The 72,089-nt window shown below is 40.3% G+C and overlaps 2 protein-coding genes and 1 pseudogene across 3 annotated transcripts; 2 read left to right on the top strand and 1 right to left on the bottom strand.

The window, feature by feature from the left end:
* The first annotated feature begins 27,401 nt into the window (after positions 1-27,401).
* LOC143657555 (uncharacterized) lies at positions 27,402-28,797 on the top strand (annotated as a pseudogene).
* Positions 28,798-35,760: 6,963 nt separating this feature from the next.
* METTL6 (methyltransferase 6, tRNA N3-cytidine) lies at positions 35,761-51,960 on the bottom strand. Of its 2 annotated transcripts, XM_077130085.1 has the most exons (6): positions 51,789-51,960; positions 50,636-51,011; positions 49,766-49,900; positions 46,094-46,264; positions 37,292-37,433; positions 35,761-36,062 (listed from the first exon to the last, which is right to left on the bottom strand). In XM_077130085.1, exons 2-6 carry the CDS (start codon positions 50,858-50,860, stop codon positions 35,881-35,883), a joined length of 855 nt encoding a protein of 284 aa, XP_076986200.1. In that variant the 5' UTR covers positions 50,861-51,011; positions 51,789-51,960; the 3' UTR covers positions 35,761-35,880. The 2 variants fall into 2 exon arrangements, with proteins under 2 accessions (XP_076986200.1, XP_076986201.1); XM_077130086.1 differs by lacking the exon at positions 49,766-49,900.
* Positions 51,961-52,032: 72 nt separating this feature from the next.
* On the top strand, positions 52,033-67,159 carry EAF1 (ELL associated factor 1). Its single transcript, XM_077130084.1, has 6 exons — positions 52,033-52,287; positions 54,167-54,261; positions 56,081-56,217; positions 58,932-59,122; positions 60,817-61,050; positions 63,875-67,159. Exons 1-6 carry the CDS (start codon positions 52,185-52,187, stop codon positions 63,919-63,921), a joined length of 807 nt encoding a protein of 268 aa, XP_076986199.1. The 5' UTR covers positions 52,033-52,184; the 3' UTR covers positions 63,922-67,159.
* The last annotated feature ends 4,930 nt before the right edge of the window (positions 67,160-72,089 follow it).

The following is a 72,089-nucleotide window of genomic DNA, read 5'->3' as shown; positions in this document are numbered from 1 at the left end:
ATACATTAATCTGACCCATCATGTAGATTCAAAATATGATATTCTGTATTTCTTTTACTTTACCATCAAGTGCTTTTTAAAATAATGATAAATTTGCACTCCAGTTTCTACACTCTAACACTTGGGAACTGAGAAGATGTAACTGGGTTTTTTTTCTGGAATTTAACACCATGGCAGTCACTCATTTATTCAATGGAGTGCAAGTTCTTGTAGCTCTACTTTATATGGAACTCTAGATGAATTCAACATCTCACAGTCCAAAGATTTTTGCATTGCTGGTGAAGTTGTTTGTTTAAGAGACAATAACAAAAGAGAAAAGCTTCAGTACTTATTTTTCTTGCTAATAAGCAGGTACCAAAATAGTATCTTCTGACTATCCCCTCAAATTACTCAAAACTTTAACCACAATAATACATGGACTTTGAAGAGTGGGTGGTTGGAATTTCTGATAAACCCACCCTTAAAAGACTAAAACACACAAAAGTTACTAAAAGAACTAAAAAGAGAATCACAGACTATGACAAGTTGGGGTGGGGAGAAGGAGTTGAAGGATCCAGGCTGATATCAAACCCCTTTTGGTCACATTTTTAATCAAATAAAGTAAGAAAGTCTGTGCCATATCTCTTTTGCTAGTTCCTGGCAGCTGTGTGTAACTCTGTCCAGCCCCACTGAATCGAACTCTGTCAGTGGTGCAGCCCCACTGGTCCCCTGTGGCTTCAGAGGACAAGTCATGTGCACACTGGCTTTCTCCCTTAGCACCTGTGTCCAGAAACCAGGGCCCTCCCTGCCACTGGGGCATGCTCAGCCCAGTGATAGGACTAACCAGAAGGACTTGGAGGTGACACTCTGTGGAGCGGTCCCCGGGGAGGGTGAGAGGAATGAGAGTGTGGGTGAATAAACCCATGAGCCTCCTCACCCCTTGGTGGGACAGTCTGGATGGGTGCTCTGCACAGACTCTCAGAGGGTCTCAGCAGGATTGAGCCTCACTTGCCCTCAGACGGAACCTGCTTATTGACTTCTCCTTTTTGGCTTTTCTCCCTCCCCCTCCCCCTTCTCCACTTCCTCACTCTGCTTCCTGGGGCTCACTTTCCAAGTATAATACTCCAAATCCTTTACCTGAAGGTCCGCATTTGGGGGAATCCAACAAAGACACTTACCACAATTTTAGATGAGTATAGACTCTAAGGGGATTCTATTACCTTCTTTCCTTAGACATTTCTGAGTCATCATCCCGAGGAAGGCCTGAAGGAAAGAAACCAAAATGAGCAGAGGTGTACAAAATAGTGGCTCTATTCTCAAGTAGTGACACTACCGAGGTTACCATGCCTCTTTAATGATGTTGTAAACATTGTGGTCTGACCCACAGGGGCGGGAGATGGGGACTGCTCTGAACATTTTACACCCAGGAACTGATTTAATTCTCACCACAACCTCATAGAGTGAATGCTAGTTTGCCCTCAATTTACAAGGAGGAAACTGGGAGGTTAAAGTACCGTGCCTGAGGTCCCAGGCTGAAAGGGCCAAGCCAGGACTGAAACCCAGACAGCCGGCTTCCCAACTCCGCTTCCAGCACAATCCTGGGCACATAAGAGGTGTTTGATAATTGTGTGCTTGATTTGAGAGTTACTACATAGAAGGAGAGGAAAGAAGGCGGTTCATCTAATATCTTCAAATGTTTAAAGGAGTTCTGTAAAATAAAAGGGATTTTTACTCTTGTTGAGCCACAAACACTTCCTGCAGTCTGGTAAAGCTCAAAACATCCAATGCAGAATAATATTTCTAAGTGCATAAAGGAAAATACATAGTTTCACAAAGGAAACCGGTGACCTTGAAATGCATTTATCAAAATGGTACCAAAAACTGTGATATGGTAATAAATCCAGCCTTTGGGGGTCATTACACATCAGAATGGGCTCCAGAAAAGTGTTGAGCCTGGTGTGAGACTGGCGAGAATGGGCTGAGCTGTCCAGATGGCTGGGTGCTTTCACGATAGACATGCCTGGTTAACTCTAGAAACCTGAACTTCAAGACCTCTTCCCTCCAGTCCACTTTTCACCTTCATTCACTTTCTAAAAATGCAGATGTGATTGAGTTTCTCACTCCCATTCTCCAGAGAATAAAGTTAAGGGTGCTAGATGACATTCAAGGACACCAACCAGATCTGACCTTATTATTATCTTACTGATCCCAGTCCCACTTGCCGGCTCAGGCACGGACTTCAGTGGCACCCCCCTGCTCGCCCGGAATGAGCATCTCTGTGACCGAATCCTCCTCTCCCAATTGAAACTTCCCAAAGCCTTACCTGAGATCCCTTCTCCCAGACAGAATTAATCATCCCTCCTCTGAGCTCCCATCACTCCTTCCACATACCACTACTGTGGTGTAATTAATACATTTTATTATTGTTATCATGAACATAGATTAGCCTCCACTCCACAAACAATATTTTATTAATCTCAAACAGAGTCCAAGCAGAGTATCCAGTCCAGCATGAGAGTTGAGCAAATGTTGCTTAAATTTGATTCAGGGGGTGGGGGTTGCCTCTTAACATGGATCCTGGATCTTCGGGAGGCTGGGAACGAAGTTTGAAGTAGCCCACCACAATTGCGAAACTTCCTTTTTATATGAATGTTTACCTTAAACATTCATGTAAAACAGATTGCCTCTTCCATAATAAATTAATGCTTGTTACCAAAATAATGTTATTTATTATTCTTGCCCCAATTTTTACATAAATGGACATTTTCCTCAAAAAAAAAATCTGTTCTTTTTCTCCTGTGATTGTTTAATGCGTGTCTTGACAATAATCCTGTGGCACATGCAGGGACTAGAAGGTTCCTCTTCCTGACCTCTGAGGTGAGGACACCGTTTGTTGACTTTAACTTGCAGAAGCCCCGGGACAGCCCTTGTCCCTCCTCCCTCCTCCCTCCTCTCTCTTCCCTCCTCCCACCACCCAGGCAGCTGGATGCTAAATACAGGGCATCTGGCAGGACACTGCCACCCAGTAAACAGTTCAGAGGAGTAATTATTCCAAAGCCTATCTATTTTCTACTCTTTCTCCAAAGTCTTTTGGGGATGACTCATTCTTTGAAGTGAAACAGCTTGCTGGGTTTTTCCATCGGCCCTTTGTGTTTGTTATTACTGTTTTTCGTTATTCTTTTGTTGTTACGGTTGCGATTTTCTCATCCCTGATTTACTTTTCTCTTCCTTGACAAAGGAGGCTGGAGTATGACCCTAACTCTTCCCTTCTATTTGAGTTTGATCTACCTCTCTAAATTTTAACTGTGGGGGAGTAGAAAGACCATGGATTTTTGAGTCAATTAAAGCTAGTTTCAGTCCTAACTCTGCTACCAACTGGCTATATATAATAGTGTGCAAACAGCACAACCTCTCCCAGCCTCAATATACTTTTGGCAAAAATGGGAACAGTCATCCATTTTGTAGGACGTTATGGGGACTAAGTGAGGTTGAGTATGTAGACACAGTGTTTGGCACAGGGTAGATATTCTGTGAATTTTCATTCCCTTCCTTCTCCTAGACAGAGAGTACATGGTTCTGGGGTCTGCACACCCAGCCAGATGTTAATGGCTAATAAAGAGCCCGTCACAGTGAAATCTGCAAATGACCACCCTGCATTGGAAGGTAAGATCTGTGCCTTTTACCCCAGTATCTCCAGCTCCTACCCAGTATGGGACATAGCATATAGCAGGCATTCAATAAAAGTCTGCTGAATGGTGAGTGGAAAAGTATTTGCAAAGCCCCTTCGGGGAATGGTGAGAACAGGGAGAAATTCAACTTCCCCAAGTTGAATTCTTGATATTCTCACAAACAGTGTGGACAACCAAAGCTATAGGCTGAGCCCCCAGTCTTGGGGTTTGTTCATATGAAACTTAAACCCACAAAGGATAGGTCAAGTATACTTAAAATTTAGGCCTAAGAGTCACCCCCAAGAGAGCCTCTTTTGTTGCTCAGATGTGGCCTCTCTCTCCAGCCAACAAGATGAGCAGTCTCACCACCCTCCCCCTCTCTGTGTGGGACATGACTCCCAGGGGTGTGGGCCTTCCTGGCAACGTGGGACAGAGATCCTGGAATGAGCTGAGACTCAGCATCAAGGTATTGATAAAAACCCTAGAATGAGCTGAGAGTTAACATCAAGGGATTGAGAGAAACCTCTCGACCAAAAGGGGGAAGAGTGAAATGAGACTAAGTGTCAATGGCTGAGAGATCCCAAACAGAATCGAGAGGTTATCCTGGAGGTTATTCTTACGCATTAAGTAGATATCACCTTGTTATCCAAGATGTAATGGAGAGGCTGGAGGGAACTGCCTGAAAATGTGGAGCTGTGTTCCAGTAGCCATGTTTCTTGATGATGATTGAACAATGATATAGCTTTCACAATATGACTCTGTGATTATGAAAACCTTGTGTCTGATGCTCCTTTTATCTACCATATCAACAGATGAGTAGAACATATGGAATAAAAATAAATAATAGGGGGAACAAATGTTAAAATAAATATAGTTTGAAATGCTAGTGATAAATGCAAGTGAGGGGTAAGGGGTATGGTATGTATAATCTTTTTTTTTCTGTTATCGTTTTATTTCTTTTTCTGTTGTCTTTTTATTTCTTTTCCTAAATTGATGCAAATGTTCTGAGAAATGATGAATATGCAACTATGTGATGATATTAAGAATTACTGATTATATATATAGAATGGAATATGTTAATGCTTTTGTTTGCTGTTAATTTTTTTTAATTAATAAATAAGTAAAAATTTAAATAAAAAAGTCTGCTGAATGAATGAGAGTGGACAAATGAGTGAGTGAAGACATTTCTCCAGAATGGTAAAGGATTAGAGGTGAATAACTAAGTGATGGCCAAGTAACCAAATACTTTGTAATATGTGAAACTTATCTCCAAAAATTTATCAGAGCCCTTCAAACTCTGACGCTGTGTAATAAGCTGGGAATGAAAGTTTCTAACACTGGAGGAGGTGGGCATGGAGCAGGGAAGGCAGAGGCCTTGAGGGATTCAAGCATCCCATAATGCCCTGTGCAGATCGTTCCCTTGTGGGAATTAATTGTTAGGGCAATCAGGAGTTAGCAGGGAAGAAGTGGAAAGGAGTTTCCCCATAATTACCATTGTTGTAGCATACATATGTTTTGTTTTGTTTTGTTTTTCTTCTGGCAAGTAACTGCTGTGTTTCTGGGTTGCAGAGGCAGATTCTAACTGTGGAGATGTCTTTGAGGAATGACTTCAGATGACTAAGCACAACATTGCATCACTCATTGTTTGCTGCGGTCCATTGGGTTTGGCCTTGGCAAGTACAGCCCAGCCGGGCTTCCTGCTTTCAGGGTGGCCCCATCATAGTCCATTCTCCACACCACAGCCAGCATGATCTTTCCACACCATGAATCAGAGCTTATGAACCTTCCCTGCTTAAAACTTCCAATATATTTCCATTAGAATAAAAACCCAAACTCCTTAGTGTTGACCAAGCCCCGGCATGCTCTTGCCCTTACCCACCCTCCAACACCTCTGCTTGCAGTGCTGCAGCCACACTGGGCATCACTTGGTTCCTCAAACTCCCCACACCCAGTCCCACCTCACGGGCCCCGCCCTGGCCCTTCTCTCTGTCCACCGTGCTCGCCCGCCCTTCTCAACAAGGCTGGCGCTTCCTCTTCTCACATCATTACATTTCCTCAGAATGTCCTTCCCTGACTAAAGTAACTCATTCCCCTCCTCTCTTTACCCCCACACTCTTATTTCCTCCATGTCACAACTATCTAAAATTGCCTTACTCATTTAGCTGTTTAGAGGCAGGTTCATGCTACTGTTCATGCTACTAGAAAGTGCCACAGAGCTGCTCGAGCACTTAAGTCAACCACAGCGCCCACTGCTGTCCCTGCCCCAGCACCCCTGCAGAGCCCAAAACTGCTGGCCACAACTGCTGCTAATGTCAAAAACAAAAACAAAAACAAAACTGCCTCCTCCCTTCCTCCTGCCTTCCAACCAACCTCACACAACTACCTTCCACCAGCAGAACTTAACTGGCAAGAAACCCAGCAGGCTAGAAAGTTTGGGAAATGCAGTTTCCAGGCTTCCAGCCCCCTATGACTGTTTAGGGCCAATTTTGTTTGGTTTCCCTTTACCCAGTGAAATATGCAGCTTAGGGGATCTCCAGTTGTCTGGCTCACTGCTCTATCCCCAGCACAAAATGGCCCGTAAGAGATGCTCAATAATTATTTGCTGGGTGAATACATAAGATCCGAGCCACTGAGCATAAACAAACTCAAGCGGAGTTCCTGCCAACTTCTTACCATTCCCTGCTAGGAGATGAGGGTGGCATTTTTCCTGCAAAGTGGGGAGCATGGGGTAGGAGGAGGGTGCACACAGCCCACCCCTTTGTTCTCCCAGGAGCATGACCTCTGAGGACTCTGCACAGCACCGTTTTTTTTTTTTTCCAGGAGCTCTTTGGAGATCCCTGGAACCTTCTGGCAACCCTGAAGAGCTGGCCAGAGGGCTTAACCTGCCTTCTTGGTTAAGAGTAACGGTTGTTCAGGAATGGATCAGTAGTAGCAATGGCAATAGCTACCCAAGATGGGAATTTGCCGGAAAGATATCAGAGGCTCATAGTTCCAGAAGGGGGGACTGGCATGATTAAGCCAAGGAAGTAAGAGTGGGTGAGCCATGGGGGACACGAGGACAAGTCAAGAATGTCACAGGGGCAGGAAGCCCATCCCATTTCCCAGGCACAGTAGGTGGGTCCCCTGCCTTCTCTCTTCCGGTACTTTCAGGGTTGAGAAAGGGCAAACTTGTCTGAAGCAGGATATCCAGTGATTAAGGAAGCAGTGCAGTTTCCCCTGCCAGGTCTGCCTGGTGAAAAATGAAGAGGTGACGATAACTACTCCGTCATCCACCTCCAAAGGACTCGGTCAGGTCAAGACCCTGTCAGTACCAACAGAGGCAAAGTGGTCCCGGAGATTAATGAGGTACAAGGCACACTGTTTAGCTGGCACTCAAGGCCTTCAGACCAGCTTTTCTCCATGACCCCAGAAGGAAAAATGATGTTATCAAGAAACCAGAGATCTAGGAAGCCATTAACGCCCCACTGGGTTGGAAGAGCAAAAAGGGTAGCATGCACTCCCTGCCTATGGATGCATCTAGAATGTTGCTGCTGCTACTGAAAATCACCTCCTCTTCCATGGAGCAGAGAGCCAGGTTCATGCTACTGTTCATGCTACTAGAAAATGTCACAGAGCTGCTCGAGCACTTAAGTCAACCACAGCCCCCACTGCTGCCCCTGCCCCAGCACCCCTGCAGAGCCCAAAACTGCTGGCCACAACTGCTACTAATGTCAGAAACAAAAACAAAAACAAAACTGCCTCCTCCCTTCCTCCTGCCTTCCAACCAACCTCACACAACTACCTTCCACCAGCAGAACTTAACTGGCAAGAAACCCAGCTGGCGAGAAAGTTTGGGAAATGCAGTTTCCAGGCTTCCAGCCCCCTACGATACAGAGGAGAATGGGAAAAGGCAGGAATGGGGTGGAGTAGTCACAATACCTGAATATCATTACTAAGAGGAGGCTGTTAAGGCAAGAATCTAGCACCCAAAAGTTAAACCTTGGAAGAAGTTCCTACCTATTAAGAGTCTGTAGCCCTGAGATACCACAAATCCTATCTATCACAGCCCATTTTCTCTGCTCCCCACACCTCCAAAAAAGTTAAAAAATAAATAAACTCTACCTAGCCCAGAAGAGTTTCTCATCTACTGGCTTTAGGGGAACAGCTGAAGGGAGCTGAGCACCTTCTGCAGACGAACTCCACATGTTAAAAACAGAAAGAATCAGTCTAGAAGCCAGAGGTCCCCATACCGTGCTCAGGTCAGGAGTCAAGTGGTTATCTGTAATTCTGAGAATAAACAGAGCCCTGGCTTTTTTTTTTTTAAATACAGTTTTATTGACATATACTCACACACCATACAAACCATCTAAAATACACAATCACTGGTTCACAGTATCATCACATTAGTTGTGCATGCATCCCCATGATCAATTTTGGAAACTTTTCATTCCTTCAGAAAGGAAATAAAAATAAAAAATAAAACCCAAATCCTCCCATGCTCCTTATCCCTTCCCACCCCCCAACCCACTGACCGATAGTATTGGTGTGGTACATTTGTTAACTGTTAATGAAAGGATATTAAAATATTACTGTTAACCATAGTCCACAGTTTGCAATAGTTACATTTTTCCCCAGGTATCCAACTATTATTTTTCTAACATTTGTTCCCCCATCATTTATTTTAATCCATAAGTTTTATTCATCTGTCCATACCATAGATAAAAGTAGCATCAGACACAAGATTTTCACAATCACACAGTTCAGAGCCCTGGCTTTTAAGCCCTGGTCAGGAATATACCAAGTCATACTCCCAGCCCTAGTTAAAACTTCTGTTAGTTTGTCCTTCCATTCGTTTATACCACAAATGTTTATTGAGTACTATGTGCCAGGCGCCATGCTGGCAGTGGGGACATGGATGCCGACATCAGGCAAACAACTACAGCACAGTATGACAAAGGAATGCTCACAGCATTTAGGGCGTGGGTGCCCCAAGAGGAGCTCCCAGACCACACTGCTGGTAGGAGGCACTGGTATGCACAGATGCCAGGAGAGGTTTCCTAGATGAAGTGACCTTGAAATGCACGCCTGAATGAGATGGAATTAGCTAGTTGAAGAGGGGATTTGTTTAGACAGCATGCCCTCAAAGGGCCCCTATTTGCCAAGGCTTGTAAGAGGAAAATTTAGAGTTTGCATAAAGCCTGACTATACTCCAAGTATAGACCACCGATCAGAAGAACTGGCAACACCTGGGAGCTTCTTAGTTCGACCTGCAGAATCTCAGCACCCATCCCAGACTTACTGAATCGGAATCCATAGTTTAAGATCTCTAGATGATGTGTATGAGTATCAAAATTTTGGAAATACTGATCTTGTGCAACCAGGTGGTTTTACAGCTGGGGAAACCAAGATCCAGGAAGAATTGATCCTTCCAAGATGACAGCATTTAGAGAAAAAACATCTCAAATCTAAGTGTCCCCACTCACAAATAGCCCTTCTTCCATGGTTGATACATCTGCCAGTTATTCTACGTTATATTATGATGCTGATCTTTCTACCCAACACACCATTCAGCCAAGCCTAAAGGACACAACGGTAAGTCTAACTCATCATGTGAGAACATGAGAGCCCCTGCAATTAATCTCTTGACACTTCTGCCTTCTGCACTGAATATTTTGACTGACTCTGTGACAGGCTCCTAACCACTTCTATATTTAAAGGAGGCTCACGATTTTTCCTGCCCTCGTTAACTCAGGTGCTGCTGCCTAGAAAACGGTAAGTCCATTCTCAAACCTGGAACACCTGTAGCAATCTCAAGCCGCACCCAGGCTCCCATTTTCTGTATCAAATGTGCATGTGTATCTGTGCCTATATATATTTATTTTATTTTACCTCATAATCTTTATTATTTAATTTTATTTGTATTTCTTTATGAGGCAGTCATGGCCAAATGACTGGGTCAGGGAGTATCAAACTTTGATCTTGGTTTAGGTGCTTTAAGAGTCTTAGTGCCCCCAGACACTTCACCAAAGCAAATGCAAATACTTCCTGAAGGACAGTACTTTCACCATAGGCTCAAATCATCCCACCACATCACTTTTCAAAACAATGTCCAGCACATAGTCAGAGATAACATGTAGAGCCCAGGAGTGGCAACTAGTATAAAAAAGTGAACAAATGGTAGAAAAAGTGTTCAGATAATGTGATGATATTAAGGATTACTGATTATATATGTAGAATGGAATGATTTCTAAATATTTTTTGTTAATTTTTTTTAATTAATAAAAAAAGTGTTCAGATAGTGGAATTATCAGGTGCAGACTCTTAAAACAAATGTGCTGATTTTTTTGTAGCAGGAAATGTGTTGATATCTTCAGGGAATAGGAAACTATAACACATGATGTAGTCTGTCTGGAAAAGAACTAAATAGAACATCGAGGAGAAGTGCTATAACCAAAACAAATAAATACATACATATGTAACAATTCCAATGGACTGGTTTAATGGCAGATGAAATACAGCTGAAGAGGGAATTGGGGGATTGAAATACAGGTCTGAAGAAATTAACCAGACTGTCATTTGAAGAGACAGACAGAAAACACAGGAAAAGAGACAGAAAATATTTGGGTATATTTTATCAAAGTCCCTGAAGGAGGACTGAGAGAGAATGGGGGAGAATGGGGAAGATGTTATGGCTGAAACAGTGACCTTTGCAGCACTGACCGTGATGGAAAAGCCTGCTGTGGAGAAGCAGGAGTGGTTTCCAGGCTTGTGCCTGCGACTGGAAGTTACAGAATCAGAATCAAAGGGCTGAGTTCCACCCTCAGTCTCATCCTCCAGTTTGCAATATTTCCCTTCCAGATGTCTTTTTCTTTCTTTTTCATCTATTTCCAGTAGGTCCTTAGTCTATGTGTGAAAATAAAAATTCCGGTGTTTATTTTGGATTTCATACACATGACAGGCCCCGTTTCTAGGCATAAATATAAAATTCAGTGAAAAAGAAAGCATTTTTCTTGTTTCTGGCACTGCTGATTTCAGGGACAACTGGGACAGGAAACAAATTCCTCTGGAGTCTAAGCACCAGACCTGCTGTCTACAGTTCTATGGTTTGTGCACCAAGGCATCTGCTTGGACGACAGGGGCTCTGAAACCTGCCATGGCTCTGCTTGCCAGGCTGTGCATTCTGGCTAGGGGTGGTGTCTCCAGACGGGTGCCTTTCACACACAGGTGGTACTCAGGCTAGCCACTCAGGCTGCATTTGCCTGGAGCAGGACCTTTTTCCATTTTGCATGAATGTACTCTATTGGCTTGAGTCCCGCCCCCCCCCCCCCCAAACTGCCCACTGAAGGAGCATCCAACCACAGAGGAATCCATTCTCAGGTACATCAAGTCCAGCCAAGGCTGGGCTGTGTCTGTGTGCACAGGGTCACCAACTGACCGGGTTTGCCTGGGACCACGGGTTTTCTAGGATGTAGGAATTTCAATGTTGAAACTGGGATACTCCCAATTGAGCAGTGTGGAAAGTCCCTCGATTTGGTCAATTTTTGACTGTCACTCCCTGAAGGACTGAAATTCCTGGGCTTTCCCCTTTCCATGCCCAGGTGGTTCCCATGCCTTGTGCTGACCCTATGTCCAATGCACAGAGGAAGAGTTCTTCCTGTGCAAAGAATGCATCTAAAGGGGATGTTATTCTTTTAACTCCACAGACATCCTGGCTTATTTGGAAGGTCATGTCTTTTCTCTCCATCACAACCCTCCCAGGGTGCCAGCTTGTGTGCTAGTCTTTTTCTCTCATTCTTTGCAGGATTCTGTTTCTTTTTTCTAACTCCCCTCTGCATCCCCTCGGAGCATGTCTCTACTCTTTGGATCCCTGGATATCAAAGGCTCCTTTCCTGATCTGACCCCCAGCTCTACCTGTGAGCTTCTGGTTGTTTCATTCTATTGCTTTTCCCCCCTCCCGATTATAAAAGTAATATATGTTGTTTGTTGTAAATATTTAGAGAGTACAGAAAAGTATGAACATTTTATGGTACTGAATTTTTTGCCAGTATTTTTTTATGCGTATTTTGACACAGTTCAGAACAGACTACATAACTTTTGCATCAGGCTTTTCCTTAACATTACAACTGGAACATTATAGTAAAATGCTAAAGACATTTTTTTCTAAACTTAATGTTCATTGACTATATTCTGTTCCATTGGGTGGTTGGTCCTTAGTTGGTTTAACCATACCCCTACAGTTAGTTGACCAACTTTTTCTTAAAGGGCCAGATAATAAATATTTTAGAATTTGCTGGTATACAGTCACTGGCACAGTATCATGAAAGTAGCCATAGATAATAAGTACATGGGTGTGGCTATTTCAATAAAAGTTCATTTACAAAAATAGCAGCAGGTCAGATTTGACCCATGGGCCATCGTCTAGACTATTTCTAATGTTTGATATCACACATAATGCAGTTGATGAATATTTTTAAGAAAAAGTCTTTGTATATATGTTGGATTCTCTCTTCCTAAAAATCAAATCGAATAACTAAAACAAAAAAGTATGGCCATTTTTAAGGTCCTTCATATATTAGGACCTGGGATACAGGTCGGTGCAGTTCTCTGACTACCCACCAGACCCTGACTCAGTCAGCACCTTTCTTAGACTCTGCTCATGTGAATCCCTGGAACTAACCTTTCCTTGGTTCTAAGCTCATACTGACAAGTTCAGCTCCCCTGAGCTCCCTCCACTACTCCAGATCCCTCAGCACCCCCCCTTTTTTAATACAATTTTTTTATTAATTTTTTTAAATACCAAAAAACACCAAAGGCAAACATTCATAACTTTTGATCATTCCGTTCTACATATATAATCAGTAATTCACAATATCATCACGTAGTTGCACATTCATCATTATGATCATTTCTTGGAACATTTGCATCTATTCAGAAAAAGAAATAAAAAGAAAACAGAAAAAAATTCATACATACCATTACCTCCCACCCCTCCCCCTCACCTCAGCCCCTTTTAACCCCTGACAACCATGCCAGTCTATTTCCTGCCTCAAGGGTCCATCACTCTCCACATGCTTCCTTTTCCTTCCCAACCCCTTTGGTTGAAGATGGCAGACTGAACACATACACTTATGTTAGCTCCTGAGATGACAGTAAAAGGAATTTTTTAAAGCATAAACCCACAAAGAGATAAAATTTGGGGGTCTGGAAAGCAGAAGAGTGAATAGCCCCTGACTTAGCAGACTTGAGAAGCTGAGTTTTAAACCAACTGTGGTGATAAGACAAGAAGCAATTCGATTTGCTCTGAGAACCCCTACAGGCTTGACAGCACCTGCTATCTCTAGAAGTGGGGGTACAGATGGGACTGAAAGTGGAGGTTGAAAGGTTTTAAGAAGCAGATCCCCAAGTCCCCTCCCCAGGCCCACACAGCCAGCCAATTGTACACCCCCCACTCTAGAGCAAGACTGGAGGTTGAAAACAAAAGCCCTCTGGAGAAAGGGACACAAGATGAAATTGAGGATAAGGCACTCTACTGAAAATACTACTATTCTGAAACTTCTCCTGGTGAACTAAATGAAAGTTTACATACTGAAGGCTGAATCCTCCTCCCTCCTCACTGGCTTGGCTCCCAGAGTACAGATAGGATGGTAACCACAAGGCAGGGGACCTGAAGATTTTTTTCTGCAGAGAACAGAAAGGTCCTCAAATGTGGGTTATACAATGCAGCTGCAGCCAGCTCACCCTATAGGGACACCACATTTGACAACACCACCGCCCCATGTGCTCACAACTTTTGAGTAGCCTTTCAGTGCTCCATTCTCAAACGTAAGTAGGTAACCAAGGATCACCAAATGTCTGAGGAAAGCCCCAGCTAGAAGGGGAGAAAGTGAAACAGGGTGTGGGGCGGGAGGTAGAAAGAGGAAAGAGGCTATACAGGGAGATGAAAACAAAGAAAAAAAATCTATAATGTCCTTAGAGCAGTGTTTCTTGGCTGCTTTTTTTTTTCTATTTTGCCCTTTTATGGAAAAATTAAGTTAAGTTAATTAAATAATAAAGAGTACGATTTTGTCAGAGTTGAGCTTTGGAGGGCCAGAAATTATTATAATATCTAAGCCTTTTTGTTGCTACCCGCCTCCAAAGAAGAACCAATTTTTGCACCCTTGAGGGGCAATATTGCCCCTGCAGACAATGCAGATCTCAGACAAGAGAAGACAAAGAAATAAAAAACTCAATGGAAGGGTTGTGAATTAAATCACCCAGAGAGTGAAACTGTAAAAGAGAGATGGCAGAAAAAGAGAGAACAGATTGTAAAATTAAGGCATCAGTTCAGGAAGCTCAACATTTTAATATAGTATTAAGATTTCAAGAAAGAGGAGAGAGAAAAACGTGGATGTGCGCGCATGCGTGTGTGTGTCTGTGGTGGTCGTGCCGGCGGCGGATCATCAAATAAATACTTCAAGCAGCTTTCCCAAAACCAAAGGATCTGTGTTTTTTTTTTTTAACTTATAGCAGCTCTGGCAGGCCCAGCCCTACAGATGACTGTAGTCCCATCCAAGGCACATCACCATGGCATTCCAGGACTCCGGGGACAAGAATATCCTAAAGGCATCCATTCTCCTATACCTGGGAAGTGTCCTGTAGCTCCTGATGGTTAAGAATTGTAAAGGTTGAAATAGCATTTCTAGATTTGGTGCAAGAATTTAATTTTATTTAACATATGAGTTTCAAAAAGTATCTCAGACTACTACAATACTTTTTTCCCCTTAATATAAAAGTAATATATGCTCACTATAGAAAATTCAGAAAATTATAAAAAAGAAAATATATCAGCTATAATCAAACAATCCAGAAATAAATACTTAAACTATTTGGGGTTGGTTCCTTTTTGTATATTTTTCTTTGCATATGTCACTTATCTATCCTTTTATAATCCTTATATTAAATGCTACTGAAACCAGGCTTAGACATTGAACCGTTGTTACCTTTTCACTATTTAAAATAATGCTGTGATGAAAATCTTTGTATAAATACCTCTGGTTGTTTTCTTAAATTGGATTCTGAAACATGGAAATTATTGGAGCTTAGACTATATGTGGTTTGAAGGAGTTTGACACACCAGGCCTACTTGTCTTCTGGACCTGTGCTGTGGAGCACTGAGGCTGGTGACTAGTAAGACAGAGGGACTAATGTTTTAATTATATAGTCCCATGTAGCTAGTGCCCACCATTCAGGACAATGCAGATATAGAATACTTCCATCACTGAAGGTTCTAGTGGACAGTACTGGTTTGGAGAGATAGTACTTTGGTAACTCCACAGTCTCTCTACTCTTTTACCAGCATTGAGTCTTATCACTATTTATTTATTTTTTTTTTTCACATGGGCAGGGACTGGGAAATGAACCTGGGTCTCCAGCTTGGCAGGTGAGAACTCTGTCTGCTGAGCCACCATGGCCTGCCCTGAGTCTTATCACTTTTTAAGCTTTCTTAATTTGATAATTAAAAAAGGGAGTCTCAATTTAGTTCTTATTTCTTAGAGTTGACCATTTCATCCATTTTTTTAGCCAATTTTCTCCAGGATATTTTTCTTATAGATCTAGATGTGCTTGGCAAGATACTTTAAAGGAGCTCTGTGTCATATTCTTATGTGCAAGGCCATGCTGCAGACCAGAGCTGATGACTCTTCTACATGAAAATGTGGAAATATTCTTTCCAAATGATGGTGACAGTTGTCATACTCAGGTTTTCCAGAGGCTTCCTTCCTCTTTTCTTTCCTCTGGTGTTCTGAATGTTTGTTTGACTTTCCAGCAACCTAAAGTAGATATGTCTGGAGCTGTTTCCCTACCTCCCAGCATGTGCCCATGCAGTACCCCCTCCTCAACCCCTTACACCAACCATAGGGACCCTTCCTATACCCAGTTGGTACCTATTTAACACTTACTATTTCATGAAATGCCACACATTTAGGAAGGGTAGAAAGGGAAGGTAAAGATATATCATTTTATTTTTTATGGAAAATTTGGTTTCAGTAGCAGAGTTTAAGTTCATATGAAATGCTTGCTTCCCAACCTAAACATGTCCTGCAAAACACTCTTGGTTGACTTGATTTATTTCACAATTTTCCATTTCTTGGTTGACAGTTGTGAAATAGGAAACCAAATGCTGTCATAGATAACTGTGAATAATGTGTGCTGCAGACAAGTACCCATGTCACAGTCCTTTCTCTTGTCTTGCCTTAATCCCAAGCAATGGAAAAAAAAAATCCACAGGCCCATTAAAGGATGAGAGAGGAGGAAATGTATTTTATTTACCCATAGGAGAAAAAAAAAATAGGATTTGTGTCCTGTATTTTTTCCTCCCAATCTGCCTGGGGTCCTTTCAGACACCTTCAGAGCCTATAATAACAGACAGCATTGCTTAAAATGTTGCCGAAATTTAGTTCAAAGCAAATGGCCTTTAAATAGGAAAAGTGGACAGATGGCTGGATAAAAGCACGTTTCCTTTCCTATCCCCAAAGGGGCCAAAATTGATCTTATGAGCTAAACTGGGCCTAGAAAAGATATTTGCCAGTCTTTTCCTTCCTTCACAATGACAATAAAAATGGGCATAACTTTAATCAAGAGTTGAAGACCAGTAGGAACGTTTAGCATCTCACGCCACCTTGTGGCACAGCATCCAAATTCTGGGCTTCTTCGAGGACCCTAAGGTTGGAAATGAGACTGCACAGCCTTCTTTTTCTTAAAAGCAGTTTATTGACTGGGCCTTTTTGAAGAGGAATTGACTTGCGAGTCGTTTCCACTGTTTGAACTTAGCGATAATCATGGAAGAGGTTACTTTCTTGAGGAATACAAACTAATAGACTAGCACTTAAGTGGCATTTTGTAATAAACAAAGCACTTCATGTAAACGACCTCATTTAGTACTGACAGTAACCCTAGGCTATAGGTACTAGAATCTCTGTCCCTGAGATGTGGAGACAGAGCCTCAGAAAAGTTGATGACTTGTATTGAGCAAGTCTCGAACTTGAACCCAGATAATAGTTATACTGTCTCTCTATATACTGTCTATATATTATATTATAGTACCAGTAATACTGTAGTACAGGATTTGGAGTATGAACATCACAGTATTTGTTCTACTATGATATGTCATATAGTATATAGATATGGTCCACATATATATATAGTTTCTCTCTACGTATGGTATATATAGTATGACTATACCACACTACCATATAGTTCATACTCTAAATCCTAATTATTAGTACTATAATATATAGAATAGTATGTGGTACATACACTTTACTATTAGTACTATTAGTATTATAATACTATATCCTATAGTACTCCTAACCAATATTCCCTATCTTTGTGGGGCCTCTGTCTGTGAAGAGAAGTTAATAATGGTGGACTCTTCCTAGCATATATGATTTCACAAATGTTATCAGAGCTTCGCTACTAAGCCAACCAACAGCGGCCTTGCTTTCCTGTGGAAGACATGTCCTCTGCTCTCTTAATTTGGTGTGCACTAATAAGGGTGTGCCCAGGAAGAAGGAACCCACGAACACTGAGCAAGCAGGAATGAAGCCTTGTGGTTGTTGTTGTTTTATTATGCTCAGTTTTTTTTCCCATTTGAATTTCTACAACAAATCCAATGGCTCATAGCTAAAACCTTGGACTACATCACCTCATTCAGTTGCCCAGAAGTATATGTTACAAACTCATTCAGTTTACCAGAAATATATGTTACAAACATTATATCTTAGACTGTGATCTTTGAGAAGTTACCTTGTCCAGTGACAGAGGTGGCCACATCATTAAACCAACTTTAAATATTCTAAGTGAAAACTTTTGCACTCAAGCTTTATGGAGTAGCAATTGGGGGGTATAATTGTTCGTAGGAGTGGAAGAAACTGTTGGCCCCATTTACAGGTGTTCCCTCCACCTCCCTCCCTCTAGCTATTAGCAGAGGTGTGCAGGCCTTCTCTTATGGCCAGGGTCCTCATCAACCTGTTGGGCTTTCTTTAGAAGATGTCACTCCCCCTCCTTGCTGGGCAAGATGGTCTGTCCTGGATCAAAACCCTCTAATGGCTATATTTCTCCAGGAAAGCACCCTGGACACCCTGGCTGCTGGGGAACATAAAAAGCTTGGCTGAGGCAAACACTGTTGATGGAGGATGGCTGGAAGGACAACTAGTCTGTCAGTGTGCTAGGGATTCTAAAACCCACCTCAACTATCTCCTTTTATTCCTCTCCACCTACATATAAGAGTATCTTACTGACTAATACTTTGGGGTTATATCTAAATTAATATTATCATAAAAAAACCTTAGCTACTCGTTCTAGTTATTACTTCCAATGTTAATACAAATGAGGATTGCTATTTTACAGCGTTCTCTTTATAGGAACCAGAGGGAAAGATTCCTCAGATCTCAACATTAAGGGCTGCCTCAGGTTTATCAGTCTGGATTTGTGTAACTAAATATCGTTTCTCTCTTTACACTGACTGCCAGGGAGTCAAATTTAAATTTACCTTCAAATGCAGTTCAAACGTAATGTCAATGCAATTTCTGTACTAAACTGATTCCTGGCATCAACTTATTATTTTTTTTTACCTCAATTTCCTTACTTAAAATCTTGTGGTGATTTATGTTTTTTATTTTTAAAGTTGTCCTTAAATTGTTTGGGGGAAGAGAACTCAAAAATAAAATAGAAGGACTTCCAGGAAGATGGCCGAATAGAGTAGCTCGAGATTAGCCTTACTCCACAGAAAAGTTAGAGCAGGGACAGGAGGGCCACTGAGGTGGCGATTCGGGAGTGCGGCTGACCTGGAAGAGACTTCTGCACTACGTAGGGCAGCCCACGTTGCAGAGGCCAACGAACTGAGAGGCAGAAAGCTGGAGCCTGGCGCGGAGGTGTGGAGTCATGGAGCCCACGGGGGCAGATGGATGGCAGTAAGCCAGGCCGCATTCCCTGGGTGCACTACCCTCACCAACGCAGCCCCATGACTGATGACTTACCCCACACCCCATGCACCCGAACCCCATCACCCACTTCCATTCCCCACGCTCCAGGTGCTCCCACCCCACAAGCCTCCAGTGCACGTACCTGTCCCCCACCCCCACCCCAAGTGCAGCCCAACCCACCTCTCCTGCACCCCTCCGAGCACTACCTCCCCATCCCTGTTCTCTCCAGGCTACTGCCAACACAGAAAGGCTGCGGCACTAACCTCCATACCCAGGCTACCCCTTCCCCCTGACCATAGTGTAGCACAGCCTCACTCCGCCCCCGAGATCTGTGCATCCGTTTATTGCACTTTCAGGCCCACGCATGTGCATGGGCCTCCAATCACAACATTCAGCTCTGGGAACAGCACTTAACAGCAATCCTAGAAGCACACATATGCACAGTCCTCAGCCATACTTCCCAGCTCTGAGAAAGTGCTGACCTGCACAGCCGGGTCACATCTGCCCCCAATCTATGAAGGCATAATGCTGACCTGCTGTCACAGCTCTATGCATGCACACAAAGAACCCCGTGCCTTACACAAGTGCACACCAGGGTGACGCCCCCCGGACAGATGCACCCACACAGCTACATCCTCCCTGGCCACTGGGCACCCACATTCACAAGTATGAGCATAACATCCCCAATCTGCGCTATACCAGCCCTGAAACAAATCACCGCACTGAGTGCCCCATCCTGTGCCCTGCTCCCTGTTGTACAACCATTCCGCAAACACAAGGCCTTAGACTACTGAAAGAAATCAACTCCCAAAGTAAATCAATAAAGAGATTTACATGCCATGAAGACAGCAGAAGATCACTAAGAAAATCACAATGCAGACAGATATAGTCCTGACTAATGAACAAATTAAAACATGAAAGGAGACACAGACATTGGAACAACTAATCAAAGATGTTCATACAACTCTACTTAGTAAAATAAGTGGTATAGCAAATGACATAAAGGATATCAAGAAGACAGCAGAAGAGCATAAAGAGGAATTTGAAAGAATAAATCGAAAAACAGTGGCTATCGCAGAGATTACTCTGTTGACCAAATAAAAAACATACTAGAGGCACACAACACCAGATTTGAAGAGACAGAAGAAAGAATAAGTGATATAGAGGACAGGATAATTGACTTCAAAGACTCAAAACAGCAAATGGTGTGGGAGATGGTGGTGCAGTGGCAGAGTTCTCACCTGCTATGCCAGAGACCTGGGTTCGATTCCTGGTGCCTGTCCATGCAAAAAAAAAAAAAAAGCAAATGGCAAAAAATATGGAATAAATTGAATTGGAACTCAGGGAAATGACAGGCAAAACATAGCCCACAAATATAAGAATGATTGGTGTCTGTGGTAGTTAGAGTCAGTTGTCAACTTGGCCAGGTGAAGATGCCGTTATATTGCTGTAGACATGAGTCGATGGCATGTGAACCTCATCTGTTCCTGATTACATCTGCAGTCAGCTAGGAGGCATGCCTGATGCAATGAATGATGTTTGAGTTAACTGTTTGGTGCTTAAATGAGAGAGCTCGAGGTAGCACAGCCCAGGCAGTTCAGCATACCTCATCTCAGCACTCACAGCTCAGCCCAGGCCTTTGGAGATGCAGAAAGAAATCATCCCGGGGAAAGTTGTTGGAACCCAGAGGCCTGGAGAGAAGGCCAGCAGAGATCACCCTGTGCCTACCCACTTTCAAAAGAACCTTAGTTGAAAATTAGTTGCCTTTCCTCTGAAGAACTATATGTTAACCAAATAAATCCCTTTTTATTAAAAGCCAATCCATCTCTGGTGTGTTGCATTCCAGCAGCTAGCAAACCAGAACAGTGTCCCAGAAGGAGAAAAGAGGAGTAAAGGGCTAGGAAGAGAACTTCAGGATATAATGAGGGAAAACTTTCCAACCCTCATAAGGGACATAAATATACAAGTCAAAGAAGCCCAAAGAACTCCAAACAGACTAAATCCAAATAGGCCTTCCCCAAGGCACATACTAATCAGTCTCTCAAATGTTGAAGAGACACAGAAAATCCTGAAAGTGGCAAAAGCAAAACAATCTACTACATTACAAGGGAAACCAAATAAGACTGAGTTCAGATTACTCAACTAGCACCCTGGAGGCGAGAAGGCAGTGGTATGATATATCCAAGATCCTGTAAAAGAAAGACTTCCAACCAAGAATTCTGTACCTAGACAAACTGTCTGTCAAAATTGAGGGAGAGATTAAAGTTTTCACAGACAAAGAATTCTGAAAGACTTTGTCAACAAGAGATGAGCCCTACAAGAAATACTAAAAGGAGTTTTGCCAGCTGAATAAAAAAGACAGGAGAGGGAGGTCTGGAGGAAGGCACACAATTGAAGAGTACCATTAAGGGTAATTAAAAGAATACAAAGAGAAAGAGGGAAAAGAATATATAGATCTGACAAAATTAAAAAGACAAGATGGTGGAATCAAGAAACGCATTTTCGGTAACAACTTTAAATGTTAACAGACTAAATTTACCAATTAAAAGATACAGATTGGCAGAACGGATTAAGAAACATAATCCAGACATATGTTGCTTACAAGAGACTCACCTTAGACACAAGGATACAAACAGATTGAAAATGAAAGGATAAAAAAAGATTCTCCACGCAAGTTGTAACCAAAAGAAAGCAGAAGTAGTTATACTAATATCGGACAAAATAGACTTTGAATATAAAGACATCATTAGAGACAAAGAACTACACTATATACTAATTAAAGGGTCAATTCACCAAGTAGATAAACCAATCATAAATGTTTATGCTGCCAGTCAAGGAGCTCCAAAGTACATGAGATAGACATCGGCAAAACTGAAGGGAGTGATAGATGTTTCATCAGTAATAGCAGGAGACTTAAATACACCATTCTCTTGTATAGACAGAACAACCATACAGAGAATCAACAAGGAAACAGAGAATTAAAACAATTTGATAAATCAATTAGACCTAACAAACACAGATAGGTCATTGCACCCCAAAGCACAAGGATATACATTCTTCTCTAGAACTCATGGAACATTCTCCAGCATAGATCATATGCTGGGGCACAAAACAAGTCCTTATAAATTTAGAAACATTGAAATCATTCAAAGCACTTTCTCTGATCACAATGGGATGAAGCTGGATCTCAACAGCCATTGAAGAACGAGAACATTCACAAATACATGGAGATTAAATAACACACACTTAAACAATCAGTGGATCAAAGAAGAAATTACTGGAGAAATCAGTAGCTATCCAGAGATGAATGAAAATGAGAATACAACTTATCAGAACTTATGGGATGTGGCAAAGTATATGCTGAGAGGGAAATTATTGCTCTAAATGCCTAAATTAAAAAACAAGAAAGAGCAAAAATTGAGGACTTAACAGCACACCTAGAGGAACTTGAGAAAGAGCAGCAAACTAAACCCACAGCAAACAGAAGAAGAGAAATAACAAAGATTAATGCAGAGATAAATGAATGAGAGAACAAAAGAACAATAGAAAGAATCAATAAAACCAAAACCTGGTTCTTTGAGAAAATCAATAAAATTGATGGGCCATTAGCAAGACTGAGAAAGAAAAAAAAGAGAGAGGATGCAAATACACAAAATCAGAAATGAGAAGGAGTGCATTACAACAGACCCTGAAGAAATAAAAGAGATCATACAACGATACTATGAATAACTATACACCAGTGAACTAGACAACTTAGATGCAATGGACAAATTCCAGATACACTGACTCAGTAAGAAATAGAAGATCTCAACAAACCAATCACAAGTAAAGAGATTCAATCAGTCATCAAAAATTTTCCAACAAAGAAAAACCCAGGGCCAGATGGCTTCACAGGGGAATTTTATTAAACATTCCTAAAAGAACTAACACCAATCCTGCTCAAACTTTTCCAAAAAATTGAGGAAAAAGGAACTCTACCTAACTCATTTTATGAGCCATTTTACTACCAAAACCGGGTAAAGATGCTACAGGAACGAAAACTACCGGCCAATCTCCTTAATGAACATAGATGCAAAAATTCTCAATCAAGTATTAGCAAAACAAATCCAACAACACATTAAAAGAATTCTACACTGTAACCAAGTGGGGCTTATACCAGGAATGCCAAAGACGGTTCAACACAAGAAAATCAATTAATGTAATAAAGCACATTAACAAATCGAAAGGGAAAAAAATCACATGATCATCTCGATTGATGCTGAAAAAGCATTCGACAAAATTCAGCATCCTTTTCTAATAAAAACACTCCAAAAAAATAGGAATCAAAAGTAACTACCTCAAAATGATAAAGGAAATATATGAAAAACTGATAGCCAGCATCACACTCAATGGAGAGAGACTGAAAGCTTTTCCCTTAAGATCAAGTACAAGACAAGGATGCCCTCCTGTATTCGTTTCATTTCTTTTTCTATTGTCTTTTTGTTTCTTTTTCTGAATTAATGCAAATGTTCTAAGAAATGATGAATATGCAACTAGGTGATGATATTGTGAATTACTGATCATGTATGCTGTTTTATTTTATTTTTTTAATTAATAAATAAATTAAAAAATAAATAAATAAAGGGTTGGCTTGAGGAAAATAGTTGAACTTTCACCTCAGGAATTCTGACTATACTTTTCTTAATTCTGATAATATAATATTTACAATATTATATTTATTTATTTATAATACTACATAAAATATTACGTATTTATAGGAGGTGACTCCCACTGCGGTGGAATAGGAAAACGGTGACACTGCCTCAAGAAGCCCCCTCCCTCACCAGCCCCAGCATTCACTCTGGTCCTGGCCTTGGCTGACAAGCACTTTCTAGAATCTATTACCAGATTCTGGATTGATTACAGATTTTTGTAATCTCTGTATGGAAAAGGTACAGAAAATTAATCCTTTTATATTGAATATACTCCATAAGAGGATGAAGAAAGTAAAAAAAGGATTGGAAAAAGGGGGAAAAAAAAAAGACAAGGATGCCCACTGTCTCCACTATTATTCAACACTGTGCTAGAAGTTCTAGCCATAGCAATCATCAGACAAGACAAAGAAATAAAAGGCATTCAAACTGGAAAGAAGTAAAAGCTCTATCTGCAGATGATATACTTGGAAGAGCCTGAGAAATATACAGCAAAGTCACTTGAGCTAATAAATTCAGCAAGGTGGTGGAATATGAAATTAATGTGCAAAAATCAGTAATATTTCTATACACAAGCAATGGTCTAGCTGAGGAGTCAGTTAAGGAAAAAAATCTAGCAACTAAAAGAATCAAGTACTTAGGATTGAACTTAACTAGGGATGTAAAGGACTCGTACACAGAAAACTACATAACATTGCAAAAAAGAAGTCAAAGGAGATCTAAATAGGTAGAAAGACATTCCCTGCTCTTAGATAGGAAGGCTTAAAATAGTTAAGATGTCAATACTCCCCAAACTGATCTACAGATTCAACACAGTGGACTTCCAGAGAAGACGGCGGCTTAGTAAGGTGCACGCGTCTTAGTTCCTCCTCCAGAACAACTACTAAATAACTAGAAACAGTACAGAACAGCTTCCGGAGCCACGACAGAGACCAGACACACAGTGTACCCCAGTCTGGAACGGCTGGACTGGCTAAGAGACTCCGCTGTGGTGAGGTCCCTGAGCGGCGTGCGCTTCCCCGGGCTGCGGCGGCTGGCGGCCAGAGCCCCTCCCTCCCTCCTTCCCAGGCCGGCTGGGAGCTTCGGATCAGCGGTTCCCCAAGCCGCGGTGGCCGGCACCCCTCCCCCACGCGCAGCTTCCCGGGCCGGCTGGGAGCCTCGGATCAGCAGTTCCCCAAGCCGCAGCGGCCGGCAACTGGAGCCCCTCCCACACACGCGGCTTCCCGGGCCAGCTGGGAGCCTAGGATCAGCGGTTCCCCAAGCCACAGCGGCTGGCGACTGGCGCCCCTCCCACACACACGGCTTCCTGGGCCGGCTGGGAGCTTCGGATCAGCAGTTCCCCAATCCGCGGCGGCCGGCGACCAGTGCCTCTCCCACACACGTGGCTTCCCGGGCCGGCTGGGAGCCTCGGATCAGTGGTTCCCCAAGTCGTGGCGGCCGGCGACTGGAGTCCCTCTCACACACGCGGCTTCCCGGGCCGACTGGGAGCCTTGGATCAGCAGTTCCCCAAGCCGTGGCAGCCGGCGCCCCTCCCCCACAGGCGACTTCCCGGAGGGAAAGGAAAGAGTCTCCAACGTAGTAGAAACTGAGCCCAACCTAACACCAATAGTGGCACAACTATTGTTGTGGTACAACTTCTGACTACTAAAAATAGGCCCTCAGCTCAGGCAAAACTGATCAAGGTGGAAGTCGCCTATTGGGCTAACTGAAAAAGAGGAAAGGGGGCGAAACAGAGCCTTCTGCGGCTGTTTCTACAGAGGCTTCGTTGCCTCTGGGCTCAGCGCTGGGATTACATAGGTTACAACTGCCCCGAACGCAGAAACAGGCTGCTTTCAGGGCTCTCTACCATCTGAACCTTCCCCGTGGGAGGGGTGAAATGCAACTCAGGTGGAATCCCTCTCTCAAGGAATTCAGATCCCAGGACTTCACAATTTGAAGTCATTAAAACCAACCTACAACCTTTACTCTGTCTCTACCACACACCCAGCAGTGAGAGTCTTCCAAAGTTAAAGAAGCCACAACATCTTTTGCTGGTGGGACCCGCAGACAGACAAGCACCACATACTGGGCAGGATAAGAAAAACAGAGCCCAGAGACTTCACAGGAAAGTCTTTCAACCTGCTGGGTCCCACATTCAGGGAAATCTGATTAAATGCCCAGATGCCAGCAAAAAATAACGGATCACACCAGGAAAATTGAAGACATGGCCCAGTCAAAGGAACAAATCAATAGCTCAAATGAGATACAGGAGCTGAGACAACTAATTCTGAATATACGAACAGAAATGGAAAACCTCTTCAAAAACCAAATCAATAAATTGAGGGAGGACATGAAGAAGGCATGGGATGAACAAAAAGAAGAAATGAAAAGTCTGAAAAAACAAATCACAGAACTTATGGGAATGAAAGATACAGTAGAAGAGATGAAAAAAACAATGGAAACCTACAATGGTAGATTTAAAGAGACAGAGGTTAGAATTAGTGAACTGGAGGATGGATCATCTGAAATCCAAAAAGAAACAGAAACTATAGGGAAAAGAATGGAAAAATTTGAGCAGGGGCTCAGGGTACTGAATGATAATATGAAGCGCACAAATATACGTGTTGTGGGTGTCCCAAAAGGAGAAGAGAAGGGAAAAGGAGGAGAAAAACTAATGGAAGAAATTATCACTGAAAATTTCCCAACTCTTATGAAAGACCTAAAATTACAGATCCAAGAAGTGCAGCGCACCCCAAAGAGAATGGATACAAATAGGCGTTCTCCAAGACACTTACTAGTTAGAATGTCAGAGGTCAAAGAGAAAGAGAGGATCTTGAAAGCAGCAAGAGAAAAACAATCCATCACATACAAGGGAAACCCAATAAGACTATGTGTAGATTTCTCAGCAGAAACCATGGAAGCAAGAAGACAGTGGGATGATATATTTAAATTACTAAAAGAGAAAAACTGCCAACCAAGACTTCTATATCCAGCAAAATTGTCCTTCAAAAATGAGGGAGAAATTAAAACATTCTCAGACAAAAAGTCGCTGAGAGAATTTGTGACCAAGAGACCAGCTCTGCAAGAAATACTAAAGGGAGCACTAAAGTCAGATACGAAAAGACAGAAGAGAGAGGTATAGAGAAGAGTGTAGAAAGAAGGAAAGTCAGATATGATATATATAATACAAAAGGCAAAATGGTAGAGGAAAGGATTACCCAAACAGTAATAACACTAAATGTTAATGGACTGAATTTCCCAATCAAAAGACATAGACTGGCAGAATGGATTAAAAAACAGGATCCTTCTATATGCTGTCTACCGGAAACACATCTTAGACCCAAAGATAAACATAGGTTGAAAGTGAAAGGTTGGGAAAAGATATTTCATGCAAATAACAACCAGAAAAGAGCAGGATTAGCTATACTAATATCCAACAAATTAGACTTCAAATGTAAAGCAGTTAAAAGAGACAAAGAAGGATACTATCTACTAATAAAAGGAACAATTAAACAAGAAGACATAACAATCATCAATATTTACGCACCGAATCAAAATGCCCCAAAATACATGAGGAATACACTGCAATTACTGAAAAGGGAAATAGACACATCTACCATAATAGTTGGAGACTTCAATTCCCCACTCTCATCAATGGACAGAACATCTAGACAGAGGATCAATAAAGAAACAGAGAATTTGAATATTACAATAAATGAGCTAGACTTAACAGACATCTATAGGACATTACACCCCACAACAGCAGTATACACCTTTTTCTCAAGTGCTCATGGATCATTCTCAAAGATAGACCATATGCTGGGTCACAAAGCAAGTGTCAACAAATTTAAAAAGATTGAAATCATACAGATTCAACACAGTACCAATCAAAATTCCAACAACCTACTTTGAAAATTTGGAAAAGCTAATTACCAAATTCATCTGAAAGGGAAAGAGACCCCAAATAGATAAAAGCATCCTAAAACAGAGAGCGGAGGCGTCTGCCGCCCGGGGTGGCTGTGACTGAGGCAAGATGGCAAAGGCGGTACGCTGTCTCTCTTATGCATAAAGAAAACATTTCCTGGTTCACAAGCAGCTCAGTACCCCCATTTATTACTCTTGAGAGAAAAGAGTGTACCAGGGAGAATATGAATACTGTTTTCTCACCTACTGTTTGTCTGGGTGTGAGAGAAAACCCAGAGGAAGACAGTTGTCAGCTGAGCTATTGACAATGCAACCATGGGAGTTCGTGACCTTAAAAGATGTAGCTGTAGACTTCACCCAGGAAGAATGGGCCCTGCTAGATACATTCCAGAGAAAGCTGTTCAGAGAAGTAATGCTGGAGAATATCAATCATCTTTTCTCAGTAGGATATCAGGTCTCCAAATCAGATGTGTTTTCCCAGTTGCCACAAGAAGAGGAATTGTGGAGAGAAGGAATACAATTTCTCAAAAAACAGAGTGCAGGCAACAAAAGTGCCTTTAAAAAAGAAGAAATTATATTCATGCAACCTATCTGCAGTAAAGACACTTTTAACATCATGTCATTGCAGAGATCTTACACTCAAAAGAATTCCTTTAAGTGCAATTATTTAAAAGAAGACTCCACTCACAGATTCACAGTGACTCAACAAGCATTAGTTCACAAGACAAAGAAACCTTATTTCAGTAAACCACTTGCTAAAGTCCTCAGTGATCAGGTATCTTTTAGTCAACATAAGCAGAATCACAATAGAGGTAAATCAGATGAATGCCATGAAAGTGCTAAGGTTTTTTTGGAAAGTTCTAGCCTCAGACAATACAATGGAACTCACATTGGAGAGAAACTCTATGAATGCCATATATGTGGAAAAGCCTTCAGTCAATGCTCTACCCTCAGATGACATGAGAGAACTCACACTGGAGAGAAACCCTATGAATGTCATCTATGTGGGAGAGCCTTCAGTCGATATTCTCATCTTAGAGAACATGAGAGAACTCACACCGGAGAGAAGCCCTATGTATGTCATCTATGTGGTAAAGCCTTCAGTCAAAGTTCTTATCTTCGACAACATGAGAGAAACCACAACGGAGAGAAACCCTATAAATGCCATCTATGTGGGAAAGCCTTCATACAATGGTATATCGTCAGACGGCATGAGAGTACTCATACTGGAGAGAAACCCCATGAATGTCATCTATGTGGGAAAACCTTTGGACGATATTCAAACCTTAGAGAACACGAGAAAACTCACACTGGAGAGAGGCCCTATACATGTCATCTATGTGGAAAAGCCCTCAGTCAAAGTTGTTCTCTTCGAGAACATGAGAGAACTCATACTGGAGAGAAACCATATAAATGCTATTTATGTGGGAAAGCTTTCAGTCAAAATTCTAATCTTAGATGACATGAGAGAACTCACACTTGAGAGAAACCCCATGAATATCATCCATGTGTAAAAGCTTCCATTCATAGTTCTGCCCTCCGGCCACATCAGAGAACAGACACTGGACAGATACCTTGAGAATAGCATTTATATTGAGAAAACTTAATTTTCTAACCTTATACAACATATAATTATTCAAATTGAAGACAAACCCTATGAATGTCATCAGAAAGGGAGAGCCTTAAATCAATATTCTTACCTTAGATGGAATGAGAGAACTCACACTATAAAATTTTGAATATGGTAGAAACTTTAACCATCCTTTTATCCTTTAAACACACCAGAGAACTCACATACTGAAGAAACACTATGTTTGTAATCAATATGGAAGTGCCTCGAGTCATCCATATACTTCAGTTAATATATGGAAATTCACACAGGAGGTAATTCATGTGAATGTCTTCTATATGGCAAAGCCTGGTAGGAGATGGTCTGATGTTATACCACATGAGAGAATTCACAAGATAAATCTAAGGGAAGTGGAGAGTTCTAATCTACCACTCTGATAATCAAACCAGAGAAATTGCATGTGAGAAATTCTATGTCTATACTTAATATAGGAGTTCCTTAATTTATAATTTATTCTTTAAATAAAATGAATGAACTACACAGGAGTGAAACACTAGGTCTATAATCATTGTGCACTATCATTTAGCTAAACACAGGCCATAGTGTGTGTGCCTGTTTGAAACTGTTGTATATCCTAGAAAAGCCATGTTCTTTAATCCTGATTAAATATTGTTGGGTGGGATCATTTTGATTGGGTTGTTTCCATGGAGATGTGTCTCCAACCATTCAAGGTGAGGTTGCTTAAGAAGGAACCATTTTTGAAAAAGCCACAGAGCCAACAGAGCCAACATGAGACCCAGATGTTTGGAATTGCATAAAGAAAAGGCCCCAAAGAAGCTCTTTGAAGAAGTCAGGAGAGAAAGCTAGCAGACATCACCATGTGGGCCATCCCAGCCAACAGAGCAACCCTGAACACCATCAGCCTTTGCTTGAGTCAAGATATCTCTCTCTAGATGCCTTAGATTGGACATTTTTCTGTCCTTAGAACTGTAAACTTGTAATGTAATAAATTCCCTTTTTAGAAGTCAAAAAAAAAAAAAAAAGCATCCTAAAACAGAAGAACAAAGTGGGAAGATTAACAGCCCCTGATTTTAAAACCTATTATAAAACCACAGTGGTCAAAACAGCATGATACTGGCACAAAGATAGAAGTATTGACCAATGGAATCAAATTGAGAGTGCAGTAATAGACCACCAAATCTATGGTCAACTGATTTTTGACAAGGCCCCCAAATCCTCTGAATTGGGACAAAATAGTCTCTTCAATAGTTGGGCATGGAAGAACTGGATATCAATAACCAAAAAAATGAAAGAGGATTCCTATCTTACCCCCTACACAAAAATTAACTCAAAGTGGCTCAGACACCTAAATATAAGAACTAGACCATAAAGATTCTAGAATAAAATGTAGGGAAACATCTTTAAGACCTAGTAATAGAACATAATTCCTAAACTTTACACCCAAAGAACAACAAAATCCTCAAAATCCTTTTGAGGATTTTGGGAACTCCTCAAAATCAAATGCTTCTTCAAAAGATTTTGTCAAAAAGGTGAAGAGGCAGCCAACTCAACGGGAGAAAATATTTGGAAATCACATATCAGACAAAGGTTTGATTTCCTGGATATGCAAAGAAATCATACAACTTAACAACAGAAGAGCAAACAACCCATCTATGAAATGGGATAAAGATATGAATAGGCATTTTTCTGAAGAGCAAATACAGATGGTTCAAAAGCATATGAAGAGATGTTCATTTTCACTGGCTGTAAGGGAAATGCAGATCAAGACTACAATGAGATACCACTTCACACCTATAAGAATGGCTGCTATTAAACAAACAGAAAACTATAAATGTTGGAGAGGATGTGGAGAAACTGGACACTTAGGCACTGCTGGTGGGAATGTATAATGGTGCAGCCACTACGGAAGACTGTTTGGCAGTTCCTTAGGAAAGTAAACATCAAATTGCCCTATGACCCAGCAATAGCATTACTTGATATATACCCAGAAGAGCAGAAAGCAATGACACAAACAGACATTTGAATACTGATGTGCATAGCAGCATTATTCACAATTGCCAAAAGATGGAAACAAACCAAATGCTCATGAAAAGATGACTGGATCAACAAAATTTGGTATATATATACATATATATATATGTATATATATATGTATATATATGTCATATATATATATATATATGACAGAATATTATACAGCAGTAAAGACAAAATGATGTCCTGAAGCATATGACAAGATGGATGAACCTTGATGACATAATGCTGACTGAAGTTAGCCGGACACAAAAGGATAGATACTGTATAATTCCACTTTATGACCAGCATAAAGGTATAACCAGAGGCTTATAATACAGAATATACAGGACTTAGAGATACATAGAAGCTAGAAATGGGTAAACAGTTAGCTAATGAGGTTGAACTCCAGTGTAAGGGAATAGATAGGAGTAAAGGTGGTTCTCTAGTAGGCCTGTAATATTAGCATACTGAAGATGAACAAGATTGAAAGAGGTTGTATAGCCCTACATGTCCCACTGATTAACACTAGAAATATGAATTAGTTCTCACAAAAATTACTTCAAAGATATGATTCTTGTATAATGTTTAAGTCCAAGGTACAGGGGAAAAACTGCTATTGCATGCTATCAGCTATGTTCAAAAGGAAACCATCAGGACTACCACAGCAACAGCAGAGGTAAATAATGGGGAGAGTGACATGAGTTAAGAGGATGTTTAGGTTTCTTATTTGATGAGGGTGTGTTCACTGGTTTTCTTGGAACAACGACCTTATTTAAAATTGAGAGTTGATGGACTGTGGACTTTGGGCCCTCTACATGATGCCCGATGAACACAGGTGGCTGAAGGATGCGCTGAAGGAGAAGTAGTTTGGTGAACAATAGTGTATACTTATGAACGAAGGTTGTGCTGCTACAAAAAGGAACAAAGCTGTGAGGTATGCAATGATGTGAATAAACATGTGGGACATTTGGTGAGACAAAACAAGCCAGAAACAAAAGAACAAGAATGGTATGGTCACCTTTAGAAAATGCTTATAAGAAAACAGGGGCCTAGATTGTAAGCTTTTAGAGCAGACACATAAGTGCAGAGTGGTGATCATTATTTCTGGATTTTGAGAGGCTGTTTTACATATATAACCTGATATTTAGAGATAAGAACGAAGTCAGAACAGGTTGGGGTTAAAGTAATTCAGAACATTCGGGTAAGGAAGACAGTGTCTATATTTTAGAGTCATGCATACTCTTTGAGACCAATGGAAGAAAAGTTTGTATGGTCTGGAACTGAAATTCTCTGTAGTGCATAATCTAATTCAACCGATCTGCATAGCTCATTTAACAAATGAAACACAGGGAGCACAGAATAAAAAAGAGGTCCTTTAATCCTGTGTATATTATTGTAAATCGAGTATATTAAATAGATAATCAAAAAGTCCCCTGAGGGATGGGAGAAAAATATGGAATTATTAAACCTTACCATTAGGGAATCCCTTGATACTGTGACAAACTTTAGGGCCACCCAAATCAATAGGCCATGCCCTCAATCATGAGGCTTATTCTTGTGAAGTTTATGAAGGTAGCGGAGAAGCTTAGACTACCTATTGGCATGCCTAAGAGTTACTTCTGGAGGACCTCTGTTGTTGCTCAAATGTGGCCTCAGTCTAAGCCCAACTCTGCAAGTGAAATTATTGTCCTCTCCCCCTACATGGGACATGACATCCAGGGGTAAAAGTCTCCCTGGAAACGTGGGAGACGACTCCCAGGGATGAATCCAGACCTGGCACAGTGGGATCAACAATTTCATCCTGACCAAAAGGGGAAAATAAGTATAACTGATAAAGTATCAGTGGCAGAGAGAGTTCAAATAGAGTAGAGAGGCTACTCTGGAGGTTGCTCTTAGGCAAGCTTCAATTAGAGCTTACTACATATCATAATCTGCCAATACCCAACAAGGATCATTCCAGCCAATCTTAAAGAACATCTAGGGCAATATATAAGATCCCAAAAGGGTTCCATGCACTAGAGTAACTTTCCAGAAACCTACAACCTCCAGATAGGTCCCTGGTCCAGATAAGTCCTGAAACTTAGCCCAGCCTCTCTAGAACATCACAAAGTTCCATCTCCCTACCCCTTATATTAGTGACAGACCCCTCCAATATGAAAAATTTAGAATTGCCATAAAGAGAGGGATGGAAAGATCAAAGGTGATGGTGGAGTATACAGAGAACACAGGATTTAACAAATGAATTATGAATGCTGAATCATTAAATTGATATCTCTTTTAGTCTACAGTATTTTAGAACAGCTAGAAATAAAAACCTAAACTTTTGAAATTGTTACCCATGTCAAACTCTGAAATATGTTCAACTAATTGTGGTGCTGTACTTTGAAATTCATAATTTTGTATGTATGTTATTTTTCACAAAAAAAAGGGGGAAAAAAGTCGACTGTGATGATAAAAAAAATATTTAAGCCCTGTAGCCTCCTATATTCTGGAGCAGCTAGAAGGAAAAATATGACGATCATATGTATGGTAGCCCATGACAAACTCTGGAATCTGTTCTGTAACTATTTGTTGAAGAATGCTTTGAAAACTATTCCCTTTTTATTTCTTTGCTTTGTATATATATTAGTCTATACAATAAAAAGTTAAAAAAAATAGAAAGGAAAAACTACTCTATGGTGTAAGAAGTCAAGATTATGGGTTATCCTTGGGGAGACAATGACTGCAAAGAGATACAGGGGGCTTTTGAGGTGCTGATCATTTCTTGATCTGGTTCCTTGACTTCTGTGAAGTCATCAAGCTAATGATTTGTGCATATGTATGATGAGAATTTTTTAAATGTTAAAAAATATAAGGTTGAAGTAAATTACACCTGTATATACTGAGAGTCTACTATGTGCCATAATTTGTATATATTTATTTCCTTTAATTCTTAAATCAGGTCAGTACTGTTATCCCTGTTTTATAAATGAGGAATCTGAGATTCAAAAAAGTTAAGGATAAGGCTTGAATTCTAAATAATAAAAGCCCATTATCATCCTACTACATCACACTGCTCTCCACTTTCCTAACTTTAAATATCCTGCTGTCTTTATCCAGCTCAGCCTCTAAGATCCAAGTAACACTGACCGGATGAAATGGAGGTAATGGGTAAAAGGATTCCTGTGCAGGGGGCTTAGGGGAAGAGCAACAGACTGGAAGGGAGGAGCCTGGGGCTGGTCCTTGCTCGGTAAGGCCTGAGTCTCCCTCTAGGTTCACCTTCACAAGTAGATTTCAGGAAAAAAATAGAGGACAAACTTCTGCACTGTTCCACATCAGTTTCATTCTTACCTAGTATAAACATTTTTGGCCCCCGAAGGAAGGGGAGGGAATTAAAAAAGCAAGAAATAGGAGTTCCTCTTGCTCCCTCTGTCCAGGCCAACCTAGCCCTCTTGCCTGCACCACTCCCCTCCCAGAAATTTGAGGACAGAGGGCCGAGTTAAGATACCAGCGAGCACATTAAGCCTTGTTAGCAGTCCTTCTTCTCTCCAGGAACCAGGATTCTGATTGTACAGAACTGCTGTGGTTATTTTCCAGCCTCCCTCCCCACCAGGGACCCCTCCTCTCCAGTTGAAGTTAGAGCCAAAGTCCACAAATTAATGCCCTCAATAAAATGTTCTCATAAAAAGCTTTCTTCAAAAAATGGAAAACATAAAGGCTTACAGGATCAACGTCTGAGGACAAAAAAATAAGTCATTATATGGTGTTCAGCTTGAGAAATAATCAGACCAGTGTAGGGTTTTCCCCACATTCTACCATGACACTAGCTATGTAGTTTTGGCCAAATCTCTTACCCCTAACCACTGCTTCATTTCCCAACCAGGGGATGGGACAGTACATTCTAATGTCCCTTCTCATTTCTGACATTCTACCTCTAAACTGGATATTCTCCTTATTTCTGCAGAAACTGCACTGGACCTAGGATGGAGGGTTGACCTTTCCCTCCCTCTCTGGGACAAACAGCATGGCCAGGGGCTAGCACAGTTACAAAGGTCTCAAGAATCAGGCAGGTTCAAACAGGGTTGGGAGCTTATACTAGAGGTTATTCCTATGCATTATACAGATGTCCCTTTTTAGTTTATGGTGTATTGCAGTGGTTGGAGGGAAGTACCTGAAACTGCTAAACTGTATTCCAGTAGCCTTGATTCTTGAAGATGATTGTATAACTATACAGCTTTTACACTGTGTCTGTGTGATTGTGAAAACCTTGTGTCTGATGCTCCTTTCACCCAAGGTATGGACAGATGAGTTAAAAAAAAAAAAGGAAATAAATAATAAGGGGAGATAAAGGGCACAAATTGTGTAGGGTAAATTGAAATATTGTGGGTCAATGAGAGGGAGGGGTAAGGGGCATGGGATGTCCGAGTGTCCGAGTTCTTTTTTTTCTTTTTTTTTTTTTGGAGTAATGCAAATGTTCTAAACATGATCATGGTGAAGAATACACAACTATATGATGATATTGTGAGCTACTGATTGTATAATATGGTTGGACTATATGTGTGTGGCTAGTTCTCAATAAAGAAAAAAAAGAATCTGGCAGGGAGCCACAGTAGAATCTTAAGTGCAGACATAACAGAAGCAGTATTTGTGGAATACTGGTCTTGAAGAGGCACAAAAATGAACTGAAGAGGGAAAAAATGGGCAAATATGAGACATTGGAAAAAAAAAGTGAACAATCCTTCAGGCTAAAAATACACATGGATTTGTTATTTTAGTCCTTTCGGCCTCATTTTTCCACAGGGTTGTCTGACATGCTGCTTGAAGGCATACTTACAGAGTCACACAAGCAATGATGGGGATTCCTCTAAGAACTGCAGAGTTCTTTATTCTTTCCTTTGTGGAATTTTTTAGTTGGACAACATAGATAAATTACGTTATACCATAAATCTTTCTTTGTTTTTCATGTCTTGCAGTTTCTATAACACATACACATATACACACTACTTTTTAATAAAAAAATAATATATGCTCATTTTAAAAAGCATTAAAATATAAAAATTTTAAAAGAATTATTTTTAACTTTCCTCTTCAAAGGCAGACCACCTACAGAAAAGTCAGGACTTGTGACTTGGGGACAAGATCACAGGAGCTGGGTTCTTTGAGGGTTTTCGGAATTTGCTCTGAAGGAAAATTCTTGGCACACACAGGCCTTCTTTTTTATTTACCATCTCACGAAACACATACTCATTCACTACTTCTTCATAACCTGTGTCCATAAAGAGCTGAGCCAGGAATTCTGGAAGACAAGCAGATCAACAGGGCTCACTGATAATGTTACATACACTTTGCAGTGGTTAAGCAGGCTGAGCGGAAGCCGGAGTCTTTTTTTTTAATGTAATGGAAATTTCAATGCTACAATTTAAAGGTTTTGTTTTCTTGGAGGGAGAAATCAACACTCCTACTTTCCACATGTTTATCATCTTATGCTTAAATAGTAACCTCCAATTAAATACAACTTAATCAGAAAAGGTTAAGGATCTTTTACTATCATAAGACCCCAAATATTAAAAGTATGAGTAAATACAAATAAAATTCTAAACAGGCTATATTCATACAAGGTCTGCATGTGCTCAATTTGTTTGCATCAAGCACTTCATTTATCCTAACATGAAGGAAAATCTATCAACAGAGGGAAAATTATCTGATGCTGTTCTACTCATAGGAAAATTTAATCTACATAAGATGTCGCTACATGTTAAATGAAACCAATAGAATAAATGGCTTGTAACATACATAAAGGCTCTTACTGAGATCATTACTCCAAAGAATATGCATTGAACACTTTGCAGATATTGTTGCATCTTCTCAATTATTTACAATTGGTTTAATCAGATTTTATGCATTAGAAACCCTAAAGCATCCTTTTAATTTCCACCTAACATTTTTACGATTTTGCAGTTATAACGTAAATAATTTACTTTTAGTTTCATTTTAAAAGAACACTTCATTTCAAGAAATAAAAGGGTTTGCAATAACAATTTAGAAAGATCTATTATCTTATGGTCCAGATTATTAGATAGGCTTTGAACCAAGGTTAAAGCACCTCTATGACTTGGGAAAGTAATCTCAAGGGAAATAGGACCCGATTGTCCTATCTGTTTTATTTCTGATTAAACAAAGTGAAGCATCTGACTTGCTACCCTGACGCCACTCATTCCTTTTTGCTAGCACAGTTCTCAGTAAGGCATCCATGTGGCATGTCAGGCCTGTTCATCACTCTGGACTTAGAAACATGATTAGACCCTGTAACCCCGGAGAAGGCCTGTGAGCTCCCAATGAATGGGAACCATGCCTCTGTCATCCTAGGGGCTCTCAGTGGCATGCGTGGGAAAGCTTGTTTCTTGGTTGGGCATGCGTGCTAAGGATAGCCACAACTCCCTCCTAAACCAGCATTACAATGGTAATTCAATCAAGAAACAGATACAAAAAATCAAATATTTTAAACCTAGATTCCATTTATCTTACCATCAGTAAAGAAATATGATCTGGTTCCATCTTGTCTAACATAAAAGTTTTCTCCAAGTTTGCTGCCAGGTTTAAATCTAAGCATGGCATGATCATACAGTCCATAGTCACGAAACAAGACATATTTGCCTGGTTTTAATACCTGTAAAACAAAAAATGCAGCTGCATTTAAGTCTGGAGAAAAATCTGGAGAACCCAGTCAAACAAAGTTTACTAAAAATAAGATCCAATTAATTGAGGGATTAATTGAGAATTTGTGATAATTATGAAAGGGGCCAGACTGGAGTACCCATATAATATGATGGAAAAAGGGCCTGCCAATCAAAGGAATAAGTAAGAATGGTCTGGCAGAGGCCCATAATATTGAAGGAACACTTCTTGAGCACCTCTAAGGGCACAGGAAGATCCAGGGTTATATGTAAAATGTTAAACACAATAAATAAACAAAATAATGAAAAGTACAACTATCTTGTTCTATTAATACACATTCAAGGACCTCTAAACGGCAAAACATTCTCTCAGCATTTTATTAGCTTTCTCCTAGTACGTGATCCTGTGCTCAAACTGTTTCTTTAAAAAAAAAATTATGTAATTCTGGCTTTTTACTGATTTCGGCTGGCATTCCTCATTCTGAGTTTTGCTGTGGTTTCACTATGCTCCCATTATGCATGCCACTAAACTAACTTGTCGATGCCTAGCCCTCTGCAGCTTACCAGACATTATCTCATTGGATCTTCACTATCGTTCCAGAAGGCAGAAAAGAATGTGATGACTATCCTCACGTGTGATGAGGAAACCAGCACTTGAAGAGGTCAAGCCAAGTGATCTGACCAGGATCACACAGTCTTACGAAGGTGGGGGGTGGGTGGTGGGGGTCAGGACTCACACTTAGGTCAAAAGGTCTCAGAGTAGAATCAGACATCACTGTTAGCCTTGGTGGGGATGCAGAGGGTAGAGTAGAAAGGGGGATTTGCTCCCTTTGCACTACTGATAAGAAAAGAGAGGCTCTGCTGGACTTCTTGATAAGAGGAAACAGAGATCCTAGGTCAAAGTGCAATAGTTTTAGGAAGAGAACCAATATTAGGACTAAGTAGTGGGTCCTACACTAGAGCCTTTCAGAGATGAAGTGTCAGAGAGCAGATATCTCAAAAATTAGAAGGCGGGCAGGCCACGGTGGCTCAGTAGGTAAGAATGCTTGCCTGCCATGCCCGAGGACCCGGGTCTGATTCCCGGTGCCTGCCCATGTAAACAAAAAAAAACAACAACAACAACAACAAAAAAAAATTAGAAGGCAAGATTAACAAGGTGTGGACATAATTGTCAGAATACTCCTTATCCCATCCCACCCATTTCTGATCCACAGTATTAGTATGGTATGTCCAGTCTACTTTTAAAATCCTTCATAAATCTGACCTCTTCTCACCACCTCCACTGTCCACTTTAATAGAAGACAGCCACATTATAGAGCTTTTTTGTTTCTTTGTTTTTTAACTTTTTTTATTGTATAGTATAACATATATACAAAGCAAAGAAATAAAAAAACAATAGTGGTTACAGGATAGATCCTAGAGTTTGCAAAGGATTTTTTTTTTCTTTTTTTTTTTACATGGGCAGGCACCGGGAATCGAACCCAGGTCCTCTGGCGTGGCAGGCAACCATTCTTGCCTGCTGAGCCACCATGGCCCCAAAGGATTATTTTTAAGACAAGCATTTAAAAATGGACTTGTGGGCGGGCCGCGGTGGCTCAGCGGGCAAGAGCGCTTGCCTGCCATGCCAGAGGACCTCGGTTCGATTCCCGGCCCCAGCCCATGTAAAAAACAAACAAACAAACAAAATATAATAAAAAATAAGAAAATGTTTCCCTTTCTTCCTCCCTTCCTTCCTTCCATCCTTCCTTCCTTCTCTGTCTTTCTTTCCTTCCTTTCCTCCCTCTCTCTTTAAAAAAAAAAAAAAAAAAAAAAAAAAAAAAAAAAAAATGGACTTGTGCCACCTACCATAAGAGAATTTTAATTTCCTTGGGAAAGTGTGTGATGTGCTGTCAACTTTTCTAAATGCAGTTTGCTATATCTCCTCTTCCTGAATAAAATATGAAAGCATAGTGCTCAATGCTTTCCAGTGCGCTAGCAGATTTTCTCACTTAATAAAATTTCCTATCAATATTAGCATCCATTTTAAATGTAAAGAGCCTCATGAATAAAAATAATCTTATCTTGTTAAAAAATGCTGTTTTAAATGTGAATAATTAAGAAAATTCTGAAAAATTTAGTTCACATGAGAAAAACATTCATTTCAGAAGGAAGGAAAAGCTGCCTGAGATAGCGGGAAAAACACTCACTCAGCAATTTGGAAATCTTGATTCAAATCCCAGTTCTTTCATTAACTAGTTGAATACTGTTGAGCAAGTAATTTCATTTCTCTGAATGTGTTCTCTCATCTGTAAAATAATAATTACAACACTAATGCTTCCTTTGATCATGGCACTATATAGTTAATCAGGCATTTTCCAAACTCCTATTCTTACACTCGTCCAATAACCCTGAGAAGTGCACACGTTAGGTTCTATTAAACCCACTTTATAATAAGTAAGGGTCAGAGTACAAGTGACTTGCCTGAGGTCTCAAGACAAGTCAATGGCATAGGAAAGATCTAAATATGAGGTTTTCTGATGACAGATTTGGTCTATTTTTACTTCACCATCTTATTCTAAAATCAAGGGAAATTTAACTTTAAAATTTTCTTTCAGTTTAAAATTCTGCAGTTATTTAATTTATCAAATGTTCCGATTCCGGAATAACAAGGACTATATTACAACTTATTACTGTGATTGTTCATACAAGGTTTTAGACCTGCCCACCAGGTATCTTATTGTCAGAGGCCAAGAGACTGCCTTTCTCTCTGGTAATTTCCTGATAAAGCACATGATTTCAAAATAACAAATCACTCACTATGCTTCGGCAAACTAACTCCAGATTAGGTGAAAAACAATCTCTATTGGAGAGTAAAAAACAAGAGGACTGCTGCAGAATCCTTTCTTATTTGTTATTAAAGAAAGGTTACCCCAGGGGCCAGGTGCAGCCTGGGATAGCTCAACTGATTTTTTTTTTCTTTCCTTTTTTAAATTAACATGTCATAGCTACTACAATATATTTAACATATTTTATTTACCTGTTTATAAGAAGTTCAACAACAGACAAAACTAATCTATGATGAAAGAGATCAGAAGAGTGGTTCCCTGAGTTCTCTGGGTGGGGGAGAGGGTGGGGGTACTGGAAAATCTGCAGGGACACCAGAACTGTCCTTTATCTAGTTGCTGTTTACACAAGTGTATAAACAGATAAACCGTACACTTAGGATTTGGTTTCTTATTAAATGTATGTTAAGCCTCAAGCAAATACAAAAAATATAATGTAAGCTGTGAATTATAAATTGAACATACCATCCAGCTAAAGAACTAGAAAATTATCAACACTTAGGCTTCTCCTCTATATCAACTCGCTGTCTTCTCTAGAATAGGGCTTCCTAATCTTGAATCCACAGACCAAAAAAAGGGAGTTAAGGTTAGATTCAAGGGGTCTGTGAACGTGGGTAGGAAAAAAAGTTTCGTCTTTATTTTCACTACTCTAAGTGAAATTTATTTAGCATTCCTTCAGTTATAAATGTGGGCACCAAAACATTTTAGAAATTACAAATATATTCACTTCATGAAGTTGTTGTAAATACCTCGATTTACAGTCATCAGTACTTCAAAATTTTGATATTAGACCTACCATTTAGATCTTGCTAATACTTTTCCTTTGTAAGCCTATGTATTTTATTTTAGGCCGCTAAAAACATTCTGAGAAGGGGTACATACCAAAGGGGTTCATGGCATAAAAACTGTAAGAACCCCTGCCATAGAGATCCACCAGGCTGGAAATGTGTTATTTAACAGTGCCTTGCTTTTTTGGAGGGTAGGAAGTCTTGCTCAAAAATGGTATCCAGCTCTAAGCAGCCTGTAGCAACCTGCTTTTTGAAAATGAGTCTGTATCACTATGTGTGCTTTCAGCGCTATACACTATTCCTTGTTTGATATATCACAATTTATATATCCTCTACTGATGGACTTCTGGGTTATTTTCAGTTTTTTTCTATTAAGAATATGGCTGCCATGAACACCCTCTATATCTCAGTACACATAGGTAAGTTTCTTTAGGGAATATTCATAGGAGTGGAACTGCTACATCACATGAATATCAAAATTGACTCTGCAAAATTATGACTAATTGATTTCTAGTGGTTATACCTATTTACACTCCTACCAGAGAAGTGTAAGGGTACTACTGATCCATACCTGACTTGGTCAGACTTAATTTTGCTAGCCCAATGGTGTCTCATTATGACTTTATTTTACAGTTCTAGACTACTGAGGTTATCTTTTCATTTGTTAACTCACCAAATATGCTCATTTTTCTACTCAGTGTCTGTCTTTCATATTGATATACAGAATCCGTATACATTCTGGATCTAACCTTTTTTTAGTAGTACGGGTTATAAATTTCTTTTCCCAACTTGTCTTTTCAGTTTCTGTGTTACCTTTTGATGAAAATAAACTCCTTATTTATTATAATTCATAACACAAATAATATTCTTTATGTTTAGAATGCTTTGTTCAGATTTTGAGAAAATTTTCCCCACTCTGACAGCAGAAAAATTTTCTCCTACATTTTCTGAAGTTTTAAAATGTTGTATTTTCTATTTAGAGTCTTTAATTCACCTGAGAATGACTCTTCTATAGGAGGTAAAGTAGGAACCAAATTTCATCCCCACATGAATAACCAATGGTCCCAGCACCATTTATTGAGCAGCCCTTCCTTTCCCAGTGATCTTCAATGGCACCCCCATCATATTTAAATTTCCATATATATGTGGATATATTTCTGAGCTTTCAATCACATTCCCAAGGTCAATTTATCTAATCTGTCAACACCAATCTATCTTAATTACTGTAGCACTACTGTTAAGTCTTTCATTTGGCAAAGTATAAATTCTCCTGACTCATTCTTCTTCTTCAGAAATATTTTAGCTATTATTGTGCCTTAGTTCTTTCCAAAAATTTAGATTCAACATGTCAATTTCCTCAAACAACAACAAACCCCTACCCCTAAAATACAAAAATAAAACCTGTCAGGATTTTTATCGGAACTGCACAGTATAAATAAAAGAGAACCGACAATCTTTACAATATAAAATTTATCTATGAATTTTATCTATGAATCTACAGTATTTCTTACCACATAAATTTTCTTCAATAGTTATATAATTTACACCATCTAGGTTTTATATATATCTGCTAGATTTATTCATAGGTAACTTTTATTTTTATACTGCTATTCTGAGAAGTTTTTTAAATTACATTTTTTTTGTATTAAGTATTGATTGTTACACATTGGTCTTTTATCCAGCCTCTTTGTAAAACTCTTATTACTTCTTAGATTTTGCAATTCCTTTAGCATGTTCTAGTTAGAAAACTATGTTGTCTGCAAATAATGGGTTTTGTTTCTTTGTTTCTCATCCTTAAATCTCTTATTTCCTGTCTTTTTTAGCTTGCTAGGACTTTCATTTCACGTTGAAGAATACTGAGTGAATACTCTAATCTCCATAAGGCTCCGGATACTCCTTACCTGTCCCCTATCTGCCACTCCTCCCTAATTCCTCAAACCACTCATCAGTGAAATCACTGGTACCTACAATTTCTTCTGAATGTTCCCTTCACATTCTTATTCTACCAGAAACACAGCTGTCCAAAGGACACAATTTCCCTGTAACCTCTCAGTTATGGATACGTTTTCTCCCATAGCCCTTGCACCACTGAGCCTAGAGATGCGGCCCGGTGTTCTTCTTGCTCCTCTTTGTTACTTTCTGTTCATTCTTCTTCCTCCTCTCAAAAACCCAGAGTTGTAAATCTCTGGTAATGCAATTACATCATCTACTATCCCTTATCATTACTGTCATCTCTCAGTCCCAGGATCATTTCCTTTCATTTCACAATGCGTTTCTCTTCTGGCTTACTGTCTTATCCTCCATGCTATTCCATTTTTAATTCTGGACATTTCCAATATTTGTGTGGATTGTCCTTCTAGATATCTGGGCCTCTTAATGATCTGAGCATCTCTTCCAAAATCTTATTTTCCACCCACACAAATCACTCATTCCATGGCAGCATCCCAGACCTGATCAACATGAAGAAGTATAAATCCTCCATACTTTTAAGATCATCCAAATCACTCCACCTTTCCAGCTCTCTTTCTCTGTAGTTCTCTACCATTCATAATCCTTCACCCTCACATAGCCCTCCAAACCACTGATCCTACCATTTTCCCAGATACCCTCACTTTCCTCTTTACCAAGCCTAAGTTTCATGCCCATTTATGGATGTATGTTGGGTTCTGATCTGCTCAGATCAGAGGATGGAGATAACAAGAAGAAATCTCACAAAACCTCATAGGCAGAGGGCTAAAACCTGTGCGGTAACATCCAAATTTTTAAAAATGTTGTTTTAACTGAGAATAATTCCCTAATAGTTTTCCAGCATCTTGAAATTTCTACCTCACTACTTATTTTAAAACAATTAAAACCAGAGTTAAATTTCAATGTATAGCTCTAAATACAGTAGAAGCTTTTTAACCAACATCTATTTTTTTCAACTTGCTGAATGCTCTCCTCTCTGGAGCTCAGAAAGCAGAATGACTGCAGCTCATGACTCACTGACCATTTGAAGCTTGCAGGCTTAGGCCACACATCCTTGTACTTTGATGCCCCGGGTAAGCTGCATGCTTACCAAGAGTTACCTTTGTTTGTTACCAAATTGGCTTTTGCCAGTTGTACTTGGTTTTATAATTATATAAATATATAACTATATAATTATACATTATTTATAGAGAATATATAAACAACGAAATATGAATATGTATAGACAGCATTTTTACTTTCTATGAAAAGTTAAGTTTAATACTCTAGAAAGGCTTGATAAAGAAGTACTGAACAAACTGTCAGTTAGGTATGGGAGAATCAACTGAAAGTCTTGGTAAAAATATAAAAAATTCTGCCTTCGGATTACTTTTCAATTGTTTTTAAGTTCTTGCTCCACTTTTAAGGAAACCAAAATTCCATTGGGTGTATGCTTATGTAAGAAAGATGGTCAGTGGTCTTCTAGTCAATGCAAAGCCTTGGCCTTACATCAAAAGAATTATGAATGAATATTTCTATATTTTTAAGTTATAATAAACTGTTTATGATAAGATTGTACCATTTTAAACTTCTTTGTTTAGTTGACTTTTTAAATCAACCAACACTGTTACCAGCTGTTTTGTGTACATAAGAGACCTTTACCAGTTTACAAAACACCCTTACACATATGACCTCACCTGCATCTCACAACAGCCCTTTGAATGAGACACACCCTCATTTTAAAAGTAAGGAAACTGAGGCTCAGAGAAGGGATGAGGTGGCTCATCTTGAGTCACATGACTAATAAAGGACACTTTACTTCTTGAGTGTTAAGGCAGCCTCCTAGTGGCCACTGCAGCTTGGGTTCTCACTGTTCTAATAACAACAGTGATGGCAGTAATAAATACGACAGTAATGATGGCTGACTTCCAAAGTGCACTTATTACGTGCTAGGTGTTGTGCTAAGCACTTTATATATCTCATTTAATCCCTCTCAAATCCTATGATCTCAGTACTATTACTCAGACATTTTACAGATAAGGAAACTGAAGCTCAGAGAGGTAAAGTAATTTGCTTTGCCCAAGTGGTGAAGTCAGGTTTGAAATCTAAGCACTCTGACTCCAGATTGTACACTCTTTTTTTTGAATTTTTTGTTCATGGATTTATTCAAATGTATGAAAAACTACTTGCCTGACACAGTATAGGCACTCAGTAAATAGTTGTTGAATGGATTCATTAAAAGGAAAGAAAGAATTGGGAAAAAAATACACAGAGCAACTATCTACTAGAAAATATTTGTATACTGCTGGGCTAGGAGCTAAGCAGAGACTCAAATAAAGAATAAAAGAAAAAGCCCTTCCCTCTAGCTTCTAATCTGGAGAAGCCAACTTATATACAAATGACATAATGAAAACCTAAGTCCCCAGCAACTGGTACAGATAGAAGGTTCTCTTGGAGTTCAGAGGAGGGAGCAACACTCTATCTTAGATGATGAAGGAAGGCCATTAAAAAAAAGTGGGTTTAGGGCCAGGTCTTGACGTATGGTATATTGGCTAGGGTTCTCTAGAGAAACAGAATCAGTTGGAGATATCCATAGATACAAAATTTATAAAAGCATCTCACATGACCGTGGGAATGTAGTGTCCAAGGTCTATAGGGCAGGCCACAAGCTGGTAACTCCTGTGAAGGTTCTTAACAACCTCTCAGGGGAGGCTGGCTGGGCAACCGTGGGAATGTAAGAGTCCAAGGTCTGTAGGGCAGGCTGTAAGGTGGTAACTCTGATGAAGTCCTTCAACAAATTCTCCAAACTCTAGGCTCTTGACCACTATGCCATTCTTTCTCTTGCCTTACAGCATGACTCCACAGATCCCAGGTAAATAAATAATCATGCTTCCTCTAAGGCTGGCCAAGTTCTGGAGATCAGCCACAGCCATACAAACCAGAACACAGAGAGGACATTTTATGCTACACACTGATTATACAGCCTTCCTGGGGAGAACAGGGAAACTGAATCTAGATTACATATAAGCCCTGGAGGGAAGGTAAGCAAAAGGACTGGGGTGTCCAGTTCTCAACTGCAGACCCCAAATTACTTACTTTGCGAACATTTTCTAAGACAAGGTGCATCTTATCAGGGTGAACAGCAGAGAGAACAAATATCAACATGACAACATCCACCGACTCCGCGGGTACATGTTCCAGAAGGTCATCTTTAGTCAGATCGCACTGGAAAACCATGCATCTTTCTGTATTATATAAAGGACTTTGCTAGAGTGGGGGAAAAACAAAAGAATTTTAATCCAACAAATATGCTGATATACATAGAAAAATATAGCATCAAAAGGAGATCTTATTTCTACCTATATACTGTTACGAACAATTACTTTGTGAAGAAGTAAAATTGAACTCTAAACATTTTCATATAAAGGATGTAATATTTAATAGTGTTCTAAGAGGTAGGATTTCATTTCAACAAATCATTTTTAATTGAGGAAAGAATAGCCTGTTGCATATTCAAAACTGAGTATTTTAGAAGCATTTATTTCCAAAGGGATGTTAATGAAAAACTGGCCTCCATTTCCTAATCTTCCATAGAATCTTTTAGTACAAGCCCAAATTCTAAGAGAAGTCCTTCCAACTTGCCTTTCTGAGACGTTCCCATAGTTCTTCTGAGGTATATTTTCCCTTAAACAGCAAACCAAATAAACCTAGCTTTTTTTGACTACGGGTATGCTCCTGGTACACTTTGGTTGGTGGGCTTTGACACATGTATAAGAGTACTATGAAGAAAAATATTAAACTTTCTTTTATGTAAATGAGGACCTGAATAAAAAAAAAGTATACAGCTACTGAATGAGAAGATTCAACATTGAAAAGATGTCATTTCTACCTGTAATTCCACCTATGAATCCAATGTAATCTCAACTGAATCCCAATAGATTTCTAGAAATTTGACAAGGTAAATCTAACTCATCTGCATGAGAAAAATCTTTAGGAATAGCCACATGGAATTTTTAAAAAGGAGAACAATGAAAAGGGAGATATATGTAGTAAAAAAAAAACAATGTGATTTGGGAATAGGAACAGATTAGTGGGACAGAAGTGTCCAGAAACAGACCCATGTATATAAGGAGTTAAGTATTGTATATATTAAAAGATAGATGATAAATGGCTACCCAGAAGAATTCTGGAAGAATTAAAGGACTTCCGGTTTTGGATTGGAAAGGTAGAGAGATAGAAAGATACTGCTTCCATCATTACAAGAAAAAAGCTGCACAACCAACTAAGAAACAACTTTTTGTATATCCGTCAGGAAACTAAGGTCACAGGACAACCAGCCAACCCAAATTCTAGAGAGAGATGCCTTCGGGGAGACAGAGGACCCAAGCATTTGCTTACGTTACCTGAGGCAGAAACTTTCAGACTGGAAAGATTAAACTAGAAATTTTGACAAATTGCTGGAGCCAAATTGGGCTAACTTGAGAGTATGAAGCTTCTGGGGGACCTGAAGTCATAGAGATTAGCTGATGTTTCTTCCAGAACTCCACCCAGCTCTCATCAGGAGGATGCTGAGAATCCAGAGCTTCTCCTTATACCCCTTAAGGAAGAAAAGGTTGAATTTGCCTTGGGGAAGGTCATTTGAGACCTGCAGTCTAAGGGTAGAATACCTCAGAGACTAGAAATGAAAACTACTCCTCTAGACCCAGTCTTAATTCATAAGGAGAATGGCCTTGAGACTGGGACACTGGTGAATATTCCCTGCAGCTTGGGGTGGGGGAAGCTCTACTCCTGAAGAGAGTCAGAAACACTTGAGAATGCCAACCCCTGAGACAAAGGCCCATTGTACAATTCAAAAATTGAGACCTAATTCACACATTAGAGAATGTTCCCCTATTTCCACCCCCTACCACACTTCACAACTCTCCAGTAATAGTAACAGTGGGAGAGCTGCAAGAAACTGACACTCTCTGGGGAATGGCACAAAAGGCAGACCCAAAGCCAAGAGGGGAGACAAAAACAAAGTCACTAGACGAATCCAAAGTCTCTACTGCCCACAGTAAAAAATAAATCCCAACACTGGTAACTATAACAACAACGAGCTTCAAATACAGCCCAACTCCAGATGAGAATATAACAAATCCTTATTACTTCAGTGTCTATCACCCATGTCTGGCTTTGAACAGAGAAGTAGAAGGCATGCCAAAAGGCAAGAAAAAAACACAGACTGAAGATACAAAGCAATCATCAGAACCAGACTCAGATATGACAGAGATAGTGGAACTATTAGACTGGGCATTTAAAATAACTATGATTAAAGTTAAACTTTAATAGAAAAGGTAGTCAGCATGCATGATCAAATAGATAAAAGCTATCAGAAAGATAAGAGATGGAAGCTAGGAGAAGGAGTAAATGAAAATTCTAGAAAGAGTAACAGAAATGAAGAATGCCTTCAAAAGGCTCATCAGTGGACCCGACTACACAGGACAGACAGAGGATAACAGAAATTATACAAACTGAAAATACAAAGAGAAAAAAGTGAAACAAACAGAATGGAGCATCCAAGGCTTGTGGGGCAATATTAGATGGTATAACACATATGTAACTGAAATCCCAGAAGGAAGAGAAACAGAGAATGGGAGCTGAAGAAAAATAATGGTCGAAAATTTTCAAGATTAATTATAAAACATAATAACCAAAATTACAAAAATATATAGGTGTTTATATTTAAATTTGGGGAATAAAGAACTCTTAAACAAGGTGAAAAACCTTAGCACCTCAAAAAAAAAAAAAGAAGAAACGTGACAGTACAAAGTCTGTGTAAGAAAAAAGATACCATAAACAATGCTGAAAAACAATGGATAAATTGGAAGAAAATGTTTGCATGTAAATAACAGAAACAATAATATCCAGAATATATCCTAAAAACAAGGAAGAAAATGACAACACAGTAGAAAAACTGGCAAAGGTTATGAACAGATTTCTACTATAATACAAGCCTCATATCAGCACAGGGGGTGATGTTTCATCTGGTTTGTTCTCTAATTAACCCCAGTAATTGGCACATATCAGGCTTTCAGTAAATATATACTGAATAAAGGAATTCACATCAGAAGAAAAACTAATGCTTATCTACATTATCAAGGTCTTCAACCTCACTGGTAATTAGAGAAAAACAAATTAAAATATGGAACAGATACAAGGAATGAGAGATCGCTATGTAACAGGAGGAAAACCAAGGAACCCCAAGGACTGCAGCAAGAAAGCACCAGAACGCTACAGGAGAAAGCATTTCATTGTTCATGCCTTAATTATGGATTTTTAACCCCTGAAACTGTGAATCAATAAATTCCTGCTGTTAAGCCAACCCACTGTATGGTATTTGTCACAGTAGCCTGGCAAACTGATATGAAAAGCACACTGTGGTCGTGTCAAAAAAATTCCTTTTTCTCTGGAGATGTACACTGACATATTTAGGAGTGAAGTGTTTTGACATCTGTAATTTGCTTTAAAGTGGTTCAGCAAAGGAAAAAATCTACAGACGAAGTAAATGTGGCAAACTGCTTATAATCATTAAATCTGAGAAAAAGTATACAGTGTCTTTTTTTCTATTTTTCTAAATAAAGTTGTGTTTCTAATGAAAACTATAGTTAATAGTGATAATAGCTGGTTAGGTCTGGGGAGTGGACTGGAATTAGGCAAATGAATACAGAGAGCTGATCACACAAGCCTAAGAAAACAAACATAACAATACAAGGATGGTGCACCAACCTTAACATATTCAACTGCTCTTGGAGAAAAATCACAGGCATAAGCAAAGATATTCAGATCTTCTTCTAAAAGTGGGAATAAACAGTTCCCAACTCCACAGCCAGCTTCAAGCATAGTCAATTTTTGATCGTTGAACTAGGGAAAGAGAACTCAAAGATACAGCACATTACATTCGCACAAGGAAGAAAAATGAGAAGGTTCAGAACATAAGAGACAAGGTCTCTGTCCCCATGACGTGGGCAAGTGAACAAATGCCCAAAAGCTAATAAAGGTACCTCATTTGTTGTTCAACTATTCAAGTACTGGGTATTTTGTTGTGGAGGAAAAAAAAGTGCTTAATGGCTGAAAGAACAAGTTCTGGAACTAAATAACCTGCCTGCATTCAAATCCCAACTCCTCTACTCATCCTCATGTCCTATCCCTTGGGCAAATCAAACAGCTTTGTGCCTCAATTTCATCTGCAAGTGGGGATAATAAACATAACACTATTTCATGGAGTTATCATAAGGCATAAATTAGAAAATCTGTAAAATTCTTAGAAAAGGGCTATGATGAGTGTTCCTTAACAATGACTATTAATATTGTTACTCTGTCACTGAAGTCAGTCAGTATAAATTTAATGTTTACAACTTGCAGATTAACTTTAAATAGAAAACGGCTACTGCACTTACCTCCTCTATGCATTACACATCCCGAAAACTAATGAAACCCCTTGTGAGATTAAACACTCTATTTCTCTCCCAAGGTACAAAGCATTTTAATAGGCTTCATAAACTCTCTACTCCCCAATCCTCAGGGAATGCAATAAAGCACTCCTCTCTACAAATTTTAAATGTAGAATGGCCCATATAAGGTGCAAAATTAGCTTACCTCCCTACATGATCTTAGCTCCTTAAACTCTCTGGAAGTCCAGTGTCTATCTTTGAAGAAATTGGTACTATTTCTTTTGTAAAAAAGATCCCAGTTCTTCTGAGCCTCTTTTTCCAGCTTTTGCTGTTTAAAATCAGACACCAAAGCTTGATCTCTTTTCAATTTCTCCTCTTCTTCAGAGCTGAGAATCCTTGCCTGTAGCCCTTTTCTTTGCAAAGAAGCCATCTCATTAAGTTGACCACAATGTGCTTCACACTGCTGAAAATTCTCCACCCCTGTTTAACCGGAAGAATCCATAATATTGCAGAGGCAGGATTTTCTCAGATGAGTTTCCCTATGCCAGGTTCGCCTGCGCCTCAGGAAGCACCAGGGACTTCTAAAGAAAAAAGAATGCGAGTCTAGCTAATGATTCTAGAACAGTTCTTTAAGATGCTGCAACCAATTCATCAAACATTTACTAGATGCTCATTCTACAGAAAACTCTGCTACGAAAGGTCACAAAGAAGACCAAGATATACTTCTTGCCCTCAAACGGCTTACCATCCAGTGGCCAGGCCTGGCTTATGCACCGAACTCTAATTCAAGACAAAATGAGTCAATTTTTACAATAAATTTATATAGTTGTGAAAAAGGACACTCTCAAGATCTGAATACAAAACCTTGGGGGAAAATGCTCATCAATTTTCAGGGCCTGTGAAGGGAATAACTTAACAACAACGAAAGCTGAACAGGAGGCGGTGGTGGGTTGCCAGATAGAAGTAGGATCATCGTTTCCCAAGGTCTGCAGGATCAAGACTCCGTTTTGCTCGGTGACATCGAGATAAGCCCGGGTGGTCCGAGTCTCTAAGTCTCAGATCCCACTCACACGAGACTGTCGTACGAACCAGAGGGGGCGTCGTTTTTCAGAAACTGAAGCTCCCACACCCCTTCACGGCACGAAGGGGAAGAAGATACCCAGTTATGCGTAGCAGAGGGTCCTGAGTACACAGGTCTCCCAGGACATTCTGAATGAACTGAGCCCACTTGCGGACATCTAGGGCTGCAGAGAGCTGGCCATGTTAGCTATCCGACCCGGACTAATTTAGTCGTGCGCTCTAGGCCCACCCTCAGCATTTCTAGGTTCATCTGTTGACCCAGGGCCTGACACACTCACCCCTCAGCCAGCACCAGCGCTCGGAGGCGAACTTTAGGAGCCGCCACAGGAAAACCCGAGCTGGGTCAAGACAGACTTGCGGACCTCGATTTGGGATTCTAAGGCCGGAGTTATTTCGCCATGAAACCTCGCCCGCTACATCCGCCGCGAACCCTTAAGTCCCTCCCCGACACCGGAAATCCCTCAGTCTCGCTTCGTCCGAGTCTCCCCCTACCCCGACGCAGAGGCGGAAACTTCGTTCCAGTCACCGGTGGGGTCCGGCTCGGCTGTCGGTGCGCCCCGGAGCGGTGTTCAGTGAGCACCGCTCTCCCGGACCCCGGCGCCGGAAGCTCGCGCAGCTTTCCCAGCTCCCGCGCCTGGAGAGCGCCGAGCCGGGCGCACCGCCCGTACGGGGCCATGAACGGGACCGCGAACCCGCTGCTGGACCGCGAGGAGCACTGCCTACGGCTCGGGGAGAGCTTCGAAAAGCGACCGCGGGCCTCGTTCCACACCATTCGCTGTAAGTCAGTGTTTCCCAGGGTTACCTAACTAGCCTCAGCACCCCCTCTGGCTTCGCTTGGCTTCCCGAACCTTAGGGAAGCCCCTGCCGACTCCCATCGGCAGCTCCCGATCACTCTTACTCTGAATCCTCCGAGATATCGTCTTCTTTCCTTTTCTCAGGTCACTCCTCCCAAACCGAAGCTTTTGTCACTCCCAACAATTTTTCTCTTGATAGAACCTATTTTTCGAAGGTCATTGGTCCCTCTTTCTTTGCATCCCACCACCCTAATTCTTTAGCCCAGACTCCCCCCCGCCTTTTTATTCCCGAAAGGCTGTGACCCCCTACATCAGACCCCAGTTCTTCTCTAATTCCATCCCGCCTCCCACTTCCTGATGCTTCCACCAGGGTTCTCCACGTTTGAAGGACTCTTCACATTTGTTTATAAGCCTCATCCGCTTCCTCGCACGCCGTTCTCGTCCCCCTTCCCCCCCCCCCCCCCAGCTTTCTTTCCTGGTTTGTCTTGGTTCTAGCGATCCTGGCACTGCTCATCCTCACTTCACCAGCCAGAGGATACTCCTGTCCGCCATCAGCGTCCTCCTCCAGCTTTTCGCACCTCGTTTGACTTTGCTGTCTTTTGAGGTCACCTCTGCTACCCTTACTGTTCCTCTAGACCTCCCCCCCCGCCGTGTGGATGAAGAATAAAATTAGAGTTTGTGAACCTGGGATAGGTTAAAGCTTGGTGGTGGGAAAGCAAAAGAGAGCATAGGCGTAAGAAATGTCAAAGTAGTCATTATGCTGGGCCTTTTTTCCCTACATGATTATAGACTCTGTTGAGGGAGAGGCATTTCCACTCTATATCCTTGGGTAGAGAATTAGCTGTTAGAAATTGGCTGACAGAGCGTCCTGCTGTGATTCACAAGCTCCTGGCTGCCCATCCTGGTAGTGCTAACACTTGTTAAGTCTTGTTTTTGTCAGAGGAACTAATAGATGTGACTCAACATGTAGGAAGAGGGCGGGTTAGATAATGAAGTTCCGTCTTTGTATGGTCACTTGCTATGCCATTACTGTGCTTTCTGAGAGCAGATATAGCTCTTTCCGAGGAGAGATATCAAGAATGTGACAAGGACATCAGTTCCTGAACACTACTTGGTTGATGTTTCTGTGGAGTGAGAAGGACAATGTGAAATTTAAATGAGACGATTTCCTTATGCACCTGGCCACGTTTGGGGCAGGATATACTAACAAGGTGCAAGATGGCTATTCATGTTATACTTTGCATTCCAGAAATATGGGCAGGGTAACCTTTGGAGATACAGTTCAGCCATCTGCTCTGAACATCTGTGGGAGTATGTTTGTCAAAGCTATGGAATTTAAGTATGGCAAGTCCTAATTTTGACAATTCCTCTGCAAGATGAAGTCTGCTTGTATGATGCTGTGGCCATTCATGTTTTCTGTTGGGCTTTGCAGGCAGAGTCTTTTTGCTCTATTGCCTTTGATCCTCATAACAACCCTAATAAAACATCTTACTGTGGATACTGCAGCATTAATTTCCATCTGTTACTTAGGTGAAGGGAATTTCTTTGCTTAATAAAGTGGCATTTAAATTCTAGTTTTTTTCAAAATAGTCCAGTGGGAATAGGAGGAAAAGTATGTAAAGGCATAGGTGAAAAATGATTGTCCCTTGTTGATAATTATTGAAGCTGGTACATGGAGTTCATTGTACTCTTCTCTTTATTTTTAAATTATGTGAAGTTTTCCATAATGAAATAATCCTAAATATGTTCTAAAGTATTTGTATTTGCCATTTATCTGAATAATAAAACATTTTAATTCTTAAATAAGATGCTCTGGAAGCCCTTGTTAGCTGATGGATAAATGCTTTTTCCTTTCCCTTTAGATGATTTTAAGCCAGCATCTATAGACACTTCCTGTGAAGGAGAGCTCCAAGTTGGCAAAGGAGATGAAGTCACAATTACGCTGCCACATATCCCTGTAAGTTTATTCTATTGTTGGTTTTTTTGTAGGCTCACAATGAATTATGTTATTGTAATTTAAGTTTCCTACTGCTTAAAATACTTTAGATTATTTAAGTGTCAACACAAGGAATACAGGAATTTGGGGAATAGATTAGAATTCTTGCTTCCCAAGTGCTTGATTAAAAGTGATTCTTTGCCATTTTCCCCAGAGCTCCTCCTCCACCCCCAATTTAGATGTCATTCCTAAAACCTAGCCACTGTTTTAGACATGCACAACTTTACCCAAGCACCTTTGTAGAGAAGAGCCCTTGGTGCCATGCTGATATACAGCAGCAGCAGTTCAGGGGTGCATGGTATCTAAGCCAGGAGTCATGGCAGTCAGCAGTGAGGCTTTCATCTTTCACATGTCTAGCAGGGGTTCAAGTGCAGTCTGCGAGTCTCAGGCAGGAGCCAGAGGTTCGAAGCATTCCTCTGGCTTTGGAATAAGGAAACCATTAAAAGCTGGATTGAAAACCCTTGTAGACAAAGATCTTTGTGAAGCCCTGCCCAAGACAGTGCTCTGATCCCAAAGCCTGAAGGGTTAGACAAAATACTCTTAATGAACATGTATCATTGCATGTCACAGCCCTGTCCTGGAATACAGGGCTTGGGTAACTAGTGATAGAATGAAAAGGTTCTGAATAGGAAGACCCGGAAAGCTTTGTGCTAAGAAAAAAATCATTTGTTGGCAGTTCAGACTGCTATTTCTTTACTTGTTGCCTTGGACAGGTTACATCATATCCCTTTGGACCTTAGTTTCCCAAATGTAAAATGAAGAGATTGGATAAATGGTCCCTAAGCTCCCTTCCAAATCTGAATTTTTACTGTATGAATAAGTAATCTATCTGCTAAGCAGTTTTCTTTATTATAAGCAAAGGAGTAAATCTTGTGTTTTACAAATATAAGTGAGTACCTACTGTGTGTTCACTATTAGGCACTGGGGATACAACTGCAATCAAAATAAATACATTTCTTGCCTTGTGGAGTTTATGGTCTGAAATTTAAATATGAGAATATAACACCTAGACTAGAAAATCAGGGAAGGCTTCCCTAAGGAAGGGACCTTTGAGCAGATCTGAAGGCTACAAAATCAGAAAAGAGGGAGAAATGGTATGCTACAGGCATAAGAACAGCTTTTGTCAAAGGCCTGAGACAAACGAGCATGATGCTCTGAGCAGACCAACCACGTGGCCTGGCTGAGCACACAGAACCAAGTAGAGAGGTGCAGAGGAAGGCTGGAGAGTTAGGGAGGGGCCAGCTGGTATGGGCCAGATAGCTGGGTTAAGAATTTTATTCTTTGGCCTGCACACAGCTGAAGAATGATTTAAGGGTTTAGGCAGTAAGTGACACTGAAGTACTTGCTTTGAGCTAACCAGGAGAATTAGTTGCCTTTTGAGAATTCTTTTGGTTACTTGGCGTGAGGGGGAAGCCCTGGACTCTACAAATTGCAAGGAAATATAGCAATCACTCCCTAGTTTTACTTCCTATAATGACACACCTGCTCACTGTAATAGGAGTAATGGCTAATTTATTCTTCTTAGTTCATACTTTAACATTATTTGTAAACTTTATATTATCATTGTTACTTAGAACCAGTTGTGCATCATGGGATTCTTGATATATTTCTCCTTTGTTTTTGCCTGGGAAGCCAGGAGTTAAAATAGAAATCGGTTCATTCCATTCTTTTTGTGTAGCTCTGATAAAAGATTTGTTAAAATAGAGTTGTCTGTAAATTAAGTTTTTGATATTTATAACTGGTGTGTTTTAGTTTGATCATCTACCTTTGTGATAAATAGGGATCCACACCGCCAATGACTGTGTTCAAGGGGAACAAACGACCATACCAGAAAGACTGTGTACTTATTATTAATCATGACACTGGTGAATACGTTTTGGAAAAACTCAGTAGCAGCATTCAGGTCAAGAAAACAAGGTTTGTGAGTAATTGAAAACAGATTCATATGATGTTTCTGTACCTTTGATTATCCATTCAGTTATTTTATAAGTTGCGATCCTCTGCTTACTTATGGTGTTCTATCAATAATTTCAGGTACTCCATTTATATAATCTCAGACAAGTCAAGAAGATATCGTTCCCTCAAATGCAATAAAAAGAAATATTACTTTTAATACCTGAGACATGACAGCTCTTCATTACTGCCTTTGGAGAAAGGGATATACTTTAAAATTAAATCAGCTTTATTAGTCTTATGATTGTTGATATAGTACTGTCTTCAGGAAAAGGTTTAAACTTACACACTTGGAAATATAAAAGAATAGTTGAAAAATACATCCTAATTTATTAGACTGAAAACATGAATTTTTTACAAGATATATTTGAGATCACTGTAATACCAAAGGAAAACTTGTCCTATTTTTTTTAACAATGAGCTCACTTTAATATTCAATTCAACAGGTATTACATGTTTGATTTAAAACCAGTTAGATTTTATTTGAAAGTCAGAATTCAGTCGTTAAATAATCTTACATATATTTATTACATTATAATAATGTGATTACTATAATAATAATAAATTGAGGGGGGGGGGGTGTGCATGGACCAGAATCAAACCTGGGTCTCCTGCATGGCAGTAAGAATTCTACCACTGAACTAATAATTAAATTTTAAAAGGAATCTTTTACAGCCTGTTTTTTTAGTCTGTGCTCCCTCGAGCCTTTTTTTTTTTTTGTACATAAAAAAATACTTATAGAACAGATTTCAGAGTTTGTTATGGGTTACAATACCATGATTTTAGGTTTTCCTTCTAGCTGCTCCAAAACACTGGAGACTAAAAGAAATATCAATATAATACTTCAGCAGTCATACTCATTGTAAATCCTATCTTCTGTGTTAAAACTCCTCCTTCTCCTTTAATCCTTCTCCCAATCTTTAGGGTATTTGGCCACTGCCTATTCTATTTCATATTGGAAAGGGCTGTCGATAATATGGGTAGGGGAATGGAACTAGTTGATGTTCTTAGAGAGGCTGGCCCGCAGGGTTTCAAAATTTATTTGGTCTAGGAACCCATCTGAAGGTTGTAGGTTTCTGTGAAGTAATCGTAATGTATGGAACTTTTGTAGAATCTCAGACAGAGCCCCAGGTGTTCTTTAGGGTTGACAGGAATGGTTTTGGAAGGCGGTTGGCAAACCACAGTAAATAGAAATATCTAGCTGAAGCTTGCATAAGAATGCTTCTAAAATAGCCTCTCAACTACATTTGAACGCTCTCAGCCACTGATGCATTATTTTGTTACATTTCTTTTCCCCCTTTTGGTCAGGAAGCATTGTCAATCCCATGTGCCAAGGCCAGGCTCATCCCTGGGATTCACGTCCCATGTTGCCAGGTGGACTTTCACCCCTGAGTGTCATGACCGACGTAGGGGGCAGGGTACTTCCAGAGTTGGGCTTAGAAAGAGAGAGGCAGGCCACATCAGAGCAATAAAAGAGGTCCTCTGGAAGTATCTTTTAGGCATAACTATAGATAGGCTTAGCTTTTCCACTGCATAAATAAGCTCCACAAGAGCAAGCCTCAAAATCAAAGGCCTCAAGCCATTTTTCTTCATCCACTTATTCCACAAAAAATAAACATAGCTGCTGCTTATTGAGTGGTATCATATGCCAGGTACTGTACTAGAAATTTTGCATGCATTATTTTATCTGATCTTTGTAAGCAACTTTTAGAAAGGTGCTATTTTTATCCTATTTTTTTAACAGATGAAACTAGGGAGTAGAAAGATTATAATTTACCTAAATTCACCTGCTAAGACTGAGATCTAATCTAGACATTAGGCTGCAGAGCGCAGCTCTTCTCCCTGCTGCTCTGGTTTATTTGTATTAATTATCTGTGGTGAGCCAAGTGCAATATTATGCCTCCAATATCTAACCGTTTTGGTCTGTTCCCTTACTATTCAGTCTGGGCATCAGCAATATTACATCACCTTGGAGCTTGTTAGAAATGTAGAATCTCAGGACTTACTGAGTCATAATCTGCATTTTAACAGGATTCCTACGTACTTTGTATGCTCATTTATGCTTTGAAAAGTGCTAGACTAGTCCATTTACAAAAGAAATTGCTAATGGACAGAATATTCTCAATTTCTTCTACTCTTCCCCCAGCAGAAGCTGGCAGGTGACAAAACAGCCAACATTTCAAAACTTAATGTTGTTAGGGACTCATCCACTTGTGAGTATAACTATATTGCATATAAGTAAAATGGTTATGCTTTTATTAATAAAATGGGTTCTCATAATCTCATTATATCCTTCATATTTTTTTTATCTGCTTCCAGATATAAAATGTGAGCTCCTTGAGGCCAGCAATTCTGTTTTATCCATCTCTGTATCCCTGGTGTATAATGCAGACCTTGAATGCAGCAGACACTCAGATGTCGAATAAGTAGTTTATATAGCTCATCTGATGAAATTTTGTAATTTAAAAAATTACAAATTTTTGTAATTTAAATTTCATCAGATGAAAATAAAAAATTTTATTTTTTAATTACAATTAAAAATATTACTAATACCAGTATTTTGCAGTGGTCTGTAAAAAGCATAATATTCTGCAGAGATTTTCAGGTGCTCTGCCACCTGGAAAATTTGAGGACCACTAATGTTGCCCCTCTGAATTAATTTCTGTACCTCGTTTCAGAGCTGAGGGGAGCAGCAAAATCCAGGCCCGAATGGAACAGCAGTCCGCTCGTCCCCCACAGCCATCACAGCCACCAGTGCCTCCACCACCTATGCCATTCAGAGCTCCAACGAAGCCTCCAATTGGACCCAAAACTTCTCCTTTGAAAGATAACCCTTCACCTGAACCTCAGCTGGATGACATCAAAAGAGGTAAAGGGCATTTTCTGGGCCCATGATACCAACTTGGAGTAGGGTGTTGATGTTCTTGTGGTGCTCAGAAGGCTGCTGTACTGAGATGGACACATGGGTGTTCACTACCATCAGAAAATTTCTGCAAACCTCAAGTTTCCAGAGGAGAAGAGGGTGGACTTCTACCATTTGTCTCATTTGACAAGGAGTCCAAGAATAGGGACTTGAGTTGTGGCTGGCTTTACAGCATTCCAGTTGTTAGGAGGCTTGAGGCTGTGTCTCAGATTTTGTATTTGTAAGATTTTATGAAACAAAATTCAATCTAAAATTTAATAGTAATTGACAGGGAAGGATAAAGAGTTGTCCTTAGGAAGTTTACTTTTTCTGCCCTATAGAAATGCTGCTTTTTGGCAGATGAAGTCACTGCACAGTACACGGTTATTAAACTTCTTGATTTTTTTTTCCTTGTGAATATTGGAATCCTGCTATAGAACTCTTCAGTTAAATAGGAATTATACCAGGAGTGGTTAATTATTGCCAGCTATGCTTAGTTAGGAACTCTAGCTATTTAAGGCCACATGGTAAATCTGGCTTTTTTTTTTTAATGCTATTTTTTTCTCTTAAGAGAAGCTTGTAAGTTTATAGAAAAGCAATTTAGGAAATATAGAGATCCCATATACTTCCCCTGTTCCTCGCAGTTTTCCTTATTGATACTTTGTGTTAGTGTGGTACCTTTGCTACCAGTTGATATAATAATATTATAATATTAACTATAGTCCATAGTTTACACTAGAGTACACTGTTTGTATTGTACAGTCCATTGGGTTCTTGTGGTTTTATTTTTTAGTTTTTTAGTAACCTAAAATTTTGCCTTTTAACTACATTCAAATATATAATTCAGTAGTGTTGGTTACATTCACGATATTATGCTACCATTACAGCCATTCATTACCAAAATTCTTCTCTCATCCCAAAGAGAAATTCTTTACTGTATCAGTGAGATCATACAATATTTATCCTTTTGTGTCTGACTTATTTCACTCACCATAATGTCTTCAAGGAATGTTTTTTTGATGGATTCTAAAGATATTGAAATATTTAGGGAAAACGTGTTACTTCCTGCTTTGCATCTATTAAAAATGCAGTACCTGACAGGCATGGCTGAAAATCAAATCTATACAGAGGAGAGGAGGAGCTTTTCTTCTGTTGCCGTGGTTCCTTCTGCAGCTCCTCTTCTATTCGTTGGGCGTGGTTGCTAGAAGGGACCTCAGATTGTCTGCTCAGGCCCGTCGTTTTTACAGAGTGATTTGAAAAATTCATTGATTTCCACTTGGATCACACTGCTGGTTAGAGGTAGATTCAAAACAAGCACCAGACCTTCCAGCTCCCAGTCAAATATTTTCAACGCATTAGCATAGTATTACTCTTCTCTTATTGGGTTTTTAATCCCATAATCCACAATCTTTTTTTTTTTTAAGTAATAAATAATTACCCTGAAACAGGTTGAATTTAATGATTCCATTGTTTCTTTGGAGACAGGTTTTTTTTTGTTGGTTGATTTTGTTATTCTTGTTTGTATGTTTTAAGGACTTGAGAAGAGGGGGTCATTCTCAGTTACTTGTCATCACTGTTGAAATTTGCCAATTTACTATGTACAGAAGGTTCAGTGCACTGCCTTGAGAATGGTTGCTATGCTAACCCACATGTCATTCCAGAGCTAAGGGCTGAAGTTGATATTATTGAGCAGATGAGCAGCAGCAGCGGGAGCAGCTCCTCAGACTCCGAGAGCTCCTCAGGCAGTGATGACGACAGCTCCAGCAGCGGAGGCGAGGACAATGCCCCGGCCTCCCCTGCGCAGCCCTCACACCAGCAGCCCTACAACAACAGGCCCACCGTCACCAACGGAACCAGCCGGCCGCAGGGAAGCAGCCAGCTGATGAACACCCTCAGTAAGTGTGCTCTCCCTTTTATGGCCAACAGAGAGGTGGACATCAGGTCTAAAAATATGGTTCCTCTTTATCTTATACTGGGAGGTATAAACCTGAAGATATTTGAGGCATAAGAAAGGATCTTGGCAAAGCAAAAAGGAGTGAAATAGTAATAGAAGCATAAAACTAAGAAATTCTATTCTTTCTTCTCCCCACTTCTTGCTTGCCCAGATTGGGTTTAGTGAATTCTGGAAAATGCTGAACCATGAACAGCTAGGTTTTTGTATTCCATCTGCTGCCACACTGCCTCTCCCTACTGGTCCTTTTTACAGTCCCCAGGTCCTGTTATTTCCACACAGTGCGGTGTCCCACAGCTCAGAGACTTGGAAACCTAAGCCACTAGATTATATCTGAAGGCCTACTAGCATCCAGCAAGGGGGAAGGAGTGGGATATTGAAATGACTGGTTGGCTTTTAATGTAGTTGATCCTAAAATAAAGCAGAGAGAAATGACAAAGACAAATTTCTTTGTTTTGAAATTGGGGACAGTGCTGATTTTCTATTTCTTCTCTCTCTGGAACCGTGGTGAATGTTTTCTCTGGTGTAATTTCATTTGAGGAGGTCGTAAGGTCTGGCAGCAACAGTGGGAAGGTAGCCTAGTTAATGCTGCTCCATCTGTAGTCCAGGGCTTCTCAGCCTCAGCATTGTGGGCACTTGGGCTGGATATTCTTTTTTGTATGGGACTTTCCTGTGCACTGACAATGTTTAAGCGGATTCCTGGCCTCTACCTATTAGGTGCCAGTAGCCTCCACCTACCGGCCTTCCAGTCACGTTAATTAGAAATGTCTTAAGACATTGTCAGATATATCCCAGGGGGCAAATATCCCTGTTCTTGCACCTGAGTATGTTATCAGTTAAGGGTATTGTCTAACATCTCATTATACAGTCCCAAATTTGCAGTACATTTTGATGATTTTTTTCATTTGCCTAGTGATAGTAAGTTTCACATTAGAAGTTTGGTATTCATAATGGAAAAGTACCCAGACAGCTACGATAGCTTTAACTCCTTTCTTCATTTTGCTTGGGATTTTGAAAGTATTTTGGAGGGATTTTGAAAGTGCTTTGCTTTCTTTCCAAGAGATGTTGGAGGGAGACAGTGGTAGAAGGGAACGGTGTAAGAGGACTTGAGTAGAATAGTCAATGCTAAACTTATTCCTTCCCTCCTGGAAAGAAAGCAAAGAGTGGGACAGCAAGAATTATCAACTTAACAGTGTCTTATGTTCCTTTAGTTTTTTCTGGCCCCAGGTCCTCCTGTCCTGCAGCTGTTCAAATTCTAAGCCATTAATTTTTGCGTACCTTGTGTACATTCAAGTTCTTAAATTATTCAAGCCAGGATTGTCCATTGGAGCTATATTTATAAACCTAAAATCACAAGTAGCACAAATTTGCTAAACTTAAATGTTTAAAAAAAAAAAAGTAATAATATTGTTTCCCTGAATGGTAAACTGAATCAAAAGCTTATACTCTAAAAAACAAATGGATCAGATTGAACCAGGATCAGATCATTGTAACAAATTTCAAAAAGGTTAACTCCAGTCGTGGACATATGTCTGTTCACATCCACATGATAACACTGTATAAGGGATTATGATCAATTTAGCTGATTAGGGGTTACCTACTGTGCCGTGCCTCCACCACCTTCCTGAGTGTGGGCAGTTCTCAAATTTTTCAGTTTCAAGACCTCTTTATATATATATTTTTTATTGTCAAACCTTAACAAACATTCTATATGTGGTGTACATATACTCTTAAAAATTATTGAGTTTTTGTGTATGTGGCTTATGTCTAACAGTAGTTGATAATAGAAAGTAAAATTGAGGAGTATTTCAAGTGTTTGATAATTCATTTAAAAAGAGCAGTAATAAACCCACTTACATGTTAACAAAAATAACATTTTTGAAACATTAACTTTCCCAAATTAAAAAGTACTTGGTTAGAAAAGTTACATTGTTTCAAAATTTTGCAAATCTCTTTAAAAGTCTGGCTTAATAGAAAGCTGGATTCTTACATCGCTGTTCTAAGTTGTTTAGGTTAAAATATATGAAGCAAAACCTGGCATCACACACATATATAGTTAGAAAAGGGAGACTATCTCAGGGTCAGGCCCCTGAAAGAGTCTTAGGGACGCCCAGGGTCCTCAGAACAGATTCGGAGAAGAGCTAGCCTAGGAATTTCTAGCAATCTGGAGATACAGAAGTACAGAAGTTAACTTTTGTTTAATATTAAGTGATACCAGTTAAATACTCTGCTATTGTATATGAGGTTGAAATGTAGAGTGTTGATATTCTTCACTCCTAAATTCTAAATTCTGCAAACTAAACAAAAATCTGAAGTCTTGGCAAAGCTCCTTAGTTCAGATTTAAGGTTTAAAATAATATGAATATCATCAACAGAGGTGTACCAGAGGGGATATGGATTAGAAAATTACTGGTGTGTACAGTGTTGAACTGCCTTAACAGAAAGCCCAACTTGGAGATTTTGTAAAGCAATTTAATGTAAACAGTTCTACATGTTTTAGAATCAGTTATTTGTTAATGATTTATCGCTACTTATTAACACATTTTAAAGCTGTCTAGCCTACTCTTCCCTTGCACTCACCCAGTAATTTGTTTTGCTGTGCTTATATTGACTGCATAAGTTTTTCGCTAAGCCAAATTGATTTTTCCCCTTAGTTAAGTTAGCAAGGTTTTATTGTATTTTGATAGCCAAGGCAGTCAACCAAAGAATTGTGAAGCAATTATTTTTAAATCCTGTGCTTTGGGTTTGATTCTGTTTTCTTTTTGTAGGAAATGACTTGCAGTTAAGTGAGTCTGGCAGTGACAGTGATGACTAGAGCCGGATCTTTCGAAATCTACTTTTTGGTGCACATATGCGGCAGGACTGGACTACTAAAGCATGGAGTCCATCGTCAAGAGGAAAATGTTGTGGATCAGGGTAGTATAGGAGTCTGAGGCTCTGGCGCTCTGATTTTCAGATCTTGAACTTACAGGTGATGGGTGGTTTTCTCATGTGTTTTTTGAACAATCTCATTTAAGTAGATCTATAGAAGACTTATCAGAAGTATAGTCCTATCTGGTTAACATTGTTAATGAAAAACAGACAAATGTGCACTGTTCTAGGTTACTCAAAGGGCATGTCTTCACCATGCTAGTGATTCACTTTTAAACCTCAGTTTGGCCAAGTAGTCTGTATGACTGAAATGAAATAATCCTTGAGGGGTAGAAGAGGAAGGGGAACCTTAAACTATAGCATAGAAAAATGTTAAAAACCACTTTAAATTGTTGATACAGAGTGGTGAGGAAGTTGTGTTTGACCCAGCTTGACGAGCCTATAGAGAACTACACTTCAAGCCAGGGTCCTCGAGTGCCAGCTGGGTGGGGCCCTGGCCATCTGCTAGCTCAACCCCTTTGCAAACAAGGAAATTGAAGCACACAGCTGGTTGGTGGCAAGCCTCCTGCCGTCAGTTCAGGCTTTACCCACTGCCTTCTCCTTTGAATCTCATTTGTTGGAGCCAGAGATTCTTCTACATGGGACTTTAAATGTACATTGGAATTTTTCCTAGATTTCAAAAGGCAAAAGTGTTGGGTGCTTCCAGCTCAAATTCAGATCCAGATAGTCCCTAAATACTTGAGGCTGGGTGAGCAGATTAAGCCAGCAGCCACTGTGCTGACTCAATTATATTGGGGTTTTTAGTTCCACATTGATGCGTTCTAAGTGTTCCTCATTCATTGGATTTTTTTTGGGGGGTCGGGGTGTGGAAAAGAGATGTAGTAAAGAAACCTCTCTGAACAAGTGAACCAGCAGTAAGTAGAAAGTAGATAAGAGTGCTGCAGTATGAAATGAGCACATTCTTTGATGAAGTGTTTTGGTTCATGCTTTTGTACCACTGTTTGTGCCTGACTTCCAGATTGATTTGTATTTTTATGTACAACTAGAAGAAAGTCACAGATTGCCTTCTGCAGTGTAGTTTCTAAAAGAGTCCATTGTTGCAGGTCACTAGCAAATGTTCTCATATTGAGGAAATGTGTGATAAATTGTCCCATAATTAGTGTGGAGTAGCCCATTTCAGTAGTTTGAATGACTGAAAAATTTGTCCTGAAAAATTTCCATCTTCTTTGGTTTGGCGGGTAACAAAGTGATTTTCCTTCCCCAGGTCTTTCCACACGCATGGCCCGGCTAGTGGAGGGAAGCATTCTGGACCTAGAAAGGATAAATGATCCATGGTGTGGGCTTAGGTTAGAATTGGGCCGTATAAGGTCAACTCTTTTTCATCCACACAGTGATCCCAGTGAGCTGGAGACAGGGGTAGGATGTGGGGACCCGTCACCCAGCAGCACGTTCACATGACCCTACCCAAGTATAGGTCATAGGCATACCCTAGTGCCCTGTATGGAATTCTTTGCCTGCCAGGAGATTTCAGTGGATTTAATCGCACGTAGGAACTTTTAAATGTTGAATTAATAATTGATTTATAATTCCTTGGTAATGATGACAGCTCAGGGAAGGTGAAGGTCATGATTGGGAGACTTGAATTGTTACTGAATGTGGGAATTGTTTCATTGCTCTTAACTTGCTCAAGCTGGGGCAGGTTCCAGGAACTTGAATTATAAGTATTTAAGCCTTTCTTTTATTTTTTTTTCTTTTTTTCTCCTAAAGTCTTGATTTATATAAACATAACTGTGGATTTTTCCTTATTGGGTCGAGATGTTTTTTGTATAGGAAATGCCAGCGTGTGGCACTGGGCTTGGTGAGTCAGACCCTCTCTCTTTTCATACATCCTACTTGACTACACGGTTAATCTCTACACAGCTTCAGTTTTGGTCTCTGCACAGATCCTTTAGTGATACTCTTTTCTCCCATCCCCCCAGCTTATTCCACCAGAATAAGGAATCTTTTCTTCTTGAAAATCAAAAATTTGGCCTCACGGACTACTTCTCATGAGTACCCACCCTCATGCCAGTCAGACTGGACTTCTTGGTCTTCCTGCCTCTGTGCCTTCTTTCATCTGCTTCCTCAGCCTGCAGGGCCCTTCTCCTCTCTCCCTCCCAGCTCCACTCCTCAGACTCCATAGGTGCCATCATCAGGAGCCTTTCCTCTGTTTGTTTCAGTCCGTATGAAGTGTCCTGTGTATGTACCGGCCTTCCTCTTGCATGAATTCTGGTTGGTGTAAACCTGCTGAAAGCTGGGATTATCATTCTCACCTCTTCCCTTGGTGTCCACAGGAATAGACATTCATATGCCTCAAGCCTGGCAGGGGAAGAGACAGAACACTAGCCAGTGGAGTTTAGAGGTTAGGCACACACAGAGAAAACATTCCAGGCACTTAGAGACAGCTGAAAACTATCCATGTTGATATGATTTTGAAGTCTAACTGAATTGTTAAAATATCTGTTTATTTGCTCTATACAAGCCATACTGTGGATTATTTAAGTAAGGTGTGAAGTTTTAAGTCCAGTGTGTCCGAGGGGCCATGGCAAGCCACAGTAAAGATGTGATTATGGGGAAATGTAATACAAATAAACTAGAGATTTGTAAAAATGCCACTCATTAACCTTTTTATTTCTGTAGCAGAATCATTTTTTTTTATGCGTGGTATTAATGTGTATGTGCTTTGGTGGTGGGAAAACTTGAAAATTCCAAAGTCCTTTCTTCCCAATTTGAGAAGCTCATTCAGCAGGATGTCTATATATGTGTGATGTATTTATTACATTATTTTGAAAGAGAAATAGTCTGTTATGAGGACGTGTATTAGGTATAACCAAATTGATTGTTTCCATTTGGCAAGGAAGGTAGAATTTTCGCAACTCAGGCCTTAACCAGTAGGTTGGAAGACAAGACCAATTGAAGCGTTATGATGTGTTTTCGTTGCTCTTGTTATTTCTGTCTTGGGTTCATTGTTTTGTCCCTTGATGATTTTTAAAATCTTATGCCTAAAAGTTTATTTTGCTGAATTATGAAGTAGACATGCATGTTTATATTTATGTGAAATATTTGCTGTGTCAAGTTTTTTGTTTTTTTTCTTTAAAAAAGATCACTATATATTTAAATTAAAAATGAAGGTCAGCAATACACTTAATGTTTTGGTGGTTTTTATTTTCTTACTTTCTCTAAAAACTAATGAGAAATGTAGTTCTTTTAAGAACTCTTCAGACTTAGGCCTAATTAATTGATGAAATGAATTCTTATTTGAAGTGGTGTTTATGATCATTAAGAAGAACACACTTCAGTTTTAAAAGGTGTGAAATTTGAAAATAAAGGCTGATTTTAGCAAGCCAGATGGCATCTGAGGCCATTTTACTTGGTCTGGAAAGGTAGGCTTAGCTTTGGATCTGAGAACCCTGCCAGAGTTAAACTAATCCATAGACAATATCCTAGTCATCTTGGTTAGCAAACTCCTTCCACCTAGAATGTGATGCCACATACACACAAACACACACATACACACAAACACATGCACACTTCTCTGACCCCAGTTGATGCTTGACTAGAAATGATCCTGCCCTTACCTCTAAAATAGTAATGTCCACACCTGCCTGTGATCTTGGTGCCCCTGCTAGACTGTAAATTCCTAGAGGGCAATAACCATGTTCTTTTTTAAAAAATTGTGTGTTATCTTTCAACTAATGGGTAGTCAGTAAACTTGGAATGAATACAATTACATGCTAAGAGAACTAGGCTAGAATCAGAAGACCCCCCTGGTTCATCCTCTTATTCTGAACCTGGCTTCCACCTGAAGGTTAGACTTGAACCAGGGAGTCTCAGCTGGAAAGTGGTGATTAGTCTTGTGTAACCACTTGGGGGAGTAGTATCCACTGTTGTAGATAGCTGCTGTCACTGCTGTGGTATATAAAAAGCCATCCTAAAACTCAGTGGTATTAAACTAAGCCTTTTTTTTTGCTCACAAGTCTATATTGGCAGTTTGGACTGGGCTTGGCTAGGCTTCAGTTGATCTAGAATGGCTTTGGCCTCAACATCTGGAATGAATCAGCTCAGCTCCATATGTCTCAACCTCCAGCAAGTTAACCTGGCATGTTCTCATGGCAAAGGCAGAGGGGCAAAAGTGATAACGGAAACATGACACAGCTGTGCCCCTGCGTCACAATTGCTCACATCCCATTGGCCAAAGCAAGTTACATGGCCTAGTTCAGATCAAGAAGTGGGGAAATACACTCCACGAGTTGATGGGAGGAGTTGCAAAGTTACAATGGAAAGGATGTGGATAAAAGGAGGTGCGAAGAATTGGAGCTATTAATGCAATCTACTACATCTACATAGCCCATACCTCCACTGTGGTTGAGAACACTGAGCCATATCATCTCTAAGGCTCTTCCCAGCTTGGTAGTTTTCCTAGCCAATTAAATAAAATCTCCGTCGGAGTTAAGACATTTCTATTCATGATTCCTGCAGAGGGCACCAAAACTCACGACTATAGCTCTATTGGCTTGGCACTTCCTTTATTCATCATGTATCATTCCATCCCCTTGTACACTTTCTTTCCAAGAACATGATTCCAGTTATCTACTGCTAAGTAACAAACTACCCCAAAACCATGGCTTAAACAACAGTCTTTTAAATTTTATCTCATGGAATCTGTTGGAATTTGGACAAAGCTTGACTAGACAGTTCTGCTCCTTAAAACTTCAGCTGAACTCAGCTTGCAGATGAGCTGGACTGCAGGATTTGAGCCAGCTTCACTCACATGCCTGATACTTTGGTGGGGGTGGCTGGAAGCAAGCTCATCTGGGACTATCAAGCAGAGTGTCAAAACACCTTATAGGATGGCTGCTTCTCCTAGAAAAAATGTTCCAAGATGTTACACGGCCTTTTATGACCTAATCTGGGAAGTCACATAGCATCATGTCCACTGGACTCTATTGGTTAAAGCAGTCAGAAGTCCACCCAGATTCAAGATGAGGGGCCATTAGGGTCCACTTCTTTAATGGAAGAGTATAAAAAAGCCGTCCATCCAAGGTCCCCACTTTTATTACGTGTCCTTCAGTCTAGTCCTCTGCGATTGTTCTCACTCAGAAAAGACATCTCCCCAGAGCAGAAAGTCTTTAAAGTATGTCTCCAGACCAGCAGCATCAGCATCTTCTGGGCACTTGTTAGATAAGCACATACTCAGGCCTTAACCCAGACCTACCCAGAGAAGGTCTGGGGTGGGACCCAAAATCTGTTTTGACAAGCTCTTCAGGTGATTCTGATGCACCCTGTTTCGGTTTGCTAAAGCTGCCAGAATGTAATATATCAGAAATGGGTTAGCTTTTAACAATGGGGATTTATTAGTTTACAAATTTACAGTTCTAGGGCCATGAAAACGTCCCAATTAAGGCATCTACAGGCTGATACCTTCTCTGAAGACTGGTTACCCTGAGCTCAGGCTCTTCTGTCAGATAGCAAAGCACATGATGATGTCTGCTGGTTCTCTCCAGGGTTTAGTTGCTTGTCAGCTTCTGGATGCTCTGTCTCAGCTTCTTTGGGTACATCTCTGAATTTCATCTCTGGGCTTTTCTGTGTCCTTTATCCTCTTATAATAAAGGACTCCAGTAAGCTGACTAAGACCCACCTTAAATGGGGCACACATCTCAATTGAAATAACCTAGTCAACAGGTCTCACCTACGATAGGTCTGCACCCACAGAAATGGTGCAGCACATGGTCTGTTCGGGGTACATAGCAGCTTCAAACTAACACACACCCTAAGCTTGAGAACCACTGTTCCCGAGCTAAAAAGTCCCTCTAGGTGAGCCTCATACCTCAGTGATGACCCATTGCCACAATGAGTATCTTCAACTTCCTACCCTAGGGCGATGAAAAGGGTTCAGGGCAACTTGGGAGTGAGGCATGTAGTGGAATATGGTACTATCTATGGGTTGGGACATTGAAGACCAAATCTAGAAGAGCTGTGGGGAAGAAGAGAGAAGGGCAAGCTATTTCCTCATGGTTCTTTCACGAAGTCCCAAATGAACTTCACATGAGGCAGTACTAGTGGCTTGGCAGAAATCGTGTTCACATGTGGCGCCTTTTCATTTCTGTAAAGGCAGAGTGGCAAAGGGGAAGAGAGGGCCAGAGAAATACCTTTTAACTTCCCCCTTTACAAAGGTTGTGTTCTTACAGCATTGTCTAACCCTAAAAGTCAGTTGTCTGGGGCTGAAAAGAACTCAGTATGAGCTCGCAGAGAGAAAGACTTTTTGAAGAAGGCAATGCTAGTCCTTTTGTAACTCTATTTCTCAGGTGAACCTGGGGAGTTTTTAGCCCATGACTCTTGTGTGACTTGCAACTCCCCTCTCAGAACATTCACAAATGAAGATCTGGGAGGTAGACCACACTCCTGGTGCCTCTGGGCCCTCAGCTAGAACTGTGGGTTGCTTAAGTGCTTATGTTCTCCTCTGTTAATCACCCAGGTCCTTAATCTGTGAGCTCATCGTAACTACATAAATGGATTGATTGTTTCTTTTAAAATTTAAATTGGCTGCCTTCACTATGGGGGAAGAGATGGGGCGGGATAAGTTCTGGAAAGCAGACACAGAGCATAGGTAGGTACATTAATTTTAGGGAGGTTTAAAGGTTCTTCAGCAGTTCGATTCAGATGTGCCCTCCATCCCGCTAAGAGTGAAGGGTGGTCTGTCTGTGTCTGTCCTAAGAGATGCTCAGAAACTGTCCTACAGTCTTCCTGGCATTGGTTCCTAAGTACTAGTTGGCAAGCTTCCTTCAAAGGCCTTGCTTTGCTTACAACTTTGTCGCTCACACTGATTGACAAGTGGTTGGAAAAGAGTCCTTGGGCCAAACCCCATCCCCAATCTCCCTGGTTGTTGTAGTGGTATTTCTGGGATAGTTTGGGGAATCCCAGCAATGACTGGATCCTTGGGTGTCAGTGTCTATTTTTTCCCACCTGATTGAACAGAATTTAGACCTTTTACTGAAGTGTCAAAACCAGTCCAAATTTTCGGTTGGGACTGAGAGGATAAATGTCAGCCCTGTGCTCCTGCCATTCCTCAACCTGCAACTGTAGACGTAGATAAAGCCAACTGCGAAGGTCGCAAAGCAGCATTTCTTCCAAGGACACTGCTATAGCTGTAAAGTGTCATAATCCCTTTCTTTGAGTGACTGCTGCTTCCTTACCAATGACATCCCGAGCCTCACTCTGTTACCTCCTCTACCTGAACAGAAATCACCCAGCAACTTTGTGACTAAAATCATAGGCTGTCAAAAGTTTGCACTTTGAAATCTTATCGGTAAGAGTGGATCATTCCTCTCCTGCCTGAAAGATCTGAGCTATGGGAATCACTTTGACACAGGGAAGCAGTTTCAATTTCCAACCTAGATGCAGAACTTCAGATTTGGGTTTTCAAGCCCAACATTCCATGTTTATCTTAACTTTGTAGTTTCCAAAGAAACAGGACCCAGGTCCACTTCACAGTCCAGGCCCAATGTTGACCCCTTTACAAACAGCCTGCTTTGCCCTGTGTGGGTTACAACCCTGCTTTATTTACATTTTATTTCAACTCCTTCCCTCTCCAAATGCTGTAATAATTTTGTCTTCGTTAGCGAGATGAGATCCCATTGTTTCACTGGTGTTTGTTCTTCCTGTTATAAACAAGTCAGTCAACCTAAATTTTTGGATTACTGTTTCATCCCTGGTGGTATTTACCAGATGAGCTAATGTACAGTAGAGCTTGAGAACCACTGCTCTTTATTGCTGCTTTGCAGTGGCTATCAAAAGTGACTTTGTGTAACCTGCCTCAAAGGGGTAAGAAAAATATCCCCAGGTCTCCATAGAGGTGAGTGATTCCACCTGAGCCACTAATTAATGAAAATGACAAAGCAATTTCTAGGTACCGGAAATTTCAACTACATTATCTCTAAAATTCACCCCAGCCCTGAAATAAGGTACTATTATTTCTGGTTTATAGATGAGAAAACAGCGATGCACAGAAATTAATTATCCAGGATAATTAGCAATGGGTTAGTGAAAAAAACAGGTGTCAAGTCCAGATTTGTG

Source organism: Tamandua tetradactyla, chromosome 15 (assembly GCF_023851605.1).
Source record: "Tamandua tetradactyla isolate mTamTet1 chromosome 15, mTamTet1.pri, whole genome shotgun sequence".
NCBI lineage: Eukaryota > Metazoa > Chordata > Mammalia > Pilosa > Myrmecophagidae > Tamandua > Tamandua tetradactyla.
Note: the sequence above shows the minus strand (reverse complement) of the source record. Positions and strands in the feature narration are given on the sequence as shown.

Bases quoted from the DNA above. Each gene is read 5' to 3' on its own strand.
- EAF1 (XM_077130084.1), top strand. From the start codon at position 52,185: ATGAACGGGACCGCGAACCCGCTGCTGGACCGCGAGGAGCACTGCCTA. The intron at 56,218-58,931 runs GTTTGTGAGTAA...ACCTCGTTTCAG, and splicing joins ATTCAGGTCAAGAAAACAAG to AGCTGAGGGGAGCAGCAAAA. The intron at 61,051-63,874 runs GTAAGTGTGCTC...TTCTTTTTGTAG, and splicing joins CCAGCTGATGAACACCCTCA to GAAATGACTTGCAGTTAAGT.
- METTL6 (XM_077130085.1), bottom strand. From the start codon at position 50,860: ATGGCTTCTTTGCAAAGAAAAGGGCTACAGGCAAGGATTCTCAGCTCT. The intron at 37,434-46,093 runs GTAAGTAATTTG...TTTGTTTTACAG, and splicing joins TCTTAGAAAATGTTCGCAAA to GTATTAAAACCAGGCAAATA. The intron at 36,063-37,291 runs GTAAGATAAATG...CTTGTCTTCCAG, and splicing joins ATCATATTTCTTTACTGATG to AATTCCTGGCTCAGCTCTTT.